Source organism: Callithrix jacchus, chromosome 10 (assembly GCF_049354715.1).
Source record: "Callithrix jacchus isolate 240 chromosome 10, calJac240_pri, whole genome shotgun sequence".
Lineage (NCBI taxonomy): Eukaryota > Metazoa > Chordata > Mammalia > Primates > Cebidae > Callithrix > Callithrix jacchus.
In genome coordinates, this window is record NC_133511.1 from 123335863 (window position 1) to 123396676 (window position 60814).

Consider the following 60814-nt stretch of genomic DNA (forward strand, 5'->3'; position numbering starts at 1 on the left):
GTGTGAGCCACTGAGCCCAGCCCATCCAGTGGCAATATATCTGGAAAATATGGCCAATGTGAGGGCTGAAGGACCACAGATCCCAAACACAAAAGACCCCAACCTCAGGGGCCCAGGAGGAAAACTGACCAGCTGAAATGGATAGGGATAAACACAAGTTCAGCACTGTTGCAAACAATATAATCAATAAACCTAAGAAACAATGGACGGTGGACGGTGCTTCTGGAAAGGGGAGCTGGATGGACAACAGTCACAGATAACTACATTTCACTGTAACTTGCTTGTATGCCTTTTTCTTTCTTTTTTGAGACAGTCTTTCTGTCGCCCAGGTTGGAGTGCAATGGTGCAGTCTGGGCTCACTGCAATCTTCGCTTCCCGGGTTCAAGCAATTCTCCTGCCTCAGCCTTCCAGCAGCTGGGACTACAGGCATACACTACCATGCACAGCTAATTTTTGTATTTTTAGTATAGACAGGGTTTCACCATGTTGGCCAGGCTGGTCTCGAACTCCTGACCTCAGATGATCCACCTGCCTCAGCCTCCCAAAGTGCTGGGATTACAGGTGTGAGCCACTAAGTCCAGCCTTTGTATGTCCTTTCAATGTTGCACATATGAAAGTATTAGCTACCTGGAAAAAGTCATGCCTGGCATGGTGTCTCATGCCTGTAATCCCAACACTTTGGGAGGCCAAGGTGGAGGATCGCTTGAGACCAACCAGCCTGGGCAACATATTGAGAACCTGTCTCTAAGAAAATGAATTGGAAAAGAAATAGCCAAGTGTAGTGACATGTACTTGTAGTCTTAGCTTTTTGGTAGGCTATGATGGGAAATTTTCATGAGCCTAGGAGTTTGAGGTTACAGGCTGGGCTGAGGCCAAGGTGGGTTGCTCACGCCAACATGGTGAAACCCCATCTGTACTAAAAATACAAAAAATTAGCCAGGTGTGGTGGCAGGCGCCCGTAATCCCAGCTACTGGGGAGGCTGAGGTGGAAGGCAGAGGTTGCAGTGAGCCAAGATTGAACCCAGGAGGCAGAGGTTGCAGTGAGCCAAGATTGAGCCACTGCACTCCAGCCTGTGAGACAGAGACTCCATCTCAAAAAGAAAAAAAAAAAAAAGGAGTTTGAGGTTACAGCGAGCTATGATCATACCACTGCACACCAGCTTGGGTGATAAAGTAAGAACCTGTCTCTTAAAAAAAGTAATTGGCACAGCACAGGTTTGAGAAGAATCTGGTTGGATGTTACTGAGATGTGCACAATAGAGGGTCTTCACTTGTGTCAAAGGCAGCCTGATTTGCGGCTTTTTTTTTTTTTTTTTGTGGACAGGTGGCATCCTCATTATGAGGGGACCGTCCCTCTGATCTGTGCAGTTAGACGCCTTGTGTCTGGTCATTGGGCCCTGGGCTGAGCACCACCTTCTGAGCAGGATCCGGACTGACATGCTAGATTACACCCAGAAAGGAGAAACTGGGATGGGGAAAGGTCAGGAAACTGCCGCAGGACTGAGTGAAGGGACTTCTTCCTGAAGACAGAGCTAGGGCTGTGGGTAAGCAATGCAGGAAGGCATTTCGGTTCTATCCGAGGAAAATTGTGCTAACTTTTGGAGCTGTCTCAAAGCCGAACTAGTAAGCTCCCTGTCACAGGATGTACTTGACCTAAGGGCGCTGAACCACCTCTGTCAGAGATGGTGCATCCCCCACCAGATATGACTCCAGGATGCGGAGCCTGGGGTCAGATCTGCAAATCAGGTAACAGCGGCACTCACTTCCCGGGTCTTTGTGAGCATTAAGTCAATGCACCCAGGGCACCAAAGCGCGCAACACGCAGTAGGCGCTCAGTTAGTGGTAACTGCCTCGCTCTGTACTCCGGGAAGCCCAGCGTTCTCTCTGGGCCTGTTTCTCCCGCCGTCCTCGATGGCGTCACAGTAGGTACTTTCGGGTTCGACCTCCCGAGCAGCTCCACACCCTGAGGCCCCGCGGCATTTTGCAGCCGAGGCACCCCTCAGAGCTGGCGGCCACTGGGAACTGCGCCCCGGGTGGTCCCTAGTCCCGCCCCCGCCCCGTCTAGCCCCGCCCCTTCCCCGATGGCCCCGCCCCCTCCCTCTCCCGCTGGAGCCGGCCCGGCCCGCGCTCCTTTAAGGCAGCAAGCAGTCAGAGAGCTTGTTTCGCCCCCTCCGACGCCGCCGAGGTAGCGGCTTCACCTTTAAGGCGGCGCGGGGGCTGCTGGGAAGTCCGGCGAGATGGAGGCGGCGGGACCGACTCGCGATTTCGGGTCCCGGTGAAGCGGCCGACAGCGGGAGCCGAAGCCGGAGCCGGGCCCGAGCAGCAGGCGCAGGTCGGCGCGGGCCGATCGGGGCGAGAGAGGGGATCAGGCCCTAAAGGTGGGGAGGGGGCTCCGGGTTGGCCTAGGGGAGGGGGTCGTCGTGGGCGCGGCCTTTGGGAGGGTCGGGCCAGCCCTGGGAGGGGGCGCGGTCCTGGGTGTCTCGGGGCTAGGGCTCGGCCTTTTCAGGGGAGGCCTCAGGGCGTTGCGCTGGCCTATAGGAGTGGTACGGCCTGAAGGGCCGCGGCCTCAGCCCCTCTAGCGGGCGGTCCTCCGCAGGGTCGGCCCGTCGTGGGGATGGGCTCCGCGGCTTGGACTGCCTGTTGGGGACGGGGCTGTCCGAGGTGCTGGGCCCGGATCGCCGGAGGGGCCGGGGTCCCCTGCATTGGAGGGAGCTCCCACGATTCCATACCTGTCTTGGTTAGAAGGTCCCCGGGGAAACCCGGACACGGGGCCACCTAACTCGGCCTCAGCCGGGTGGTCTGGGGCCGAAGCAGGGTCCGGCTGCACCGCATTGCGTCTCCCTAGCCCAGACGAGCCGGGCGCGCCCTCTGTAGGCCAAGCGTGGGCACTGTGTGGGCTGTCGGCTGGGGGACCTGGGCACACCGGGGACCCAGGAGTCCGGGGACCGCTTGTGTTTATCTAATCCGGGGTGGACGGCGGTGTGGCCCCAGGCCTGGCACCCGCCTGCCCCCTCGTCCTCACAGACGGCACAACCATGGCCATGATGGTGCTTCCGCGGGAGGAGAAGTTGAGCCAGGATGAGATCGTGCTGGGCACCAAGGCCGTCATCCAGGGACTGGAGACTCTGCGTGGGGAGCATCGTGCCCTGCTGGCTCCTCTGGTTGCGCCTGAGGCCGGTGAAGCCGAGCCTGGCTCGCAGGAGCGCTGCATCCTCCTGCGTCGCTCCCTGGAAGCCATTGAGCTTGGGCTGGGGGAGGCCCAGGTAGGTCAGTCTGGGGTACTGAGGTGGGAGGTCACTGGAGGGATTGAGCCTTTCAGAGGAATCCGGTAATGTAGGAGCAGAATCTGAGCAGGGAACCGTCTGTTTCCTGGAGCCCTATGTTAGGACCCCAGTAAATATCTTTTGAAGAAATAAATGCGCTTCGGCGATCCCAGCCCTGCCCCAAGAGACCGTGATCACCCTCGCCCCCACGCAGAGCCCCATTCCGGGCTCCCCTCAACCTAAGGGAGACTGGATGGCATAAAAGAACAGAAAGAAAATCCTTAAGGAAACACAGCCCCCACCAATTCATTCTTCTGTTCACTCATTAACAGATGAGTTACTTAGTGCCTGTGATGGGCCACTCAGGGTGTTAGGTGGATACAGAGCCCCACAAAATAGACAAGATTCCTGCCCTATTTGGAAAAGAGACAAAAACATACATACAGAAATAATTGGTTGTTATAAATTATGATAAGTTCTACAAAGAAAAGAACAAGATCTTATGATCACTCATAGCAACGAGTCTTATCTATTGGTCAGGTAAGACTTCTATGAGGAAATGACAAATTGAAACCTGAGGGAAGAAAAGAACAAGCCTCCAGGAAAGGGAGGTGGGGGAGAGTTGTGTGTGCAAAGGTCCTGGGGTAGGAAGGAGGTTGTGGTGGGGGGACTGGGAGAAGAACTGTGTGACTGGAGCTTCATGGGAAGGCAGAGAGGGACAGAAGAGGCCTGGGGAGAAACAAGAGCCAGATTGTGGCCTGGTTAGTTTGGGTTTTATTCTCAGGAAATCAGGAAGCCTTTGGAGGGCTTTAAGCAGGCAGGCAATACAGTCTGACTTGAGTTTCTAAAAACTCTCTCTGGCTGAGATGTGGAGAATAAACCTGAGTGGGTCAAGGATGGAATCACTCCGCAATGAGTGGTTAGGAAGCCACTGCTGGAATTAAAATGAGAGCTGGTGCTTGGAATTAAGGGGTGGCTATGACGGTGGAAAAAAGGGATCAGTTCTGGATGTTCTGGAGGCAGGTCCAGCAAGAGCCGGGGGTGGAATAAGGGAGAGAGAGGAGGGGAACATCATTCCCAGGTTTGTGGTTTAAGCAAATTAAGGGAGGAGAGGGCCTGGGTGGATCAGAACTCTGTTTTGGCCCCCTTTAACTGAGGCTGCCAGGGTGACAGGCAGATGGAGATGTCCAGGAGCCACTGGGATGGATGTACAAGGAGTTAGACTTGTTTTATTCCCCTCAGAGCTTGGCTGAGCCCCTGCCTGGCGTGTGAATCCTGGGGAGGTTGTATCATCTTGGTTTCCTTGTCTTTAAAATAGGGATCATGCCATCTGCTGTGTACACTTCCAGGCTGTTGGGGGAATTATTTTTTTAAAGCTAGTGGTTATGGAAACACCTGTCACTTGGGCATTTGCTAACCAACTAGAAAGTGCAGGGTCCCAGACAGCCTGGCCCTCTGCAAGGACATTCACTCCTCTGCCACTTGGCTGTCAGAGGCGGAGAGGACCACTCAGGGGCTCCACATCTGGTGGAGCATATGCACTCTCACAGAGGGCATGGGCATCAAGGCCATGTGTGAAGCCGGAGCAGAGTGGGAGGTGTGACTAGCTGGAGGCACCACTGCAGAAATGACCCTGGACCATGAAGGACCAGGAAAGGGTGAAGGCCCAGAGTAAGGCCAGGTGTGGTGGCTCACGCCTGTAATCCCAGCCCTTTGGGAGGCCCAGGTGGGAGGATTGCTTAAATCCAGGAGTTCTAGATCAGCCTGGGCAACATCATAAGACCCCATGTCTACAAAAAAAAATTTTTTTTTTTTTTTTTTTTTGAGAAGAGTCTCACTCTGTCGCCCAGGCTGGAGTGCAGTGGTGCGATCTCAGCTCACTGCAACCTCCGCCTTCCAGGTTCAAGCGATTCTCCTGCCTCAGCCTCCTAAATAGCCAGGACTAAGGCTTGTGGTGGTGTGCACTCGTAGTCCCAGCTACTCAGGCGGGAAGGACCACTTGAACCTGGAAGGTAGAGGCTGCAGTGAGCTGTGATGGTGCCATAGCCCTTCGGCCTGCGTGACAGAGTGAGACCTTATCTCAAATTAAAAAAGAGAGAGAGAGAGAGAGAGAGAAGGCAGGGTGGAACCTAGGCAGGAAGAGACTAGAAACTCAGGAAAGGAGTTATAGAGGCTGGGGAGAGGGGTGGAGTTTGAGGCCAAGGCTTTTCCTGTCCCTGTGGCTCCTCATGCCAGCTGAGCATTTGGGACACATGCCCCTTCCCTACCTGGGAGCTGCAGAAAGGCAGGGGATGCTGTGGCCCCTTGGCAGAAGTGGGGACAGAGTCTTTGGGTGGCCTTTCAGCCATCTAGCAGAGTTCAGCGGGCAAGTGCTAGCCCTGGGGCAGGGAGCAGTAACCTAGTGGCTGTGGCAGCAGGAGCTTGAGTACAACCCAGGGAGAGATGAAGAGGCTAGGAGCTCAAGGAAAGCACAGCACCCCAACTAGGACTTTTCTGGGGTTCTCCTGATCCCAGAAGGAAGGAATTGGGGACTCCCAAGCCTCCTGGGTTTGGGCCTTGGACTATAGTGTGTTTGGGGCCTTGAGGAGATTCTTCCTTGAGGAGGAGAGAACCCCAAGGTCTGCAGCTTCTCACTGTAGGGTCAGGCCTGGTTCTTCACGAGGCACAGGTTAGAGTCATAAGCGAGGGGATCAGCAGGGCTCCGACCCTTACCTGGGCTGTTTGCACAGGTGATCTTGGCACTGTCGAGCCACCTGGGGGCCGTAGAATCAGAGAAGCAGAAGCTGCGGGCGCAGGTACGGCGCCTGGTGCAGGAGAACCAGTGGCTGCGTGAGGAGCTGGCGGGCACACAGCAGAAGCTGCAGCGCAGTGAGCAAGCTGTGGCCCAGCTCGAGGAGGAGAAGCAGCACCTGCTGTTCATGAGCCAGATCCGCAAGTTGGACGAAGACGCCTCCCCTAATGTGAGCCCCTACCATGGTCACTGTTGCCCAGCAAGGGGGCTTGGGAGCAGGAAGGGGGCAGCATGGAGCAGATTTGGCTCCAACCCAGCCCATGGTCACCTTGGCCGCCCTGTGCTTCCTTCCCTGACGCTCATCCTGTCTTCCTCCCCAGGAGGAGAAGGGGGACGTCCCCAAAGACACTCTGGATGACCTGTTCCCCAATGAGGATGAGCAGAGCACAGGTGCGGATGGGCAGTTCTGGAGTGAGGGAAGGAAAGGTTGTGTGAACTCACAGTCCTTGGGACCGAGTGGCTGCCATGTTCCTTCCTGCCTTACTTCTGCTCATGACATCCTAGTGTTAGAGCTTCAAGAACAGTTGTATGTGCTGCTGCTTCTCACATCCCCCAGTTCTAGGGAGCAGACATCACAGTTAAGAGCTATGGAGTTGCCAGCCTGGCTTCCAGTGCTGCTCTGCCACTAGCTCCTCAGACCCCTGGGAGAGTTATCTTCCTCTCTGTGCCACCTCTGTGGGAGGCACTTGCAGAGCCACACCAGGGCCAGTGCCTGCCTTGCTCAGGTATTGGGCGAGCGTTGGGGCTTCCACTCTGTACACAGGGACACAGGCTCAGAGGTTAGGTGACTTACTGCAGGATACTGAGCCTGACGTACTGGAGCTGGGCCTCTACCCCCTCTTTCTATGGGGTAACTAGACCCACTCTACAAATGGGGAAACTGAGAAAGAGTGCTTAGTGACTTGCCCAGGGCCAGGTGTCAAGTGGCTCAAAGGCACTGCTGGCATGTGCCAGCCCAGCCCAGCGGGCAGATGGTACATCTGACCTCCTGCCCTTGGCCTGCAGCCCCTAGCCCAGGAGGAGGGGATGTGTCTGCTCAGCATGGGGGATACGAGATTCCGGCCCGGCTCCGTACCCTGCACAACCTGGTGATCCAGTATGCCTCACAGGGCCGCTACGAGGTAGCTGTGCCACTCTGCAAGCAGGCACTGGAGGACCTGGAGAAGACCTCAGGCCACGACCATCCTGACGTTGCCACCATGCTGAACATCCTGGCACTGGTCTATCGGTGAGGGCTCCCTCGGGGTGCCCAAATTCTTCTGGAAGGCTCTAGCCCTGGATCACCAACCCTTGGTGCCTGTGTGGGCCAGGACTTGGGCCCCGTCTGCGTGCAGCTGGGCTGCACTAGTAAAACTGCCTAGTGTAGGAGAGAGGCTTGGCCAGAACCTCGGAGGGACTGCACATGAGGACTGCAAGGGTCCTGGGGAGTCCGCATGGCTTCTCCAGGTACCAAGGCTGGAGGAGGAGCTTTGGCAGAAAGTGAGTTTGCCCAACATAAGAGGGATGGAAAAGGTTCCCATGGAAAAAAGCCAGCATGAGCAAAGTCACTGGGACCTGGAGAGCAGGACACGCTAGAGGGGCAGCAGGAGAGCCATGTGGCACCCAGGACACTAGCCACCAGGCAGTCAGTGGGACCCCAGCACTACACACCCCAGTTAATTGTGAGAAAACTGCCCACAGCCCCCAGAGCTCAGAGGGCAGGAGCCAAGCAGGTCTCCCCACACTGTCACTCCTCAGTGAGTACAGGAGTGACCACAGGGATTGAAGGCCACTGGGGAGGGCCTTAAGCTGGAGGACAGCCATGACCATGCTCCTGCCTGCTTCCAGGGACCAGAACAAGTACAAGGAGGCTGCCCACCTGCTCAATGACGCTCTGGCCATCCGGGAGAAGACACTGGGCAAGGACCACCCGGCTGTGAGTGAGGATTGGGTGGGAGGTGGGGGCTGTGCCCCATCCTCTGTAGGTCCCAGAGTCCTGCAGGGCCTGGGTCAAGGAGCTTCCATTCTCCCACCCCTAGGTGGCTGCAACACTAAACAACCTGGCGGTCCTGTATGGCAAGCGGGGCAAGTACAAGGAGGCTGAGCCACTGTGCAAGCGGGCGCTGGAGATCCGGGAGAAGGTGGGAGTAGGCAGGACTGGGCAGGCTGGGGGTCTGGGAGGCAGGGGCCCAGGCAGCCCTGAGCCCAGCCCTGGCTCCCTCTCCCATCCCAGGTCCTGGGCAAGTTTCACCCAGACGTGGCTAAGCAGCTCAGCAATCTGGCCCTGCTATGCCAGAACCAGGGTAAAGCCGAGGAGGTAGAATACTACTACCGGCGGGCACTGGAGATCTATGCTACACGCCTTGGGCCTGATGACCCCAACGTGGCTAAGACCAAGAACAACCTGGTGCCTTGGGGTTGGGAGGGGCTGGAGGATAGGAAGGAGGGAGGGAGGGATGAGGTTGGGGAAGGAGGAGAGAATGGCTTGGCTCCATCCATCCGCTCACTCTCTGGGTCCCCTGCTTCCAGGCTTCCTGCTACCTGAAGCAGGGCAAGTACCAGGATGCAGAGACCTTGTACAAGGAGATCCTCACCCGCGCTCACGAGAAAGAGTTTGGCTCTGTCAATGGTGAGTGCATGGTTGCCATGTGCCTCTGGCCCATTCATCCCAGGCCCGCTCTGCCATCAGCACCCAGGACAAATCCTTCAGCCAGCAGTTCCTCTGGTTGGTCCTGGCTGGTCCCCAGCCTCACCCTCTGCTGGTGCCCAGCTACCTGTGTTCACATTTGCACATGTGAACACACACCCGACTCAGGCAGCCCCCTTGGCCTGCCAGTGCCTCACACACTTTTGGATCCCTTTTCTCCACTGGTGACTCCTGCTAACCTTGAGGGCCTGGCCCCAGCGTCTCCCGCTCTGGGAAACCACCTCTGGCCCTGGATGGCTTGTCATCTCCTGCTCCTGAGTCCCTTGGAGCCTGGCCTGTCATTCAGGCCTATCACATGTCTTGGGCTGTGGCCTGAGGTGTGTAAGGGTCTGTTCTGCTCATCTCTTTGTCCATTAGAGGGTCAGTAGTGTTTTGGGTCTCATTCTTGTTCCTTCATTCAACAAAGCTCAGGCCGGGCGCGGTGGCTCACGCCTGTAATCCCAGCACTTTGGGAGGCCTACGCGGGTGGATCACGAGGTCAAGAGATCGAGACCATCCTGGTCAACATGGTGAAACCCCGTCTCTACTAAAAATACAAAAAATTAGCTGGGCATGGTGGCGCGTGCCTGTAATCCCAGCTACTCAGGAGGCTGAGGCAGGAGAACTGCCTGAACCCAGGAGGCAGAGGTTGCGGTGAGCCGAGATCGTGCCATTGCACTCCAGCCTGGGTAACAAGAGCGAAACTCTGTCTCAAAAAAAAAAAAAAAGCTCAACCCTGGTCCTCCCTCCCCAGACTCCATCCTGTGTCCAGCCCAACCAGGTGAGGCCTATGTGGTAGGCTGGTGACGGTCCCCTTTCTCTCCCCAGGGGACAACAAGCCCATCTGGATGCATGCAGAGGAGCGGGAGGAGAGCAAGGTAGCTCTGTGGGGCAGGGCTGGGCAGGGATGTGCAAACGGGGCCTGGGCTCTCACTTCATGTGACCTTCCTCCAGGATAAGCGCCGGGACAGCGCCCCCTATGGGGAATACGGCAGCTGGTACAAGGCCTGTAAAGTAGACAGGTGAGGGAGGGGTGGGGCTGGGGAGCTGGGCACCCCAAGGCGGGTTCTGCACTCCCTACTCTCATCCCTGACACACCTCTCCTCTGCTGCTCATCTGGCAATGCCCAGCTCACAGGTCACCTATCCCAAGAAGGTGCACTCTCTTAATTCTCAGCCTAATTCTCATGCTCCAGGTCTCCCAGCATTGGGTCCTGGTGACACATCCCATGAGGGACCTGAGGCCAGGTCCCCAGCCCTGGGTTGATTCCCCAGGACGGAAGAGGCTGGGTGGGCCCAGTACGGGGCTTGACATGGGAGAGAATGGATTCTGGCTAGCCCAGTGGTCCCTGCTTCCTCAGGGCCCGTGTGGGCTGGGTACCAGGATAGGCCCTAGGTCTCAGGGAACATGGAGGTTGAGACTGTCCCATCCACAGCCCCACGGTCAACACCACCCTGCGCAGCTTGGGAGCCCTGTACCGGCGCCAGGGCAAACTGGAAGCCGCACACACGCTAGAGGACTGTGCCAGCCGCAATCGGAAGCAGGTGGGGCTCCATGCAGGAACGGGTGGGCAGACACCTGTGTGGCCCTGGGTGTGGCCCAGTCACTGCCTGATGCCCCTGCCCCTCCCTCAGGGTTTGGACCCCGCAAGCCAGACCAAGGTGGTGGAACTGCTGAAAGATGGCAGTAGCGGGCGGGGAGACCACCGTGGCAGCCGAGACGTGGCTGGGGGTGCCGGGCCTCGGTCTGAGTCTGACCTCGAGGAGGCAGGGCCTACACCTGAGTGGAGTGGGGTGAGTTGGGGGACTGGGCCAGGCTGGGAGCCTAGGTGGCCAGTGGGGCCTAGAGGTGAGCCTGTCCACCCACAGGATGGCAGTGGCTCCTTGCGGCGCAGTGGCTCCTTTGGGAAGCTCCGGGATGCCCTGAGGCGCAGCAGCGAGATGCTGGTAAAGAAGCTGCAGGGGGGCAGCCCCCAGGAACCCCCTAACCCCAGGTGAGTCCCCCACCAAGGTGAGCCTCAAGAACCACCCAACAACCCCAGATGAGCCTCTGACCCAGAGTGAGCCCTGCTGACCCCAGGCAACCTCCCCATCCCTCAGGCACCATCACCCACCAGTCTGCTCCTTCCCCAGCTCCACCCTGCTCCCTGCCCTCATCTCCCCTGAGTTCCACCTTGGCAAATCCCAGGCTGTCCTTTTCCCTCAGGATGAAGCGGGCCAGTTCCCTCAACTTCCTCAACAAGAGTGTGGAAGAGCCAGCCCAGGTAGGGGCAGGCAGGCGTGTGGGCACTGGGCAGCATGCATGCTGCCTAGCTTCCCTCCAGCATGCCTCTTCATCCAGCAACAGTTCCAAACTCTTGTCTCAGGCCTACTTTGGGCTGGACAATTGGGAGACATATGAGGAGGAACACAGCCCCTGCCTGTGGGTAGATGTGTAAGCGGCCAGTGCCAACACAGTCACGGAGGAGGGGGTTGGGACTGTCAGGGCACCAGGGCATGGCATTGGGCTGGAACTGCCACTGCCACTGCCTCTGCTCAGCTCAGGGACTCCAGTTGCCTCTGCCCTGCTTCTGCCGGGTAAGGCCCCTTCGGGCCAGGGAGGCACAGACCCGCAGCAGCACAGGGCTGAGCCGCCTGCCCCCTCTGCCCACAGCCTGGAGGCACAGGTCTCTCTGACAGCCGCACTCTCAGCTCCAGCTCGATGGACCTCTCCCGACGAAGCTCCTTGGTGGGCTAATGCTGAAGGGGCAGCCAGTCATCAGAGTGCCCACCTGGCACACACCCCCCCTCACCCCAGCCCTGCGCATGGGCCTGCTGCTTGTCCCGCCTCTCCCTAATGGCCCCTGTCTTTTCTGTTCAATCTCAGGGTAACCTTCTCCCTTGTCATCTCAGCCTGAGCCCTGGAGGCTGGGCCTGCCCACTCCAGCTCGATCCCTTATTTATTCCTTCCAGCAGGGCCCTCTCTTCCCTAGGTTCGTGGTCAGCAGGAGGTGCCGGCTGGAGTCTCCACGATAGACTCAGTGGCCTGGCCTCCCCAAACCCCAGAGCCAAGAACACTAAGCACTCGCCGGCCCTTTGGCACCCTCACCCGCCTTCCCAAGTCAACCCGGCCGTTGCTTCTGTATATAGAGAAATAAGTTATTGGCCGCGCCCCTGCCTTCAGTCCACGGTACTACCTGGGCCTCCCCTGTCCCTCCTCTAGTGGTACCGCCCAGGCCTTAATCACCCCCATTCCGTGCGGTGGTATCTCCCAGGCCCCACATTCTCGGGAGTGGCGCTTCCCAAGGGGGTACCTTGACCTTCTCGCTCTCCTCCTGGGATGCGCCCTACCCCGCCTTCGCCCTGTGCTCCAGGACGGGGGACCTCCCGTAGTCCGTCCTCCCACCGCCGGGCCCTGCCCCGCATCCCGGCCTTATGCACTGCCCCTCCCGCCCGGCCCCGCCCAGGCACGGCCAGACCCTGCCCCGGGTACCGCCCGCCGAGCCATCCTGCCACGCCTACCCCCACGCCTGCAGCTTCTCCTGAGGGGCGGCGACGGTCCCCTGTGGCAGGAGGGGCTGTCCCTGTTGCGGGTGAGGCGGCTGCTCTCTATTTTCAGATGTTGCTCTAGAAATAAAGACGGTTTGAATCCGAGCCGGGCTTGTTTTGAGGCGGAGGTCGGGGGCCCCCAGCGTCTCCATACTGGGTGGAGCCGGGAAGAATCGCGCGTGAGTGGGTTCGCTCACCCGCTGTCCGCGCAGGTGGGCCTAAGTATTCTGCCCCACCTGGGAATGGTGTGGGGACCCCACAAGTCAGGTTTTACCTAAAACCCTCACTTCTGGGATTTTAGAGACGGCGGGCTCTTGTGAGCTTTGCTCCTCACAAAGTTTTGAGTTTCCTGAGTCTCAGATTTTTCATCTATGAAATGCGAGCCATGACACGCGGCTGCGAGTTAGGAGAGGCCAGTACACGAAGAACCCTGGACAAATGAACTTGTGTTAGCCTGTTACTAGCACCCACCTTCTCATTTAATGTTACCAGCGTGGGGGCTGAGAGGGTAAGGATGACTGCCTCCGTCAGACAGATGTGAAACGTGCCAAGCGCAGCTCTATATTGAGCTTTTTAAACACCGACGCGCAGTCAGGCAGTGCTCAAGCCTAGGTGCGTCCACCGTGCAAACTACAAACCCCAGAAGGCAATGCGCCAGCAGTGATGGGAGTGGGCGGGGAGGCGCGGGCTCCCCGACTACGCCTGCGCAGCTGGTTTGAGCAGGAGAACGTGGCCGACTACAAGTTCCGAAAAGCAGCGCGGCGAGGCCCCAGTCTACAATGTTTGCGCCTGCGCATCGCGGGCGGGGCCTCTGGGGCGGAGCGGCCACCATCTTGGAACGGGAGGCGGAGCAGAGCTGACTGGGAGCGACCGAGCGGGCCGCCGCCGCCGCCATGAACCCCGAATAGTGAGTGAGCCCCGCCCGCGCCGTCCGGCGCAGCCTCGATCCCGAGTACGGGGTTGTACGCTTACCGAGGTTGTCTGGCCCGGGTCAGGACTGTGCGGCGCCCCCACATCCGGGTCTCTCTTCCGCTGACCCCCCCCCATTACATCCGGGTTCTGCCCCTCCCCCCAGGGGCCCCAGGACCCCGGCTCAACACCCCGAGTCCTCTCACCCGGAGCCCATACGTGGCGACCCGGAGGTCTCGGGCAGCTCGTGGAGCCCGAGACAGGCCTTATCGGTCAGATGACCCCTCAGTCCTGGTCATTTCAGGCCTCAGTTTCCTCACCTGCTGCCTAAAAACTGTCCGGACGTTTTGGAGCCCGTCTCGACAGTTTCTGGTCTCGGGTTCAGGCTCCGACCCTTTAGGTCGGGCAGTGAATCTCTCTGCCCTCTTCTCCCGAAGCCCGGGTCCTGGGGCTTGCCCAGAAGCTGGCCAACTACGCGGGAGGCCCTGAAGTGCCTCTTGGGTCGTGTCTCCCGCAGGTCCTCTCCTCCGGGGCTGCCTCCTACCCCTTTCCTGGGTCGCGCAGTCCTGTCGCTCCCGGCTGCCCGTCCTTTCCCGCCGTCTCCTCGCTTTTGCTCTGGCCCCCATCGCTACCGTCACACCCCTTCCCTTGGCTGTCACACTGCCTGTGAAGTTTAGATGAATTTGGAATTTGCTCTCCCCCTACCAGTGGGATTCTCTGGTCCTCAAACTCTCCTCAGTCTTGGTCACTCGCCCTGCGGGTAGATGGCCTACATCTCATGCCCAGGACGAATAGTTTTCCCCAAGTATCAGTTATCTTCTTCCTCTTCTGCCACTTCCTTTTTCTCCTCCACATCCAGGTCTCAGGTTTCCTTGGGGAAGGGTGAAGCTCTGACCTGGATTGGGAGGGGAACAGAGAAGGGAACCAGCAGGCTCTCGCAGGGACTTTGGAGTCTGACAAACCTGGTTTGAGCCTTAAAGCGATAAACTGTGTAAGTTAGGGCAAGTCACTTCCCTTCTCTGGCCTCTGGTTTCCTCATTAGTGAACAATGACAGACTGACATCATTGGACTGTTGTGAAGATTAAATGAGATGATGCATTTTAAGTACTTCACACAGGATCAGTCACAAGTTGAAACTCAATAATATTAAATGTGATTACCTTTTACCTCTTTTTTTGAGACAGGGCCTCTCTCTGTCACTCAGGTTGAAGTGCAGTGGTGTGAGCATGGCTCACTGCAACCTCCAACTCTTGGGCTCAAGCAGTCCTCCTTCCTTGGCCTCCTGAGTAGCTGGGAATACAGAGGCACACCACTACATCTGGCAAATTTTTAAATTTTTTGTAGAGACATGGTCTTGATATTTTTCCCAGCCTGGTCTCAAACTCCTGGGCTCAAATGATCCTCGAGCCTCGGCCTCCCAAAGTGTTGGGATTATAGGTGTCAGCCACTGCACCCAGCCTTAAGTACAATTTTCATTGCAACTTGACCACCTCTTCCTGGGGACTTCATAACAGGTTTGTTGTTGTTGTTCAAGAGACAGGGTTGGCCGGACGCAGTGGCTCACACCGGTAATCCCAGCATTTTGGGAAGCTAAGGCGGGTGGATCACAAGGTCAGGATATTGAGACCATCCTGGCCAACATGGTGAAACCCCGTCTCTACTAAAAATACAAAAATTAGCTCCTTTTTTTTGTAAAAAAAAAAAGGGGTGTGGTCGCGTGTGCCTGTAATCCCAGCAACTTGGGAGGCTGAGGCGAGAGAATTGATTGAACCAGGGAGTTAGAGGTTGCAGTGAGCCGAGATCACCCCACTGCACTCCAGAGCAAGACTCTGTCTCAAAAAAAAAAAAAGACAGGGTCTTACTACATCACCCAGGCTGGTCATGCACTCCTGGGCTCCAGGAATCCTCCTGCTTCAGCCTCCCTGGTAGCTGGGACCAGAGGCACATGCCACAGCACCCAGCCATCAGGCTTTTTAAGTGGCTTTTTCACTTAGTAGGTTCTAGGCTGTGCCCTGGCTTCTGCTTCTGAGGCCTCTCCTGCCAAGCTAGGCATACCACAGGGCATGTACTGGGGATTCCCTAAATAGCCCCAACTGGACCAAACCGTGGAGTCTCAGAAATCAGGGTAGTATATCCAGCTCTGTCACCTTGGCAGGTTCTTTCCTTCTCTGTGTCTTGATTTCTTTCTCCATAAAGTGAGAATTTAGACAGCATGCTGAGAGCCCTTTGGGCTAGCTGTTTGTGGAGGGAGGCATCAGCCCTCCCCAACTGGGACTGGTGGGAAGATCTGGTGAGCACCATCGTATTCTAAACCAAGGGATGGCCAGGTGCAGTGGCTCACCCCTGTAATCCCAGCACTTTCAGAGGCCAAGGCAGGTGAATCGATTGAACCCAGGAGTTTGAGACCAGCCTGGGCAACGTAGTGAGATCCTGTCTCAATAAAGAATAGATTAGCCGGGGGCTGGGTATGGTGGCTTATGCCAGTAATCCCAGCAGTTTGGGAGGCTGAGGCAGGTGGATCACCTGAGGTCAGGAGTTGGAGACCAGCCTGGCCAACATGGTGAAACCCCATCTCTATTAAAAATACAAAACTTAGCTAGGCATGGTGGTGGGCACCTGTAATCCCAGCTACTTGGGAGGCTGAGGCAGGAGAATCACTTGAACTCAGCAGGCAGAGGTTGTAGTGAGCCAAGATTGAGCCACTGCGCTCCACCCTGGGCAACAAGAGCGAAACTCCATCTCAAAAAAAATAAAAAAAAGGGTTAGCTTGTAGTCCCAGCTACTTGGGAGGCTGAGATGGGATGATCACTTTGAGCCCAGGAGGTAGAGGCTGCAGTGAGCCGTGATCACTTCAGTGCACTGCAGCCTGGGTAACAGAGTGAGACCTGATCACTAACGAAAGAAATAAACTGAGGGATGCCTTATGGGGTAGGGGGATCCTGTAATTGTGACTCCAGCATGATAGTTGGTGGGCTCCTTGCCTTCCTTCATGCCTTCCCATCCTCTCTCTCCAGTGACTACCTGTTTAAGCTGCTTTTGATTGGCGACTCAGGCGTGGGCAAGTCATGCCTGCTCCTGCGGTTTGCTGTGAGTAAGAAGCCTCCCATACCATCTGCCTGGGGTCCTGACTGGCAGCTAGGGGGAGAAGGGACGACCCAGAGCACAATAATGACAAGATCTGGGAACCAGGGCTGAAACTGTAAGACCTGCCAGCAGCACATCTGCCCTGAATAAGATACAGGGCTGGCCAGCTCGATGCTGGGAACTAGGGCTTGGTGGTTTGGAGACCCAGCTGGGGCAGGGAGCTGGAGGGAGGCTCTCCAAGCCTCAGCTCATTCACTCCATCTCTGGCCCCTGAACTTCCAGGATGACACGTACACAGAGAGCTACATCAGTACCATCGGGGTGGACTTCAAGATTCGAACCATTGAGCTGGATGGCAAAACTATTAAACTTCAGATCGTGAGTGTTGCTCTTCCCAAAACCCCAGTACAGAGGTAACCGCCTTGGGAGGGAAGGGACTCTGGGCGTGGAGCCCCCAGCTGACCTGCTCCTCTGCCTACTATCTCCTAGTGGGACACAGCGGGCCAGGAGCGGTTCCGGACCATCACTTCCAGCTATTACCGGGGGGCTCATGGCATCATCGTGGTGTATGACGTCACTGACCAGGTACTCCCGGACTAGCCTTTCTCAGCTTGGCCTTCTCAGTCTTAGGTCTTTGACTCCTTTTTTCTTCTTCCATCCTGTCTGTCCTGATGCTTCCTGGAAAGGACACTGTACTTGCCTGTTTGCGAGAACTAACTAGGAAAAGGAAAAAAATAGGTGATTGTACTCAGACTCATTTCACAAGGAGGGAAACAGCCACAGACATGGATCCTCCCAGGGCCCTGCTGCAGCATCTTGTCAGGACAAGGGCTCACACCTTCCCTCCCCGCCAAGCCAGACTTACCACCTTATTGTTGGCCTTCTGGGCATGTGGGTATTGTGGGAGTTTAGTCAGCCAGTTGGCTGCTATGCTGGGCCTATGGCTTCCTGTGTGAAGACATGGTGCAGAGGACAATTAGAGAGCCTTACACAAAGAAGCGAGGAGGCTTGAGCTCTGTGAGCAGGTCTAGAAGCCCTGTGTCTCCAGCAGCCGCCAGAAATGGTCCCATGAAACTTACAGTTGACAGAACGTGGCCCAGCCCTCAGATTGCTTCTGATGCTCAGAAAAGGTCTGTTATGTTCCTATCGCACAGGTGAGGAGTTGGGCTCCGGATTGGTGAGGTGACTTGCTGAGGCATAAAGCCTGGATGGCTCATTCCACCTGCTTTGTTTCTTTCTACCAAGTGTTGTTGCTTAACAGGGCCAAGCCCTGGAGATGAGGAGAAGCTTAAATCAGCCCTGGTCTGGGAAGAGTCCCGGTCTGAGGGACAGCTGGGCTCTTTATCTCACCAGGAACTCATGATGTCCCCAGCTCTGGACGAGCTATGGGGAAGCTACATACCTACCACCCAGACAGAGGTTACCAAGGCCCTCCTGACTGCCGTGTCCAGTGACCTCATTTCAGCTGATTGACCTCTCATGGCTTTGAAGTCTATTCTCTTCTCTCTCCTTGAAGAGTGGCCTGGCCCACCTCCCTCATCTCCGGCAGCACTCAATTCTGTATTGTCAGCGGCTCTTAACTGTTTTCCCGGGGCTGCCTCCTGTCACCCATGTTTGCTGCTTCCCAGCTCTGCCCTGGACTCTCCTCCTCGCTCTTCTGCATGGCTGTGGCCACTCTGTATTCTGATACCTGCGTCTAACAGCCGTGGCTGTGGCTTCCCTTCTCTGTCCGTGTCTGACCTGGCACTTTGTGTCTGTGTTAACTCTGAGCTCAGTGATCCCCAGTAAACTAAATGGTGGGGCCTGTGTCTTCCGGATGAGGGCGCTTGGAGAGGCCTTAAGTCACGTGCCACCTCACAGGAAGGGCAAAGCCGGTTTTAGAACTCAGGACTTTTGGCTCCTGAGCACACCCTTTCTCATCCTCCAGCAGCTTCTGCAGAACTCAGATGTCCAACACTAGCCTCACTGTCTCTCTTCAAACCAGCGCCTCTGTCCCCATTTTTAAATTTGTATTTATTTATTTTTTAATTAATTAATTACTTTTTTGAGACGGAGTCTTGTACTATTGCCCAGGTTGTAGTGTAGTGCAATCTCTGCCTCCCAGGTTCAAGCAATTCTGCCTCAGCCTCCCGAGCAGCTGGGACTATAGGCGTGCGCTACCACACCCACCTAATTTTTTTTGTATTTTTAGTGGAGACAGGTTTTTATCATGTTGGCCAGGATGGTCTCGATCTCTTGACCTCATGATCCTCTCGCCTCAGCCTCCCAAAGTGCTGGGAGTACAGGTGTGAGCCACCATGCCCAACAAGTTTTTCTTTATTTATTTTAAGACGTAGGGTCAGCCGGGCACGGTGGCTCACACCTGTAATCCCAGCACTTTGGGAGGTCGAGACGGGTGGAAGACCTGAGGTCTGGAGTTTAGGACTAACCTGACCAACATAGAGAAACCCCGTCTCTACTAAAAATACAAAAAAAAAAAAAATTAGCCAGGCATGGTGGTGCACGCCTGTAGTCCCAGCTACTCATGAGGCTGAGGCAGGAGAATCGCTTGAACCCGGGAGGCAGAGGTTGTGGTGAGCCTCTGGGTTGGGTAATGAGTGAAACTCTGTCTCAAAAAAAAAAAGACATGGGATCTCACTCTGTCACCCCGGCTGCAGTGCAGTGGTGTGATCATAACTCACTGCAGTCTCAACCTCCTGGGCTTAAGGGATCCTCCCACCTCAGCCTCCTGAGTCACTAGGACTACAGGTGTGCGCCACCATGCCCATCTGCATCCCCATCTTTGTGGCACAATCCTTGTCAGCCTGACCAGAAAACTCTTCCCTCCCCCATCCAGTCAGTCTCAAGTCCCCTCTATTCTCTCCCCATCATCTTTCTCAAATCTGTCCCCTCATAATAGCAGTGATGAGGATAATAGCAGCTCTTGCTAATTAAGGACTTGTTATGAGACAAGCCTGCGTTCATTCTCTCATGCTCACTGCAGTCCCTCTGGGAGGTGCTATTTTATAGAAATGAGGAAACTGAGGCTCAGGATGGTCAGGTCACATACCTGAGGTCACACGGTAAATGGCTGAGCCAGGGCTTCACCAGCGGTGGTCTGACTAAATCCTGTGTGCTTCCCTGTCTTGGTGCATGTTCTCTTTCCTGGGTTATTCCAGCCACTTCCCAGCTGGTCTCCATCTTGCTGGTCTGATCTGGCCTCTGCCTCCTGCCAGGACTAGCTTCTCAGACCACAGGTGTGATCCTGCTGCTTTTGGCATAAGAAAATGTCCACTGGCTCCTGGTTGTCCAAGACTTAGCTGGGCTAAGACTGTGCTCTGGCCTCTCCCCACTTTCCCCTTCTCCCTCCCTCCTCCCTCTCCCTCCCTGCTGAGCATCTGCATCCCAGCAGCATTTCACTTCCTCCCATTCCCCAGAGACAGCATGCCCCTCCCATTCTGTGACCGGGCACATGCTAGCTCCCCAGCTGGCACCTCTCCTGCACAAGGCCACTTCCTACCTGTGGGCTTTGGTCTGCTGTTGCTGCCACCTGGAGCAGAGGTGGTCTGGGGACACCCCAGCCCCTGTCTTCTAACCTGTCTTGCCCTTGTGGGTGGCGTGGTCTATTCCTCTACTGTTTCCTGGATGCGTTAGGGCAGGGCCCAGGTTGATTTCCCCCTTTGTCCCGGCACTTAGCCCAGGCCCCAACTTGGAATGTGGCAAGAGGTCGAAGTGAGCCAGTGTGACACCCCAGGCCTCTGGCTCCTAAGGAGGAAAAAGTGGCCCTAGTTTGAGCACTTTCCTGAAACTTCTGTCCTTTGTTTTCTCTTTTTTCTTTTTTTTTTCCTGGTCTCTGAGTACCATTTTTTCTTTTCTCTTCTTTCTTTTCTTTTTTTTTTTTTAAACTTCTGTCCTTTGTGTGTCGGGCAGGGGCAAGCTGCTGGGAGAGTCTGAAGCCAAGTGAGGAGGCTGCTGGTGTCAAAAGTAGGATGAATGTGAGGCTCCTCCCAGGATGCCTGTCTCCTCATGGGCCAGGCCGCCTCCGAGAGGACCCTCAACCCCCACTGTGCTGCAAGTGTTCAAACCTTAAGGGGACTCCCAGGCCACGCTGGGAACCGTGACTCTTGTGGACCTGTTACTCTTCCTGTCTCCCCTCCGCTCTCTCTTTGCTTCCCACATGCAGTTAGGCCTGCAAGTGTCCCAGGGAGAGACAGCTGCAGGGAGCAGAGCAGGCAGGCCCTGAGGTCTGGGCAGCTGTTGAGGTGTTGGGGCAACTGGCAGGCTGCTGGCGCTGTCCTGGGTCTCGGATGGAAGAGGCCGGGAGGAAGGTTCAGCCTGGAGCAGAGGGCTTCCTTTCCATCCCTTTTGCAGGGGCCCGGAGCTGCACCGTTCCCCTCAGAGAAGCTCCTGTTCTCCATGCCTGGGGTAGGGGTAAGAGTTGGAAGCAAAATAACTTTGGACCTTGACCCCCTCTAGGAATCCTATGCCAACGTGAAGCAGTGGCTGCAGGAGATTGACCGCTACGCCAGCGAGAACGTCAATAAGCTCCTGGTGGGCAACAAGAGCGACCTCACCACCAAGAAGGTGGTGGACAACACCACAGCCAAGGTAGCGGGCAGGCCAGGCAGCCTGGGTTGGGGCTGGGGCTGCTGCTCCTCACCTGTTCTCCCCTCCTCTTCTCTCCTCTTCCCTTGCCAGGAGTTTGCAGACTCTCTGGGCATCCCTTTCCTGGAGACGAGTGCCAAGAACGCCACCAATGTCGAGCAGGCGTTCATGACCATGGCTGCTGAGATCAAAAAGAGGATGGGCCCCGGAGCAGCCTCCGGGGGCGAGCGGCCCAATCTCAAGATCGACAGCACCCCTGTAAAGCCGGCGGGTGGCGGCTGTTGCTAGGAGGGGCACATGGAGTGGGACAGGAGAGGGCACCTTCTCCAGATGATGTCCCTAGAGGGGCAGGAGGTGCCTCCCTCTCCCTCTCCTGGGGCATTTGAGTCTGTGGCTTTGGGGTGTCCCGGGCTCCCCATCTCCCTCTGGCCCATCTGCCTGCTGCCCTGAGCCATGGTTCTGTCGGGGTCCTTAAGGGAGGACACCCAGGACCTGTGGCTGGGCAGGGTGGGGGGCCTGCTCTGCTGCTGCCTCTAGGTAACTTTCCAAGATGCCCACCACACACCTTTCTTTGGAATGAGGGCTCTTCTGTCAGTCTCCCACCCCCATGTATGCTGCACTGGGTTTCTCTCCTGCCCCTTCTTTCTTTTCTCCCCCTGCCCAAGAGCTGACTGTCTCCCCAGCCTCTACTGCCCTGGCTGCAGTCAGTGCCCAGGGCCAGGAGTGTGGCCAGGGGGTCCAGGACCTGGGCTGGACCTCAGGACGGGCATGGGGGCCACAGAGGCCCAGCAGCCTACCCTTTCCTCTCCCTACTGCCTCCTCTCCCCTCCCACACTCCCAGCTCAAGCCGTCCAGCTGTGGTGGGGTCTGAGTACATCTAGGGCTGGTGGGTGGGTAGTGGTGCTGGGCCTGTGTCTTGAGCCCGGAGGGAGTCTGCTCCTGCCACCCTCTGCCCTGCCAGAGCCAGGCCTGCCCACTGTGCCCCTTTGTCCCCACTTCAGGCAGAGGCGGAAGGCCCACCGAGCCAGAGGCTGGGCACCAGCCTTAACCCTCACTCTGCCAGCACCTCCCTTTCCCCGAGACAGCACATCTGGCTCACTTTCCCCTCTGTCCCTGGAGCCTGCCAGGGCAGGCCCTCAACCCCTGCCGCTACTTATCCTCTGGGGAATGTGGGTTCCACCCAGGGTTTGGGGGCCTCTCTGCTCACCCCCTCTGTACCCAGGATCCTATCCCCTGTCCTCTGGCCCAGCTGCTTCCTGCAGGAAAGCAAGTTTTTGGTCTCCCTGAGAAGCCATGCCCCTCATGCTGTCTTGCCTGTCCCACCTGTGCCCTACCCTCCAGCTTGTATTTAAGTCCCTGGGCTGCCCCTCGGGGTGCCCCCTGCTCCCAGGTTCCCCTCTGGTGTCCTGTCAGGCATTTTGCAAGGAAAAGCCACTTGGGGAAAGATGGAAAAGGACAAAAAAAAAAAATCAATAAATTTCCATTGGCCCTCGGGTGAGCTGAGGGTTTTTGCAAGGAAGTTGTGGTGGCTGAGTGTGGTCTGTGGTGTAAGCCCAGCTTTAGCGTGGGGGATGCATGGGGGTCCTGGCTTGGTTTCTGCCTCCTAAGCCTGCTGGTTAAAGCCCTTGACCCCGTTTCCTGAGCCCAGGAGAGCTGCTTGTTCTGTGGTCTGTCCCCAAGGGCCCAGCACCGTTCTGTCAGGGAAAGAGGCGGGTGGCCATCAGCGCATACCTGGCGAGCAGCCGCCAACTCCCGCGGGGCACACAGCTGAGGTGTGGGGTCGGGCGGCCATCGAGGGGGCCCCCACTGCACCTGACCCGACCTCCTTCAGGGTCCCCCCCAAACGCCGCTGCACCCATTCAGCCCCTGTCCTGGCTTCTCTGTGGGTCCCGGCCAGGAGCTTGTGCCCACTGCCTCCGACAGTGACAAGTGCCTTGCACTTCAGCCTTTTGCTCTGAGCGCCCGCCCAAAGGGGGGCCCAGTGCGGCAGTGCCGGTGGCTGGAGTGCCGACGCGGGCGGGGTGTCGGGTAGCGGCTGCGTCTACGCGGTCCAGAGAGTGGACGACCGCTGGCTCGTCGGGGCTGGGGGTGGCGCGCGGGCCGACGGGGGGCGCGCGGAGACCCAGCCCCGCCCGAGGCCGCTCGCGCGGCGGCCCCGCCCCCAGCTCCGCCCCGCCGGCTTCGCGGGCTGGAGAGCGAGGGAGCCGCGGGCGAGGGATCGCAGGATGAGCGATCTGGGCCCGGGCAGCCGGCAGCGGACGCGCCCCCCGAGTCCACCGGCCCGCGCCCCGCGTCCCCCACGGCCCCGCGGCCCCGGTCCCGGCCGCGTCGCCCGCTTCCCCCGAGCCCCACGGGCCATGCCCTGCCGGCCCTAAGCGCGGGCCGGGGGGCGTCCCCTTGCGCCCGGGCCCCGCGCTGGCGCCCCCCGGGCCGCCGCCCGGCGCGGGGGCCATGGCGTTCACCTTCGCCGCGTTCTGCTACATGCTCACCCTGGTGCTGTGCGCCTCCCTCATCTTCTTTGTCATCTGGCACGTAAGGCCGGGATGGGGCTGGGGGCGGGGTGGGGGGCAGGGGGCACGCGGAGCGGGAGGGGCCCAAGGCGGGTGGTATCAGAGCCCCGGGGAAACTTGGCGCCCCCTCTTTGCTATCCCCCAACCATCGGCTGGTCGGCTTCGCCCCCATTAACACCCCCGATGGTCGGCTTTCTTCCTGGGGCCCCCCCTTCCTCCGCCGCCCCCGCCTGTCTGTGTGTGTGTGTCAGTCGGTCCCTGACCCCCTCCTCTAACCCCCTCCTCTGCCCCATGCAGCCCGTGGGGTGGGGGTGGAATTCAGGAATTTTTGATCCTTTATCTTCTATGTACACCCCCCTACCATCCAGCCGCCTCCATTAGTCCGTCGGGCAGTTTGTCTGTCTGCTGCCCCCCCCTTGTGGGTTTTTCCAGCCAGCGTGATGGAGCCGGTTGCTATGGCAACTGCATCTGTTTACAGGACCCGCAGATCTCAGAGCCCATTAACCCTTTGCCTTCCCAGCCCCCTTCCTGACCAAGCAGCAGTTGGCTCTCATAAGCTCCCAGAGACCTAGCCCTCACCACCGGCTCACCTTGGGTTTCCCTACCCCTCCTGTTGGGGGCTTCCCAGCCTCCCAGGTTTCCTCTCCATTTTCCAGCTTCCCTCCTCTTCCTGCCCCGCTTCCCTTTTGTCTCACATTCCCCTTGGTCTGTCCCTCACTCTGGCCTAGCCACACCTGGTTCTTCAAAATGTCCATTCCTCATCCTGCATCCGACCCATCACTTCTCCCAGGCTCCCTCTGCCTCCCCTTCTCCCTGGCTCTCCTCCAGGGCCTCCTCTGCCTGGCTCCTTTCCCCTCACTACTGAACTATCCATCAGCCTCCAGCTCAGCATTGGGGGCCCCTGGGCCCACTTTACTGCCCTCCCTCCCCACCCCCACCCAAACCCTGTGCCTCTCTCTGTAATATCCTGCCCAGCTCGGCCCAGGCCAGCTCAGATCGGCATCCTCTGCTCACACCTCCCGCGCACACCTCCCTGACTGTCATTCCTTTTCGGGGGTCCTCTTACCCCTCCATCTCATTTCCCTTAGCTCTTCTCTCTTTCTTCCTGGTGCCTCACCTGCTTCTTTCCCAGGCTCCCCACTTCCTCTCTCCTTTCTCTTCCTGGGACCTGCCGCCTTGCTCCATGGTTCCCTCTGCTTTCTCTTTGCCATCCCCTGCCGCCTTGCTATTTGACATCGGGATTCCATGTACTGACCGAACCCCTACTGCATGAGGAGTGAGCCCGCACAGGCACCTCTGCACGTACCCTAGCTTCAGCCCTGTCACTCCATGGCCCGGCTCTGCCCTCTCTCTGGGTCTTGGTTGCTTTGTCTTTCCTCCCTCCCCCACCACCCTGAGTTACTCTATTTTTCTTTCTGTGGGGTGGAGGCAGGAGGGCTAGGGTTCTAAGAACTGGAGGGAGCTGGGGGCCACAGTTGACCAGCTCTGGGAGGGCTTCTGAAATTCAAGGAGCCCCTTTTTGGGGGCTTCCCATAGCCCCTGTGGTGTCCCTGTCCGCAGGGGATTCTCAGCAGTTTTCCATCCACCACACCTACATTGATGCTTCCCAAAGATGAGCCTCTGGGTGGCTTTGAGGAGTTCAAGGAGGAATGAAACCCAGGCCTTGCCCTTGTGCAGTGCCCAGGCTGGGTTGAAAGGCCCAAGCTTTGAAGAAATGTCTTTGTTCATTCAACAGATATTGATTGAGCGCTTGTGTGAGGCACTGTGTCCACACAACCATTTAGCTGGACGATCTTAGCAAGACATTTGTCCCAAGTCTGGTTCCTTGCTGGCAAAGTGGACCCGTGCACATCAGATGCCTAGTGCGGCCGGCTGGGTGTAGGGGATAGGAGGTGTGGTCCTCTGTCCGCAGCTGCTAAGAACTAGAATCTTACAGGGCAGGACCCCAGATCCCACTCCAGACCCTCAGCCCAGGCCCCAGTGGTTGCTAGGCAACCCTGGTAGTGAGTGACGTGTGTCAGCTGTCACCGTGGGGGATTGTTTGTTCGGGGGGCTGAGTCAGCGCCAGGCAGTCTGGGGGTGGGGTGGGAGGCGCGACGCCTGCTGCCTGCTGGTGGTGCCAGCTCTGGGGCACAGACAGCACCCTTCTGCTCCCTGTGGACCCTGTCGCTGTGTGTGCCAAGTGGCGGCTGCCCAGAGTCAATGGGGAGCTGGGGTGGGGTGGTCCAGATGGCCCCAGCTCCCTCCAGGAAGCCCATGTTCTTTCTCTCTGTGCCGTCTGGGGCCTGGGATGCCTGGGGGTGGTGGGCCTGCTGTTTCATCCTAGGGCTGGAGCTGATGGGAGGGGACCCCAGCAGGCTCCTCTTGTCAGCCCATTTTCCCCAAGTCACCTGTCAGCTCCTCCCAGGCCCATCCCATCATCTCATCAAACACTTGCTCCCCTGGAGAGTTTCCACCTGTAATGACACTACCATCTGCCAGACACTCCCAACACCTGAAGGCACCTTAGGCTTCTCCCTTCGCTTCACGGCCATTCGAACCCTCTGGAGTCGGGCTCCAAAAGAGCTGTATAATCCCATGCATACCTTCCGTCTCCACTACAACTCTACTTACTCAGACCACCGCCAGCCCTGCTCCCAACCCTCCAAACTGTCTTCTTGAGGGTCTGGCCTGAGTATGACACAGTGGTTAGGAATTTTAACTCTGGAGTTACACTGGGTTAGAATCCTGGTTTGCCACTAACCAGCCATGTGGCCTTGGAAAAGTCACTTAACCTATCTCAGCTTCCTCATCTGCAAAACATGAAAATAAAACTAGTACCTAAGTCATTATTAGGTTGTCACAAGCATTAAATGAGTTAATCCACATACCTGCCAGCAGAAGCACCACTGAGATCTCAGCTGTGGCTGTTAGCAAGCTTGGATTCCCTGCCCCACTAATCCTGAGACATGGACCAATCCTAAGACATGGACGTGACCACCCCACTGTGCTGCTGTGTTCCCTTCAATGTGCCCCCTATATTTTTTTGTTAAAGTCCACACTCCTGGTCTGGCCTCACAGGGTGCCCATGTCTGACTCTGCTGGACTTTCCAGCTCCTCTTCCACCATGGCACTGTCCTGCCAGCCCCATGAAACCTGAAGCCTCCTGAATGTCTCACCCTTCTGCCATTGTACCTTCTGCTGCTTGGACTGCACTGCCCCCTTTTGCTCACCAACACCTACTCCTAGTCGAGCCTGCATTCCATCACCCTGCACACAGAGTTAAGCGCCCACTCCTGGTCCTCCCTCTACCCCAAACCCTGATCACCTGGAATGTAGTCATCCCTCTGGGCCTGGGTTCCTCCTGGGCAGGGGCTGTGTCCCCAGCCTCTGGAGCTCCAGTGCTCAGCACAGGGCCAGACCCGGCAAGGTAGACACGAGGCCATGTCTTGGGATGTTTTGGAAGTGGGTGTAGTGGACATGGACCTGAACTGTGCATGCAGATGCTAGGGTTCCCTCTAGACTGTTGTGATGACCTTGGACCAGGCCCTGCCCCTCCCTGGGCCTTGTTTCTCCACCTTTGCAACAAGCTCCACCTGGCCCGGTCCTCTTGTGTAAACTCCCATCCCACGGAAGGACTTGGGGGGATGCCATAAACTGCAGCCCCAACCCTGACGGGCACCCGCCGTCTCCCCAGATCATAGCCTTTGACGAGCTGCGGACCGACTTCAAGAACCCCATCGACCAGGGGAACCCTGCGCGGGCAGTAAGTGATACATGTGCTGTGCCGAGGTGTGTCCGTCCGTCTGTCTTTCCATCTGTCTGGGCTGGGGGTGGGAGACGGGCAGATGGGGGTGGGGTGGGGTGGGGGAGCCGACCGCCTTGCCCCTTCCTCTCTGTCTCCGCCCCCAGCAACACCTGGCGCGGGCTCAGGGCTGAGTTCCTCCTGGCGGGGCGGCTGTTGCCAGGCTCTGGGCCGTTGCCATGGAGACGCGGGTGAAGGCCCCTCCATGGTGACGGTCGCCATGGGGACGGCGCGGCTGCTTCCCGGCCGCGCCGACTGTGCCGCAGAGACCGTTCTGGCGCCCCCTGGCGGCCACATGCAGGGCGGTGGGAGCCGCTCCAGTACCTGCTTCTCTGCCTCCCCCATCGCGGCCTTTTCCTTCCCCCAACAGCGCGAGCGTTTAAAAAACATCGAACGCATCTGCTGCCTCCTGAGAAAGGTCAGTGTCAGGGCTAGGGGCAAGAGGCTCCTAGCGCAGCGCTGCCCCCACTGTGGCCCAGAAGCAGGCCTTCCTCCTCTTTGGGCCTGTCTGATCCACTCTGCTACTTGGGAGGGAGTGGGAAGCCAAAAGCCTTTTAGTCCCCAGAGGTCACGGTGGGTGGGCACCTCCAAACCCCAGCTCCTCTCTGTGCCCTTGAAGCTTGGGTCTGTCCTAGCGCCAAGAGGCTGACCTCTCACCCTCAATCCCCCAGCTGGTGGTCCCAGAATACTCCATCCACGGCCTCTTCTGTCTGATGTTTCTGTGTGCAGCAGAGTGGGTGACCCTGGGCCTCAACATCCCCCTCCTCTTCTACCACCTCTGGAGGTGAGGGTAGCAGCTGCCTTGGGGAGGCTGAGACGGAGAACAGGGGCAGGATGGGGGTGGGAGCCCTGATAGCAGACTCAAGCCCCTGTCTGCCCCAGGTACTTCCACCGTCCTGCAGATGGCTCCGAGGTCATGTATGATGCGGTCTCCATCATGAATGCTGACATCCTCAACTACTGCCAGAAGGAGTCCTGGTGCAAACTTGCCTTCTACCTGCTCTCCTTCTTCTATTACCTGTACAGGTGAGGCCCTGCCCACTGTAGTCGGAACTCAGGGATGTCCTGGCATCATGCTTCCAACCCCAAATTCCTGCCCTTTGCCCTTGAGGGCTGAGGGCAGCCCAGGGTGGGGCCAGGTGGGCAGCTGGGTGGCTGTGTGTGTGCAGCCACACACACTAGGCTCACTGATTCATCTTCCCACAGTATGGTTTATACATTGGTGAGTTTCTAAGGGGGAAGCCGGCCAGGGAGTAAGCCCAGAACGGACCGGACGCCTGTGCACCCCCAGCCCTGCCCCTTGGCCGCAGAGGCCTCAGCCCTGGGGAGGGAGGGGGCACTGGTGCCCCCAGCCTCTCCACACCCCAAACTGCTGCTGCGGGCCCCCCCCCCGCCTTCAGAGCCCTCCCCCTTGGACTAGAGCGGCTGGGCAGAGCTCTAGGGGCAGGGGCTCCCCTGCCAGCCTGTGGGCATGGCAGTCAGTCCTGGAAGGGGCAGGACCTCCAGCCTTGTCCATTTCGGGGTAAACTTGGGCCCTGCCAAGGGGCAGAGCTTGACCCTGGAAATTCTGGGCCACCCCCCTCCACCCCCACCCTGAGGCTCCCCCTGCAGGTGGGGGGGTACCCACACCAGGAATGAGCAGGCTCAGCAGGGGGGCAGCCCCACCCCTAGTCTGCCCTCCCCTCTCCCCCAGGCTCTTTCTCCAGCCCTGTCTCCATTTGCCCCAAACTCAGCCCACCTTGTCTCTTGGACCTATTTTCTATGTCGCCTGGAGGAGTCCGGCACCCCCTCCCCGGCCATTTGTGACAAAACATGAATAAACTACTGCAAATATATGGGCCCCAGTTCTGTTCCTGGAAAGCTTGAAGAGGAGATGGGGGCTGGTTCAGGGGACTGTATAGGGGACAGCCCTAAGCTGAATCCTCAGCCTGGCTCATCTCATCCTACTAGCTCACAGACCCTGCTGAAGCCCTCCCCGCCCACTGCCCAGGGGGATCAGAGGCCTTCTGGGTTCCCTCAGCAGCCTCCTTCCATCTTCTCTTTCCCATCTGAGGCTGCTGAAAGTAGCAAGGTCACCAAAGTCATGAAGCCCTCCCTGGGTCCACCTTCTTTCTAGACAGCCCCAAGCCCAGCCCCTTGGGCAATGCAGAGGCCCAGAGGTATGTACCTCCCCATCAGGCCCCAGGAACAAGGGTCAGACAAAGTCAAGGAAATCAAATCTTCAATGAATGAAAAACTCAGTGCCATGTGGAGCCAGGGGTCACCGGACCAGGTGGAAGGTCAGCCAGTATATGATGAGGGGCTGGAAGGCTGCAGCTCCCAGAGTCAGGTAGAGCTGGAGATGCTGCCGGGGGACAGGGCCCCCCACACTGTCGGGGCCCAGGGCTGCTGTCCGAAAAGAGCGCACCTGGAGGAAAGGAGAGCTGAAGCCTAGGCAGGAGGAGGAGGTTTGCCCCCAAGTGAAGGCAGGGGATGGGGGATGCACCAGACTCACAATGAAGTACATGAGCGCCGACGAGGTCCAGGCCAGCGCCACGTAGTAGCCATCGCTGCCAAACAGCAGCCCTGTGAGCACACTGAGGATCATTCTGGGGTGGAAGGAGGAGAGTGCTGCTGACCCCCAGGGGTCCAGGCCTGGGATTGGCCCTACCCCCAACAACCAGAGCCCAGCTAGACCCCACCTCCCACCAGCACCTTTTACTCTCAATCTGTCCCCACAGGAACCCAGACCCAAAAGAGATGTGGAAGGCCCAGGACTCAGCCCCAGGACCTGGATCTGAGACCCCTTCCTTTCCCCATGACTCTTGCAGGGTGACTCTCAACACCTCCCCAACCTCTGCATGGCACTCGGGTCTTCAGGAGACTGCTGGAGACAGCTGGTCCCCGTTAACAGAGCAGTGCTAGAGGTTACCAGGGACCGAAACATGACCAGGGTCATGGTTCAAGGCTACAGCTATACAGGCCCAGACCCAAGGCCACCTCCCCTTGGCCCACAGGTGCTCACCCCACATATTTGTAGCCACTGTAGGCCAGCAGGTGAAAGGTGCTCAGGTCACTGCGCACGGTGGCCAGGTAGAGGCCCAGGAGCAGGGCCAGCACCTCCAACACCACCCACACCAGTGCTGTGCTTGCACACAGGCCCAGCACCTCCGGGGAGAACCTGTGCCGAAGGAGGGGCATCTCAGAGCCAGGCATCCTGAGGCAGGGGTGAGGGTGAGAGGCTGGGGCAACAAAGGGTGGGCGGGAACCACCACATATGCCCTAGGGAGGTGGGGAGAAGCTCACAGGGAGGGGAGGGTGAGGGAGGGGGTTGACACTGACCTTTTCTGAATGCCCAGTGCCATCCCAGCCAGGAGCACGTAGGTGATGAAGGCCATCGCTGCCAAGTGCCACAGGGATGCCATCAGCCTGGCTTCCTCAACCAGAGCTGCCCTACTAGGCATTCGGGGCTGCTGGCACACCCATCTTTGCCCCATACTTCCTTCCCTGCACAGCCCAGCACGGCCTGACCTCCACACTCTGCTCCCAAATGCCCTGCCTGGGATGCCTGTTTCCCAGCCGCCTCTCCCGCCGTGTAAATCCACCTGACTCTTCCAGGACCACAAGCCACCTCCTTTCCTGCCCCTGTGTTGGAAAGCTCATCGGTTTCTGCTGCATCTCAGAAACCGGATCACAGGCCAAGGCCATTGTTCCGCCCAGACAGGGACCAAACTGATTTCTGACAAGAACAGAATGCAGGTTCAGTGGACACCCATGCTGTCCCTAGAGTCCGGGGCCATGGAAGTGATCTCACCTTAGTCAGCAATTCTAAGTCTGGCCCTCGGCACTGGCTGGGGCTGGGGCTCTGGCTGCCCAGCAATGCAGGGAACCCCAGGTTTAACTTGGAGCAGTACGCACAAAAGCTCAGAGCCAGTGAGAGCCGGGCTTCAGCAGCAGTTCCAGCTCAGTTCTGTCCTCTGCCCCACTTAAAGCAGCACTAGAACTGGCTGGGCACAGTGGCTCACACCTATAACCCCAGCACTTTGGGAGGCCAACGCAGGCAGATTACTTGAGCCCAGGAGCTGAAGACCAGCTGGGCAACATGGCAAAACCCTGTCTCTACTAAAAATACGAAAATTAGCTGGGCGTGGTGGCGTGCACCCACAGCCTGTAGTCCCAGCTACTCAGGAGGCTGAGGCGGGAAGTGCTGTCTGAGCCTGAGGCAGAGGTTGCAGTGAGTGAGCCAAAATCACACCACTGTACTCAAGTCTGGTGACAGAGTGAGATCCTGTCTCAAAAGGAGGGGGAAAAAAAAAGCACTGATGTGACCCCCAGAGGGGAGTGTCTAGAGTCAGAAAATCAGCTCTGCCACCTGTCAACTCTAAGGCCTCAACGATACTGAGTTCCTCTGAGGCTTGGCTTCAACATGTAAAACAGGGATGCCTTAAATGGTGGCTGCGACAGGTAAACAGGATGAAGGAGGGAAGAACCCTGCCCAGCACACCGAGGCTGGCTGCCTGCCCTCAGTCCCACTGGCTGCCCTCACTGGAAGCTCCTCTGGGCTGGCCCCCGCACACTCATTCCCCGTGAGCGTCTACAATGGTCCTAACCCTGTGCAGCCAACAGGACAGAAAAGAGTCAGCTGCAAATGTGGGCAGCCTGAAAAATGCCATGTAGACAGGCAGCTGTGGGAACCCAGAAGGGAGCCACCACGAAGGGATGACAGCACGCCTTGGAGGACAAGTAATAATAATGTCCTTCATTTCCTATGTCCTTCCTGTGTGCCAGGTGAGGTGTAGAGCCAGTATCACCTCACTGAATCTCTCCCACAACCCTTTGGGGTAGGGACTATATTAGTCCTGTTTTACTAATAACCAGCCCGAAGTCCGACAGCTGGAAGCTGCAAAGCCAGGCTTAAACCCAGAGCTCCAGGCTGTGGAGGGACATAGTCCAAATCAAGAGACAGGAAGATCTCAAAAGGGTGTCCTGGAGACACTGAAGGCACATCCGGGAACCTCGGTACAGGTCACCCTGCACTACCTCCCTGGTGTCTTGCAGCTGCCACACATACAGCACCAAGAGCAGGTGCTGACTCGGTAGCACCATTCATCCCATTCTTCCCATTCATCCCTCAAGGCACAAGTCCCCGCCACGTTCCCCGGCCCAGGTCAGAGACTCACTGGGGATATAGAGGTCAGGGGCGTTGAGGTCTTGCCGGGGGGGAAGAGGCACATCACGACTGTACTGCACTTCCCAGTTCTGGCAGTGGCAGCAGCAGCCACATCAGGAGGGGAAGAAGAGAAAAGAGAGAAGGGGGTTGAGGTCTGGAGGGCACACCGGGGCAGGATGAGGAAGGCCCACCAGTTCCTTTGGTAGGAAGCTCACCTGGTGTGTGTAGGGGAAGACCAGCAGCCCTAGCTTCTTGGCCACATAGGCTGAGTCCACAGCAAAAAAATACTTCAGTTTGTTCACAGACACAAAACGGTGCAGCTGGGAGGGGAGAGAGGAGGCTGTGGGCAAGCTGCATTCCAGGCCACAGGGTGCCCCTCTGCGTGCTCCTTCCCTGAGAGCACTGTGAGGAATCGGGTGGAATCCGGAGATGCCCAGCCCTAGCCAAAAATTCTGCCACCCGTGCCCTGGGGGCAGGCCACACCTCCTTGTGCACCATGTCCTTCCCATGGGATGCAATGGAGCTGCCATAGGCCATAGCCACATTGGCCATTGGGTCCCCAAGCAAGTGGTTGACACTGAAGGCCACGTCTGCTCCTGGGGCTGGGTATCCCCCGGGCTGGCTGGAATAACCACCGCTTGTGTCCTCGAAGAGGGGAGGGGGATCCGGAGCTACCCGGGCCCTGTGCTTGGAGCCTGTGGGTTTGGAGAGATCAGAGTAGGTGACAGAAATACCAAGCATGAGCCCAAACCACGGCCCCCTCCCTGGCTGGACGGCCCTGCACGGGTCTTGCAGGCACAATCAGTGAGGGGACCCCAAGCTGGGTGAGGGGGAGCTAACTGAGAAAGAATTTTGATGAGGGATCCTTCGCGAGAAATACGTTGCTAAATGTAGGTAAAGGAAGAGCTGAGGCAGTGGTTGTCCATTGGGGTTTCTAGAGGCCTCTCAAGGAAAGTGACCTCTGAACTGAGACACAGTGAGTAGAAGTTTGCCAGGTGAAAATAACTGGGAAGGCATCCTAGCGTGAACAAAGCGGGGAGAGGCGACAGCTGGCTACCCAGAATCCCTGGACAGTGCTCAGGGATCCCGCCAGGCTTACAACAGTCAAAGCAGTTTCTGGAGGCGGAGACGGACTCCGTTTGCCCCCGATTCCGGCATGGGACTCCCAGCTGTGCTACCACAGCCCGGTCTCAGGTCTGGGCCGAGAGGGCGAAGTCCGGGACGCGTGGCAGCGTCGCGAGGGGCAGGAACCCGAGTGACACCCCCGCCCTGGGCAGAGGTCCCACTTGCTATATCCCTCGGGGTGAGCGGGCCGCGCCGCCGACTCTCCCCGCACCGGCCGCGCGGCGCCCCGCCCGCCCGCGCCCCACGCACCGTGGGCTCCGTAGCCCGAGTGATAAGCCATGGCAGCGACGCTCGCTCTCCCCAAGGGCCCGCTGCGCCGCCTCGTGGGTGCGAATACTAATAAAGCAGCTGCTACGCGCCCGGGGTACCGACCGAGGCCACCGGGCCGCGCTACACGTCCCCCGCCCCGCCGGTCGCGACCGCGTGGCGTCATCGCCCCGCGCCTGTCATTGGCTCAACGGTGGCGCCGGCTCGCCTCTCCCCTCTCCCAATTGGCTACTGACGGGCTCTGGACTGAGCGGATTCGGCAGAAGGTAACATCCGGGTTGGGGGGCAGGCGGAGAGACTTCTGGTACCTGGGATTGGATAACGCGCTTGCCAGTTCAGGGTGGGAACACCCAATAGAAGGGTTAAGGGAGAAGGTGGGCGAGAATTATTTCCGCGCCTGCGCGGTGAGGCACTTGACGCACACTGCCACGACTACACCAGGGAGAAGAGAGGAGACTTGCGGCCGGAGTCAGGAACGAAGCTTCCCTAGTGGGACGTACTCCAGGAGGGAATAGGGCCGTCCAGTTTCGACCAAGCCCTGCCCTTCGAGGCCCCTGTCCCTCCCTCTCTGGGCATGTTTTCCTCCTCTGTCCCCCACACTTCACCCAGTCCTGGAACGGAGCCCCTGCAGCTCCGGAGGTGGTGATGGGAGGCTGGACCTATCAGGGACAGAGCGGCCCAGCAAGCCCCAGGATGCTGACTCCTCCTCCCATCTACCACTCCTCTTCTCCGCGTGGGTGCTGTCCGTCCTCCGGTGCTGAAAATGCCCTCCCGCCTCTGCCGCCATCCTGTAGACTTTCGGGGGCCTGCTGATGGGAGGATTTGGGGTCTCGAACCACACACTCCTAGCAAGCGCCTGGCCACACGCACACATACACGCATTCTTCCCAGAGGATCCGAAGTCCCAGAGATTGGGTGGTAGAGGTGGGGCAGGACCCTGCCCAGGACATGCCCATAGACTCTCCTAAAGTCCAGCAGATTTGGGGGCAGAGGTGTCCTGATCCGCCTCCCGAAGCTGCAGCCGAAACTCCTGAGTCATCACCGGGCCTGTGGTCTTCTCGAAGTGAGGCCCCCAAGCCTCACTTGTAGTCCCAGGAGTTCCTTTCTCTCCACCCAGGTTCTGTCCACTCCCACCAACCCTGGAGACAGTCTTCGGAGGTATCCCTCTCACAGACCTTCAGCCACCGCTTTCTAGAAAGCACGATCAGGTCCTCTGCGACCTCTCTAATTAGCTACCAGGTGTCTAGTTACACCAGATGACCTTACTGCTCCCAAGTAGCTGGGACTACAGGCATGCGTCACCATGCCCAGCTAATTTTTGTATTTTAGTAGAGACGGAGTTTCACCATGTTGGCCAGGATGGTCTCCATCTCTTGACCGCGTGATCTGCCCACCTCGGCCTCCCAAAGTGATGGCATTACAGGCGTCAGCCACCGCGCCAGCCTTTTTTTTTTTTTTTTTTTTTTTTTTTTTTTGAGGTGGAGTCGCCCTTTCCCCAAGGCTGGAGTGCAATGGTATGACCTCAGTTCACTCAACCTTCACCTCCCAGGTTCAAACGATTCTCCTGCGTCAGCCTCCTGAGTAGCTGGGATTATAGGAGCCTGCCACCACGACCAGCTAATTTTGTATTTTAATAGAGACAGGGTTTCACCATGTTGGCCAGGCTCAAACTCCTGACCTCGTGATCCGCGCTCCTCAACCTCCCAAAGTGCTGAGATTACAGGTGTGAGACACCGCACCCGGTGGGGTGTTTAATTAAATGGTTTTTGAGTTGCTCTTTGCCGGAACACACGCACATACAAAACGAATTAACCCACCAGTATTGCAGCTCATTTTCGACCCAGATGGTCTAGTTTGGGAGCAAAGCCAGACCCAGGCACAGGTATGAAGATCTGAGGCCCTGGAGGGCCAGGAAGTAGTACTAGGGCCACGTGTACCTGGGAGGGGGTCATCCAAGGCACGATGAATGCGTGTGAACTGAATCCAAAACCTTTCTATGTCTTTTTCTTTCTTTCTCTTTTTCTTTCATTCTCTTTCTTTTTTCTCTCTCTTTTCCTTCTCCCTCCCTTCCTTCCTCTTTCTTTTTCTTTCTTTCTTTCTCTCCTCTCTCCTCTCTCTCTCTCTCTCTCTCTCTCTCTCTCTCTCTCTCTCTCTCTCTCTCTCCCTCCTCCTCCACCTGTTCCTCTTCATTCCTCCTCCTCCTTCCAGACAGGGTCTTACTCTGTCACACAGGCTGAAACATAGGGCATGATGGATGCTTGTAAACTGAATCCAAAACCTTTATGTCTTTTCTTTTTCTTTCTTTTTTTCTCTCTTCTTCCTCCTCCTCATCTTCTTCTTTCTTCTTTTGAGGCAGGGTCTGACTCTGTCACACAGACTGGATCACAGTGGTGTAAACACAGCTCACTGCAGCCTCTAACTCCCAGACTCAACTGATCTTCCTGTCTTAACTCCCAAGTAGCTGGGAATACAGGTGCACAGCCCAGCTCATTTTAAATTTTTTTGTAGAGGCAGGGTTTTACTATGTTTCCAAGGCTGCTGGAACTCCTGGGCTCCAGCGATCCTCCCACCTTGGTCTCCCAAAGTGCTGGGATTACAGGCGTGAGCCACTCAGTCCGACCTTTATCCCCATTTCTCAGATGGGAAAACTGAGGTTGGGAGTGGAGCCTTCTGGCCCAAGGTCATGAAACCTAGGGTCCCTTGTATCTTGGCCCTATTCTGCCTGCCCTAAGCTGAGCCCAGCACCCCTTCCCAGCCAGTGAGACTCATCACGTCTTTCTCAGTTGTTACTGCCCCCTTCCCCAACAAGTGAGGCTTCGGGGATGGCGTCTGGGTGGGCTTAGCTCTGGGCCTACTCCTTAGAGATGGGACCCCGCGGGCGCCCACCCACCTTGGAGATTCTCCTTCTTCGTTTTACAGTCCGGGAAGCACAGGCGACAGAGGGTTAGACAGCTCAAGGTCGCGAGCGCGAGCCCGGCTGGAGGAGAACCCAGGGGTCCAGCCGCCTAGCGGGGCTTCTCGGGGGCAGGCGGAGCGTCCGCGGTGCCAGGCGCTGCCGGCGGCGCCGCCGGTGCCGCGGGGGCGGGGTCAACGGAGGGCGGGGCGCCGGGCACCCAGGCCGCCAACGCCGCTGCCGCCGCTGCGCTCGGGCTCGAGCTCCGCGCACTCCCTCCGCGGCCGCCGAGCCGAGCGGACGCCCCCGGGGGCCGCGCCGCAGCCCTCCGCGCTCCCCTTTATCATGCCCGGTGCCCGGGCTGGGGCCGCCCAAGCAGCCGGGACACCATGCCCGAGGACGGCGCTGGCGACGGCGGGGAGGTGCCCGCGCTCATCCCGGACGGCGAGCCCCTGCGGGAAGAGGTACCTGGCGCTGGTGGGGGTCCGGAGCCGGGCCTGGGGCGGCGTGAGGGGGACCAGTGCAGAAGGCGATTCCAGGAGAGGGGCTGAGGAGGGAAGTCCCAGAGCCCCTATGGCCAATGACGTCATTGGGATAACCTGCGTCCTGCCAGGGGTCCCTGGGCCCAGGGTCCCGCGTTGGGGGTAGGGGTGGGGCGGCTGGGCAGCTATGTGGGGGGCGACTTCCGCCCCTGGCACCCCCTCATCCAGTCTCGCCCGTCCTGTGACGTCAGCGCCTGGCCCCCACACGTCCCCGTGCCGCAGCGCGGCGGGGGATGCTGCCCCCACCTCCAGGGCCGCGGGGTCAGGTCCCCAGCCCGGCCCAGCGGCTCACGAGGTGTTCGGGCAGTGCCTGCAATGCAGCAGCAGTCTCAGGGCCTGGAGGGGAGGAGGGGAAGAAGACGGGTGGTGCCTGGGTACCCCTTCTCCTTGTCCTGGAGGTGAGGACCGAGGGCCCATTCTGCTGGCTGCGACCCCGCTGGCCCCTCCTCAGCCCTAACCAGGAAGGTCTGCAGGACCTGGGGCCCTGAGTTATGTGTGGGGTGATAGGGTGGTGAGTGGGGCTGTATGTGCGTTTGGGTGAATGTAGCCTGCTTGTTTGTGTGTGCTGTGTGGGTGTATGTGCCCTCCACCTTGGGTGGAACCTGTGTGCCCTGTAGTCAGGTGAGGGGTGAGTGGGTGCTTGGTTTGGGTTGTCACCCAGTGGTCTAGGTGTGTGCATGTGAGCAAGTCCTTTTGTGGGTGGGTCTCTCCCTGTGGAGTCTGAGGAGCGTGGGTGTCAGGTTGCTGTGGGGGGCAAGGAGATGTGCAGTGTGGTCAGGTGAAGGTCTGGTATGTCTCTGGGCTTCACTGCATGTGTAACATGTATGTGTGTGTGTGTGTCCTGTGGTGGATGGGTCTGTGGCATGCGTGTGTATGTGTGTGTAAAATTCCACAGTCGTGAGAGTCTGTGCCCTGGGGACAGGCCAGGGTCTGGAGTTTCCTGTGTGACCGGCAGTGTGGCCCTCCATGGTTGGTGGGTCTGTGATGAGCATGTGTTGGAGGGGCGTGGACAAGTGTGTGTGCACCCGACAGGCCTTGCAGTTCAGGTGGCACTGTGCTCCGTGCTGGATGATGGGGACAGGCAATGTCTGGGCTGGGCTGGGGGGTTGTTCCTCTCCTCCTGGGCCTCTGGAGCAGGAGAGGTGGTCCCTTAACCCCTCTTTTCTTGTTTCACTTTCTTCCTCCCCTTTGTACCCTTTTCCTCTCCCCACTTTATCCCTACCAGCTTCTCTCCATAGGCACCTGGGGGGTGAGGTGGCCAGGCTGGCATCCCTGCCAGGGAGGGTGTGGCAAGCCCTCTGGGCCAGGGAGTGGCCCCTGATGTCCAGCAGCTGTGTCTCACCCCCTCGTTCAGCACAGATGGGGAGTGGAGGACGGCCCTCCATCTGCTCCCCACCCCAAGACTCGCACCTCCCCCGTTCTCAACACTCCCTCTTTCTTGCTGACTTAAAAGCCTGTGCTGAATCTCCTGAGTCCCTGTAGAACAAGGGACCAGAGGGAGTCTCAGGGTAATGGTGATCGTATTTATTCCCACGACCAGACCCAGTGCTAAGATCTTCACACATATGATCTCATTGAATCCTCACAACAGACTCAGTTTACAGATGAGGAAAATGAGGTCCAGAGAGGATGAGGGAGCTGCCCAAGTCATACAGTAAGTGGTGGAGCCAGCACTGGCTTCTGGGCAGTGAAACTCCAAAGCCCATACTGTTTACCCCTCAGACCCCCTCCACCCTGGCTTCCCAGACCAACAGGACCAGGAATCAAGGCCCAGAGAGGGCAGAGATGTAGCTAAATCCACACAGCAAATCAGAGCAGAGCCAGGACCAGAACTCAGTTTACTCAATAGCCAGTGTGAGGATCCATTCCTCCTGGCTGAGGTGGGCCTGGTGTGTCCTATGTGTGGTTGGCTGAGTGCTAGCAGGGCACAGTGGAGGATGGGTTTGGGGCAGGGAGGCCTGGGTTTGAATCTGCAGTGCCACTGTGAGTGAGCTGGAAATGTGAGGCTAGGAGTAAGCTGCTCATCCCTCTGGGCCTCAGTTTCCTCCTCTGTAAAGTGGGGCTCACAGCGTCACCTCCCTCAGCCGGGTTAAGCAGAGTGCAGGCCCCACCGATGGCCCCACCTGACACAGCTTCCCTCTCTCTGCCCACCTGCAGCAGCGCCCCCTGAAACAGTCCCTGGGAAGCTCCTTATGCCGCGAGTCGCACTGGAAGTGCCTGCTCCTCACGCTGCTCATCCACGCCTGCGGGGCCGTGGTGGCCTGGTGTCGCCTGGCCACGGTGCCTCGGCTGGTCCTGGGGCCCGAGGCTACCTTGGCCCAGGGTGCTGGGGGCCCGCCACCCACCTACCCGGCCAGCCCTTGCTCCGATGGCTACCTGTACATCCCGTTGGCCTTCGTCTCCCTCCTCTACCTCCTCTACCTGGCCGAGTGCTGGCACTGTCATGTGCGGTCCTGCCAGGCGCCACGCACCGACGCCCACACGGTGCTGGCGCTGATCCGACGGCTACAGCAGGCGCCGCCATGCGTCTGGTGGAAGGCCACCAGCTACCACTATGTGCGGCGCACTCGCCAGATCACGCGCTACCGCAACGGCGACGCCTACACAACCACTCAGGTGTACCACGAGCGCGCCGACAGCCGCACGGCCCGCGGCGAGTTTGACTACTCGGCGCATGGCGTCCGCGATGTCTCCAAGGAGCTGGTGGGGCTGGCAGAGCACGCGGCCACGCGGCTGCGCTTCACCAAGTGCTTCAGCTTCGGCAGCGCCGAGGCCGAGGCCTCGTACCTCACGCAGCGGGCGCGCTTCTTCAGCGCCAACGAGGGCCTGGACGACTACCTGGAGGCGCGCGAGGGCATGCACCTGAAGGACGTGGACTTCCGCGAGTCGCTCATGGTCTTCGCCGATCCCCGCAGCCCGCCTTGGTACGCGCGCGCCTGGGTCTTCTGGCTCGTGTCTGCGGCCACGCTGTCGTGGCCCCTGCGCGTCGTGGCTGCCTACGGCACGGCCCACGTCCACTACCAGGTGGAGAAGCTCTTCGGCGCCAGCTCGCCCCCACCCGGGGCCATGCCAAGCGGGCCCCCGCTGTCCCGCGTGGCCACGGTGGACTTCACCGAGCTTGAGTGGCACATCTGCTCCAACAGGCAGCTGGTGCCCAGCTACTCGGAGGCCGTGGTCATGGGCGCGGGCTCGGGCGCCTACCTCCGAGGCTGCCAGCGCTGCCGCCGCTCCGTCAGCAGCAACTCGCTGCCCCCGGCCCGGCCCAGCGGGCCCCGCCTGCCCTTCAGCCGCAGCCGCCTCTCGCTGGGTGCCGGGGGCCGGGCCACGCCAGGGGTCTTCCGCAGCCTGAGCGGGGGGCCACTGGGGCGCCGTGGAGAGGACACAGAACCCCTGGAGAGCCCGCCCTGCTACGAGGACGCCCTCTACTTCCCGGTGCTTATTGTCCACGGAGACAGCGGCTGCCAGGGGGATGGGCAGGGTGCGCTCTGAGACCCCAACGGCCCCCAGAGTGGCACCCTCCCAACATCCCACCATGGGCTTAGATGCCCGTGATTGTCGTCCAAAACAGGCGGGAAAACAGACCAGCCACACACAAGGGGCGGGAGTGGGGTGGGGGTGGGGTGGGGTCTTTAAACAGACTAACATGCAGTGACCCGGGGTCAGTTTGGGGGAAACGGATGCCACCTAAGTTGAGCCTAAGAACCGCCCCCAGCATGGCTTCCCCCGACCATGTTGTACCCCCCAAGATGGCCGATGATCTGGCCTGGAGGCCTCTCAGGAACGGCAGGAGAAGCTTCCAGAAAGGCTGGGACAGAAGAGTCCCAGGGCCAGCTGTCCCCTGCAGCAGAGGCTGCCTGTGGACACTTCCCTGCGGGGGGCTGAGGCCACACTGGGAGCCCTCCAGTAATGTAGAAGCACAAATTGGCGGGTTGGAGCCATGCCCAGCCAGGTTGGCTTCCCTGGGGCTGAAGAGCTAGCTGTGGTGGCACCGCAGCCTTGGTCCTGCTACTCATCCAACATTCCGTCCTCCTCTAATAGGCCCCTCTCTGTCTGCCCTTTTGCCCGCTGCTCAGGGCCAGTCCCTTTGGACTTAGCAGTGCGGCCCCTCCACTGGGAGCCTGGTTCTGGGAGCACAGCCTTGCCCCACCCACCCGTACTGTTTCCCCTGGTGCCCCCCACACCCTCCCCCTCACATTCAGCCACCGCTACAACCTGGGGTTTCTTCTCAGGGCCCCACGTGGTTGCCACATCCCCTGGCCTCTGCTCCTGCCTCCCAAAGTCCATGTCTGCCCCCATCAGCCATGCACACCCAGGACGCCCTCTCCCCTCTCGTCACCCTCCCAGCCTTATCTACTCTTCACGTTGCTGATGATCTGTGGAGCCCAGGCCCAGAAGGCATCCGAGGGGCCCAGACTCAGCCTCCGCCTCTTGGACGATGCCCTTGCTCCATCATACAGGCCCTTGCTTCTCCCATCAATGGGTCCTGCCCCAGGGGACACTGTCCCTCCTCCAGGGAGGAGAGAAGAGTTCCTTCCCTTCCAATGAGGGCTTTCACTCCCTCTGAGGGGTGGGGGAAGGGAGGAGGCAGAGAAGATGCAGATTAAATAAAGGTTTGGAATGGAAGGCCTGTGCATTCCTGGGTCGTGGGTCTGAGGCCACTACTGCAAGCATTATGGGCCACCTTAGTTCAGGGCATGATCATGGGTTGTGGGAGGGGACTCAGAGTTGGGCTCCAGGAACAACGAGGGGAGCCAAGAAGAGGAACCTTCCCCTGCCTAGCCTGGGGACTCTGAGACTCAAGTGTGAGTCGCTCTGAGGACCCAGCTTCCCTGACTCTGGTGTCTGGGCCCAGATCACTTCTAAGGCATTGTCAAGGTGGCCCTTCTTCCAGCTCAGTGGCGGCTGTGGGGTGGTGTGGGGGGGGGGCGGATTCCAGTCTGCTGCTGGGCATGCTGAGGACTAAGGGTGTGGTGGCTGGTCCCGAAAGTGGGGAGAAAGAGCTGTGGTCTGTGACTAGAATTCGGTGCGCCCCAGCGGTTACCGACATTATCAGTTTGAGGGGATGGGTGCAAAGCAGGTCGGAGGACACAGAGCTGGAAAGGGCAGCTGAGAGCCAGGGCAGGCTGGCGTGGAATCCAAAGGCAGAGAAAACATCAGGACAAAGGAAGGTCCTGACTCCCTGACAGGCTCTGAAGGATTCCTGGAAGTGGCATCATCACATGAGCAGCAGTGCAGGGTGTGCACTGTGCAAGGGCAGTGGGCGTAGAGGCGAGTGTGGGTGGAATCAGCCTGCGGGCCACTCCTCAAACTCTGGCATGGAGCTCTCCATGCAAAGGTGCCATAACGGCTAGTGGTGACCCTGGAAGGATGCTGAGAATGGATGAATTTCCCCAAGCAAAGACAGGGCAGGCAGTGTCCTGGCTGCCAGCAGACAAAGGCCTGGCTGCCAGGCATGAGGTGAGCTGTGACGAGGAGATAAGCCAGAAGCTGTGGAAGGCTTTGCTGCAGCTTCCATCCCAAACCCTAGAATTTGTCCTTAAACTGAAGCAAACTGGGCAATCTGGAGCCATGGAAAGTGGTTGGGCAGGGACAAGATACACTCAAGGTGGCATTTTAGGATATTTAGCAAAAGTCCAGCTACATGCTGCCTCCATGGGGAGGGTGGAGTGAAAGAGCAGAGCTCCCCCTGTGCTTTCACCCTCAGCCTCTCTTCTTTAGGAGTGAGATCGATTCCTCATTCAGAAGCAAATTAGGTGGAAAAACCCTTGGTGCCCAAACATTAAAGAAGGCTGCGGCAGGTTGCTGGGCACAGTGGCTCATGCCTGTAATCCCAGCACTTTGGGAGGCCAAGGCAGGTGGATCATTTGAGTTCAGGAGTTCAAGACCAGCCTGGCCAACATGGTGAGAGGCCCCCGTACCCCTACCGCCTCATCTCTACAAAAATTACAAGAATTAGCTGGGTGTGGTGGTGGGCTGAGGCAGGAGAATCACTTGAACCTGAGAAGCAGAGGTTACAGTGAGCCGAAATTGCGCCACCGTACTCCACCTAGATGACAGAGTAAGACTCTGTCTCCAGAAAAAAAAAAAAAAAGGAAAAGAAGACTTCAGTGGGTAGGGAGGCCAGCATGATGGTTCCAGCCCCTTGCCAAGGAAAAGACTTCCCTCTTCCACCATTCTGCTCTAACACCACAGCCAACAACTGCCCACTGGCCACTACCCATTCTCCTCCCTTCCCCAGTAACAGAACCCCAGTTTTGCTGCAGATGGCAACGGGCCCAGCTAAAAGGCAACATTGCCAGCTTTTCTGGCATGTATGATGTGACTGTGTGGCTGAATTCTAGGACATGAGATATCAACAGAAGGTGTTGGAGGGGATCTCCAAGAATGTCCCTTGAATAGAAACAGTATTGGTGAAGACCATTTTTGTCCTCTCTGCTTTGGCCTGCATTCAGCCTGGAATGCATATGCGATAGCTGGAACTCCAGCAGCTATCTTGGATCAGGAAGTGACCTTGAAAATTGTAGCCACATGCTGAAGATAGCAGAGCAACAAGGTAAAAGATGCTGGGCTTCTGATGACACCATGAAATTTCTACATCATCCCTTGGAATGCCTACCTCCAGACTTCAATGAGAAAGAGAAATAAACTGTAAGTCTGCTTAAGGCCACTGTTTTTTCTTGTCTCTGTTACCAGCAGCCTTTGCTAATCATCCACTACCACGTAACAAATTATCCTAACTCTAGTGACTTAAAAGAGAAGTAATTATTACGCTCTCTCCTGGCTTCTGTGGGTCAAGAACTCAGATACGACACAATAGGAATGGCTTCTCTGCTCCATGACATCCAGGGCCTCTGCTGGAAAACTCAAAAGCTGGGGCTGGAATCATCGGAATGCTCATTCACTCACACGTCTGGCAGTTGATGCTGGCTGAGGGCTGAGGGCCTAACTAGGGCTACTGGTGGGAACCCCCACAAAGGGCCTCTCCACGTGGCTTGACCTTCCTCAAAACGTGGTGGCTAGGTTCCAAGAACAAGTGTCTGACAGGGTGAGAGCTGTGTTGCTCTTTATGATCTAGCCTCAGAAGTCACATGGCATCACTTCTGCCCCTTTCCATCGGCCAAGGCTATTATGAAGGCCCACCCAGTTTCAAGGGAAGGGAATACAGGATCTCATCTCTCTGAGGAGGCCCGTCAATGTCACATTGTTAGAACAGCATGTGGGGTGGGAGATATATTAGTGACCATCTTCAAAAATGCAATTGACCGCGGAGCCAAATGCCACCTGCCCCTCCTAACTGATTGATACCCGCAGAGTGGTCTGCAAAATGCACACCCACTTCTTTACAGTGCCGGCTTAAGGGAGGAAGGTGGCAGCGTGTCAGACGTGGGCCTACTCGGGGCAGAGTGACCTGCTCAGATCATTAATGGGGGCCTTCAGGCCTATGGTAAGACTAAATATGGCCACAAATTTTTTGCCACTCCTCTCCTTAAGAGGTGAAATCAGGCCAGGCACAGTGGCTCACACCTGTAATCCCAGCACTCTGGCAGGCCAAGGCAGATGGATCACTTGAGGTCAGGAATTCAAGACCAGCCCAGCCAACAAGTGAAACCCCATCTCATCCAAAAATACAAAAATTAGCTGGGCATGGTGGTGTGAACCTGTAGTGCCAGCTACCCAGGAAACTGACACAGGAGAATCACTTGAACCCAGGAGGCGGAGGTTGTAGTGAGCCGAGATCACACCACTGCACTTCAGCCTGGGCAACAGAGCAAGACTCTGTCTCAAAAAAAAAAAGGTGGAATCTGTTTCCCATTTCAGTCTGGGCTGGACTTCCGATTTGTTGTGGCCAATAGGATGTGAGGGAAGAGATGTTGGCCCACTGTGAGGCTAGGCCTCAAGGACTCTCACAGCTTTCACCTTTGCCCTCTTGCAAACCTGAGACCACTCTCTGTGAAGACGCCCAGCCAAGCCTCCTGAAGATTTCAGGCTGCATGGAGAACTGAGGCCCCCAGCCAAAAGCCGGCATCAGCTCCAGGTATGGGATGACCGAAGCCATCTTAGACACTGGAGCCCCAGTTGAGCCACGATGACAGGAGCCTCAGGAAGATGAGACCAGAGCCCCAGAATGAGACCAGCAGATGAACTACCAAGCTGATCCCCGCCCAAATGGCTGTCCTACAGAATGAGGGGAATTACATCTTTTTTTTAATCCACTCCATTTTGGAGTGATTTGTTACATGCAATAGATCACCGTCACAAGGCTTTAAACCCACCTGCACGTCAGGAGGGAAGGCACTGGGCCTGCACAGCCCGGAAGAGGAGAGACCCAGAAGCCCCAGTGATCATGAAGCTCTCAGCTCACGATCTCGGATGGGAGACAGGATGGTCACATGTTCAGACTCTTTTAGAGCCAACATCAAGCCAGGGTGTTCCATTATAAACCATTCTCAAGAGGAGAATTCCTGCCTGAGGAAAGGTGCAAGGCCTGGCTCCCAAACCCCAGCGGTCTCTGCCTTTGCTCTCTGACTGAAGCTTTACATGGGCTACACACCATGGCAGGAATAGAACCCCTCATTTCCACCCACCCCCACTCCCAACTGCTGTTTATCTTCATCTCAGGAAATAGCGCTACCATTCAGCCGTTGCCTAAGCCAGCCACCTGCATGGCAGGCCTCTTCTTGTGTGTGTGTGTTTTTTTTTTTTTTTGAGACTGAGTCTTGCTTTGTCACCCAGTCTGGAGTGCAGTGGCATGATCTTGGCTCACTGCAACCTTGGCCTCCCAAGTTCAAATGATTCTCCTGCCTCAGTCTCCCAAGTAGCTGGGATTACAGGCATGCACCACCACACCGGCTAATTTTGTATTTTTAGTAAAGACAGGGTTTCTCCATATTGATCAGGCTGGTCTCGAACTCCCGACCTCAGGTGATCCACACATCTTGGCCTCCCAAAGTGCTGGGATTACAGGTGTGAGCCACTGTGCCTGGCACACCTGGCTAATTTTTGTAAAAAATAAAATAAAATTTCAAATATCACAAAAGTGGAAAGATTGGTGCAGTGAGGCCCCTTCTACTCAGCTCCCAGTGCCGTGGTGATCATGCAACCCCCAACCACTCTGGGCACCATCCATACTCAGCCCCACTTCTCTGGGCTCCAACTGGATTATTCAGAGAAGATCTAGAAGTTATAGCATTTCACCACCGCCCCTACGTGATATCGACCACCCAGGATTCTACCCACAACACAAAACACCCCACCTCCTCTCCACCCCAAGCCACTGCCTTGCTCCAAATGCCCAGAATTCCTCCCCCATGACTCGAACAGGCTTCCCACGCCCACTCACCCCTCCAGCCTGTGTAGAGACCTCACGTAAATAAAATCACGTCCCCATTGGTTTCTGTCTAAAGTTTTCTCCCATCAACTCCGCTGTTATTCTTTACCTCAGCTCCCTTTCCACTTCCTTTTGGCCACTCACCATAAGTTACAATTATTTTCATTTGTTCTGCATGAGTTTCTTTATTTGTTTCTTCTATTAGGATTAAGGCCATGGGAGGCAGATAGTCACAGGTGCAGACCCTAGAGTTGGATGGAATTCCGACTTTCTACTGAGCCAAAGAAGCCCTAGGCAAGTCACTTACACTCTCTCTGCTTCTGTCTTCTCATCTGCAAAAGGAGAGATGACAATAGAACCTATTTACTTCAGGCAGGGTGCGGTGGCTCATGCCTGTAATCCCAGCAGTTTGGGAGGCTGAGGCAGGGAGATCACTTGAGGTCAAGACCAGGCTGACCAACACAGTGAAACCCAGTCTCTACTAAAAATACAAAAATTAGCCAGGCGTGGTGTCAGGCTCCTGTAATCCTAGCTACTCAAAAGGCTGAGGCAGGAAAATGACTTGAACCCAGGAGGTGGAGGTCGTGGTGAGCCATGGCACCACTGCACTCCAGCTTGGGCAGCAGAGCGAGACTCCCTTTCAAAAAAAAAAAAAGGCCAGGCACAGTGGCTCACGCCTGTAATCCCAGGACTTTGGGAGGATGAGGTGGGCAGATCATCTGAAACCAGCTGGGCCAACATAGTGAAACCCCATCTCTCCTAAAAATACAAACTTGAGAGGTTGAGGCAGGAGAATCCCTTGAACCTGGAGGTGGAAGTTGCAGTGAGCTGAGATCTTGCCATCGCACTCCACACTGGGTGACAAAGAGAAACTCAGTCTCAGAGAAAAAAGAAAAGCCACATATATGTATGTATATACATGTGCACACACACACACACACATATATTTTGAGATGGAGTTTTGCTCCTGTCATGCAGGCTGGAGTACAATGGCGTGATCTCAGCTCACTGCAACCTCCACCTTCCGGGTTCCAGCAATTCTCCTTCCTCAGCCTCCTGAGTAGCTGGATTACAGGTGTGCACCACCATGCCCAGCTAATTTTTGTATTTTTAGTAGAGACGGGGTTTCGCCATGTTGAAACCCGGTCTTATCTTGAACTCCTGACCTCAGGTGATCCACCCACCTCAGCCTCCCAAAGAGCTGGGATTATAGGGGTGAGCCACCGCACCCAGCCCGTATATTTTATATATTCAAAACTATACAAAAATGTATATATATATATATGCACCCTTTTTAAAAAATTTAGATTCCAGGTATTGCAATGTTGCCTAAGCTCATCTCAAATTCCTGGGCTTACAAAATCCTCCTGCCTTAGCCTCTCGAGGAGCTGGGACTACAGGTGTACACCACCATGCCCGGCTACATATTTTTACATTTTGTAGAGATGGGGTCTCCCTATGTTGCCCAGGCTAGTCTCAAACTCCTGATCCCAAGCAATCCTCCGACCGTGGCCTCCCAAAGTGCTGGGATTACAGGTGTGAGCTACTGTGCCCAGCCAAAAAACTTTTTTTTTCGGGGGCGGGGCAGAGTTTCTCTCTGTCACAGAGGCTGGAACACAATGGTGAGATCTTGGCTCACAGCAACCACCTCCCAAGTTCAAGAGACTCTCCTGACTCAGAATCCCAAGTAGCTGGGATTACAGGCACATGCCACGATGCCCGTTAATCTTTTGTATTTTAGTAGAGAAGGGGTTTCACCATGTTGGCCAGGCTGGTCTTGATCTCCTGACCTCAAGTGATCCACCTGCCTTGGCCTCCCAGAGTGCCGGGATGACAAAAGTCAGCCACCGTGCCTGGTCTATAAATAAATACATATTTTTAAATGTTGATTTATTCCCCATCTAATCTTATAGATGGCCTTATCTAAGGCTCTCTTCTTTTTATTTATTTATTTTTGAGATGGAGTCTTGCTCTGTCTTCTGGCCTGCAGTCCAGTGGCATGATCTCGGGTCACTGCAACCTCTGCTTCCTGGGTTCAAGTGATTCCTACCTCAGCCTCCCAAGTAGCTGGGTTTACAGGCATGTGCTACCACACCTGGCTAATTTTTGTATTTTTAGTAGAGATGGGGTTTCATCATGTTGGCCAGGCTGCTCTCAAACTCCTGACCTCAGGTGATCCACCCGCCTCAGCCTCCCAAAATGCCAGGATTACAGGCATAAGCCCCTGAGCCTGGCCAATAAATATTTTTTTAAAAGATACTATGTGACTGTGCTTAAATCAAGGTCTCAAGCATAGGAAGTGCTCAATAAATATTGCTGTCATCATAATTTGCATTATTATAAATTACAAGTGGACACTCCCTCTTATGACACACACACTTCACTAGCAGCCAGCGTGGTGCCTGGCACACAAAATGGATGTCTAGTCAATCTGTGTTAAGTGAATGATTCCCGATCTCCTACCAACACCTCCAATATCCTGGGGTTAGCTGGGTCCTGAGGGCCAAGTGGACCACAGCCCAGACCAGCCAAAGTTTTCATTGCTTGGCCACACTTGCAGTGGAGCTTTTCTGATCTTTGGTTAGTGGGTCTGAGAAGTTAGAGCACCCAGGGATGCACTGGCCACTTCCCCTGTCCAGGAAACCATGACGTTCTGTGTTTCCTCCTTGGATCCAAGACCTAGACCACTAGACCCCTAGAGCTTCCCCAAGGTAGCAGGCCCAGGTGCATTCATTTTTTGTGAGTTTCATCTTCCCTTTTATGTCACATCTGCTGCCTTCTGTTCTTCAGAGCCCGTGAGTACAAAGTCACTGCTGAGATGGCCTGGGATGTATCTGGAATGGGCAAGGAGGATCGGGCATCCAGCCAAAAGTTGGACACGCCCTGAGTGAGGATGGGGAAGGTGTGCTCTGCCCCTGCTGGCTAAGGGCCAAAGCTCCTGGAAGTCAGATTCCACAGAGACCAGCAAAGACAGATCAGCTGCCTATGATGCAATTGATGACTGCGTATCAAGAGTAGCTGTGCCACATCCGCTCCAAGGAGGCATTTCTGTCCAGAATATCAGCTGAGACCAAAATTGGCTCGTTCTCAGTAACCCATGTTCATAGTCCAAAAGACAGATGTATTTTTCTTCTCTTTTTAAAAAGCATATGAAATAAAACTGACCAAAATACAAATTCTTTTTTTAGTAGAATAGTTTAAAACTATATGTTATAAAAACACAATACAGGCCAGGTGCGGTGGCTCATGCCTATAATCCCAGCACTTTGAGAGGCCGAGGTGGGCGGATCGCCTGAGGTCAGGAGTTTGAGACCAACCTGGCCAATATGCTGAAACCTAGTTTCTATTAACAATACAAAAATTCGTCTGGTGTTGTGGCCCGTGCCTGTAATCCCAGCTACCTGGGAGGCTGAGGCAGAATTGCTGGAACCCAGGAGGCAGAGGCTGCAGTGGCCGAGATCTCACCACTGCACTCTAGCCTGAATGACAGAAGGAGACTCCATCTCAAAAACAAAAAAAGACTGTAAAAAAGTATAGAGACTACTTTAATAAAGATCAAGTTCAGGTTGGGCATAGTGGTTCATGGTTTATAATCCCAGCATTTGGGAAGGCCAAGGCCAGAGGATTGCTTGAGGCAAGGATTTCCAGACCAGTCTGTGCAACATACTGAAATTCCTGTCTCTAATTAAATTAATTTAAAAATTTTTTTGTGTGACAGGATCTCACTCTGTCACCCAGGCTGGAGTTCAGTGGTGTGATCACAGTTCACTGCAGCCTTGACCTCCCAGGCCCAAGGGATCCTCTCTCTTCGGCCTCCTGAGAAGCTTTGACACAGGTATGCACCACCATGTTTTTCAATTTTTTTTTTTTAGAGATGAGCTCTCACTATGTTACCCAGGCTAGTCTCAAATTCCTGGGCTCAAATGATTCTCCTGCCTCGGCCTCCCAAAGTGCCGGGATTATAGGCACGAGCCATCTCACCCAGCCTAATTAAAAAAAAAAAAAAAAAAGAAAGAAAAAAAAGATCAAGTTCAAACTTCCATAAGTAACTGAAATAAAAACATAATTATTTAGAAACTCAAACAATGTGGACACGTATGAAGTCAGTAGTAGGAGTTCCTCTGTCTCTTTCCAAAGCCAAACTGGGAAACCATGTGTGGGAGTGCTAGGACTCGTCATGCTTAAGGTGGTGGTGCTGCTGGTTTCTGGGCCTCTCCGAGCAGTGGCGTATAATGGAAAGTCAATCTGATCTTGAACCTGGACCTCGGTTTTGAGCCCCAGATTCAGGTAGCCAGATGCCTTACCAAGCAGTCCACTTGGACAACTTCCCAACACCTCGAAGTCAACATCGCCCAAGCTGGCATCATCTATCTCCCCAAAGCACCTTTTCCACCTGTGTCTCCATCTCCATGCATGGAATTACCCTGGAGAGGACCTTTCTTCTCCTTCAATTCAGCCAGTCACTGGGTCATGCTCAAATCTTCCTGCCTGTCACCGCTCAATGTTGCTGTCTTCTCCTATTCCAACTCTGCCTCTGCCTAAAGTCAGGTCACTCTCTCCTCTTGCCTGGATAGTGCTCTAAGTGGTCTTATCATAAGTATTCTTGCTGTTCTCCTATCTAGTTACTTTGGTATCCTTGATCCTTAGTGGAGTCTCTGATGCATAGCAGGCTCTCAATTAATATTGAATAAATGATTGAACAGCAGGCAGGGGGCGCTAGTGGCCTCTACCTGTAATAGCCAATATGGGAACTCAGTTAAGTTACCCTCTTAGGAACCAGGAAAATAGCCCAGGAAGGTGCTCTGTGGGCAAGTCCTTCAGTAGAACACTAGAAGGGCAGAAAATGAAATCTACACTTTATTGCTTGCCTATTAGTGAGAGAAACTGCCATGTAAAAGTTGCCTGCCATTTTTCATCCAGCTGGTATTAAGACACAAGTGACGGCCAGGAGCGGTGGCTCAGACCTATAATCCCAGCACTTTGGGAGGCCGAGGTGGGTGGATCACGAGGTCAAGAGATCGAGACCATCCTGGTCAACAAGGTGAAACCCCGTCTCCACTAAAAATACAAAAATTAGCTGGGCATGGTGGCGCGCACCTATAGTCCCAGCTACTCGGGAGGCTGAGGCAAGAGAATTGCTTGAACCCAGGAGGCGGAGGTTGAGGTGAGCCGAGATTGCGCCACTGCACTCCAGCCTGGGTAACAAGAGTGAAACTCTGTCTCAAAAAAGAAAAAAAAAAAAAGGCCGGGCGTTGTGGCTCACGCATGTAATCCAAGCACTTTGGAGGCCAAGGCAGGCAGATCACCTGAGGTTGGGAGTTCAAGACCAGCCTGACCAACATGGTGAAACCCCGTCTTAAAAAAAAAAAAAGGCATAATTAGCTGAGCACGGTGGCTCATGCCTGTAATCCCAGCACTTTGGGAGGCCAAGGCAGGAGGATTACCTGAGGTCAGGAGTTCGAGACCAGCCTGATCAACATGGTGAAGCCCCTGTCTCCACTAAAAATTAGCCAGGCGGGGTGGCAGGTGCCTGTAATCCCAGCTACTCAGGAGGCTGGGGCAGGAGAATTGCTTAAACCTGGGAGGCAGAGGTTGCAGTAAGCGGAGATCAGAGGTGGAGGTTGCAGTGAGCTGAGATCATGCCATTACACTCCAGCCTGGGCAACAAAAGTGAACTCCGTCTTGGGGGAAAAAAAAGACACAAGTATTTCTTTTCTGTACAAATACTTTTTTATTTATTTAATTAATTTTTTGACATGGAGTCTTGCTATATTGCTTAGGTTGGCCTTGAATTCCTGGCCTCAAGTGATCCTCCTACCTCAGCCTCCTAAAGTGCTGAGATCACAAGTGTGAGCCACTGTGCCTGACCAAGAAGTATTTTTTATGTTGTTTGGACCTAACTTTTTTTTTTTTTTTTTTTTTTTAAGACAGGGTCTGTCTCTGTTACCCAGGCTGGAATGCAGAGGTGCAATATCGACTCACTACAACCTCCACTTCCTGGGCTCAAGCAATCCTCCCACCTCAGCCTCCTAAGTAGCTGGGACCACAGTTACATGTCGCCACATCCTGCTAGGTTTTTGTATTTTTTTAGAGACAGGGCTTCGCCATGTTGCCTGGACTGGCCTCGAACTTCTGAGCTTAAGCCATCTGTCTGCCTTGGCCTCCCAAAGTGCTGGGATTGCAGGCATGAGCCACCATGCCCAGCCAGACCTAACTATTTATGAAATGGAATTGTGGAGTAATTTTTTCACGACATCCACAGGCCAAAAAATACTTAACAGCAGTTCGATCATTAGTGTCATGGAAAAATTACTATGTCATTTGGACCTATTTATGAAACAAAACTGTTGGGTATTTTTGGCCTATGGTGTCAGGAAAAAGTTACTGAGACACTCAAGACAAGTAAAGTACAATGTTGGAAACCTCTGCCTCAGGGACGTGGTGGGCTTCAGACATTAGTTGCTGCCAATTCAGCTCTCTCTATGATCAGTTTCTGGACTCTGTCTTCAGGGCTCCCCAGAGCCAGTTAAAGCAGACAGTGTCTTTGGTAGCAGGTTCCTGCACCATCCTGAAGATACTCGTGGGTTTCCAGCAGGACACCTTGGTTTTCCTCATATAGAATCCTTCCTTCCTCCTCTATAGTATCTCCACTTTTCAAACGAGAAAGCAAACATAGAGCAATAAGAGAATGTCCCTTAGGTCCCCCAGCCATTAAGCAATGGAGCTGGCATCAAAACAAGGATGTCTGATACAGAGTGCTGGCTCTTACCACTGTGCTAGTTGGCCTCCCAGAAAAATCAATGGACTCACTGAAACCAGGCTAACACACGGGCTGACAGATGCCCAAGGCTGCACCTCGCCTGGGCACATGGTCCAGATCCCACGATCCCAACAAATGCCTTATTTACCAGTATCACCTGTCAAAACCACAGACGACGAACTCTCCCTGGGGAAGGAAGATTTCAATCCCTCTGCTCAATCTCAGTTCCATCAGCCTCTCTGAGAGTCTGAGTCTTGCAGCCTCACTACTAAAATTGAGTTTCCCAGAGTGTGGGCAATTTCTTTTCTTTTCTTTTACTTTCTTTTTCTTTTTCTTTTCTTTTTTTTTTTTTTTTTTTTTTGAGTCAGAGTTTCACTTATCACCCAGGCTGGAGTGCAATGGTGCATTCTTGGCTCACTGCAACCTCTGCCTCCCAAGTTCAAGTGATTCTCTTGCCTCAGCATCCTGACCATGCCTGGCTAATTTTTGTATTTTTAGTAGAGACAAGGTTTTGCCATGTTGGCCAGGCTAGTCTCGAACCCCTGACCTCAAGTGATCCGCCTGCCTCAGCCTCTGGAAGTACTGGGATTACAGGCATGAGCTACTGCACCTGGTTGGTTGTGGACATTTTCTGATTAGAGACTTGGTTATCACATATGGACTGGCTTTGCTGTAGGGAGTAAAGATCACAGGATCTGCCTGAGTTCAAACCTCCACTTACTAATTGGTCAACTAGGGCAGATGGCTTAATGCTCTTAGGCAAGTGCCTTCAGCTTCCTACTCTGTAAATTGTGGTAAGAATGACACTTACTTTGTGGAGGTCGTTATGAATCTTCAATGGGTTAGGCCAAGTAAAGCCCTTAGAAAAGGACTGGGCATCTAAGAAGTGCTTCAAGGCCGGGCCTGGTGGCTCACGCCTGTAATCCCAGCACTTTGAGAGACCGAGGAGGGTGAATCTACCTGAGGTCAGGAGTTCGAGACCAGCCTGACCAACATGGTGAAACCCTGTCTCTATTAAAATACAAAAATTAACCAGGCATGCTTGCAGGCGCCTGTAATCCCAGCTACTAGGGAGGCTAAGGCAGGAGAATCGCTTGAACCTGGGAAACACAGTTTGCAGTGAGCTGAGATTGCGCCATTGCACTCCAGCCTGGGCAACAAAAGCGAAATTCCATCTCAAAAAAAAAAAAAAAATGCTTCAAGCATTCACTATTATTATCGTCATTATTTGGCACCAAACCCTACTTCCACTTGTAGTGGCTAGGGCGTGAGCAGTGAAACCTGGTCTGGAAAAAAACCCACCGCTTAACAACACACCCCCCAGGGAAAGTGTGAAGCCTCTGAAGCTCTAGGTGGGGGTGGGGGGAAACTGGTCCTAGGAATTCTAGGCCACCAGGTGAGAGGCAATGCTTTCGCCCCTGAAGACAGAATTGGACGGGAAGGGACAGCAAGAGTATGACCAGCCAGATTCGATTTGCCCGGAGGTGGGCAAGAGCAAGGTTGGCAGCTAATGCAGGAAGCCAAGGGCCCAGGTGGAGCTCACTGGTGTCAGCTCCCTTCCTCCTCAAGGGTTGCTCCCGGTCTGTCGCAGTAATGTTTGAAAATATTTTACTGGATTCCTAGCCCTGAACTTCAGCGTCTCCTGCCCTCCAGGCAGGTATTTTCAGATGTAGTAATGAGCACTAAGATAGTGTGTCTCTCGAGGCACTGTCCCTAAAATCTACGACCTTCAGCTGGGAATTGAGGGCTTCCCCGCCCAAACCCACCCCTTCGCAACACACCCCCTAGGGAAGGTGTCCAGCCTTTGGAGCGCCAGGTCGGGGCGGGGGGAACCTGATCCTAGGAATTCTAGGCCGCCAGGTGGGAGGCAACGCTTTCGTCCCTGAGGACCGGATTTGTCGGGGAGGGCAGCAAGAATCCGACCAGCCAGACACTTTAGAGACTGTCAGGGGCGCCTCAGCTCATAGAGTAGCTCGAGGGCCCGTCGAAACTCCCTTAGGGACGAATTTCCAAATACGACGGAGGGCATCTGCGAAGGGATGGGCTGTTCTGCGGGGGCAGTCAGCAGACATTTAAGTATCACAAACATTTAATGAATTAAGCAGCTATTTACTGAGCAATTAGTACGCGTTGAGAGAGGGGTCCTACCGAGGCCTCGCGGTGGCGGTAAGTCCGCGGGGCCGAGGCCAGGTGGCGCCAAAGGCCCATCGACGCCATCTGCCCGGCTCTCGAGGCCCAGGCTACGGGCTCGTCTAGAGAACCCGAAATCTGGACAAACAGAAACCGTAGGTGGAAGAAGAGGGCTCAGGGCCGGGTTCAAGGGTACCCTGGTAAGACATGAGGGGTTCGGAGGACTGGTGGGTCTGGGCATACCCCGAAGGTGGTAAGGTATCCAGGTCTGGAGTGGGCGTGGCTTGCGCCCAAGAGGGTGGGGCCTGAGTATGGTGGAAGGGGCTAGAACACACGGGAGGCGGGGCCTGCAATAAGAGTCTCGGTCGCACTTTCCACAGGGCGTTATTGTGCCCTAGGCCGCAGCCAGGACGCTCTGGGTGGGCGGGACTCGAGGGACCGTCAGGGGCGTGGCTTGCATCTTTCGTGGGCGGCCTCTGGGGCGGGGCTCCGTGTAGGTGTAGGTGAACTGCTGCCTGGGTGAGGTGTGACAGCCCTGCGAGTCCCCTTTTGTGAGCTTGGGAGGAGCGGGGCTTGGAGCTGCGGGGCGGAGCCTGAAGAGGAGTTGAGGGGAACTTAACGCGTTCCCTGGAGGGCGGAGTTTGCTTCATCCGGGGACAGAGTTAAGATCTCTGGGGGATTCCTTGCAGAGTCCAGGGCTCTGTGAGGCAAAGCTTGCAGCTGTGTTGGGCAGGGCCTGTAGCACTGAATGAGGAGACTGCGTAAACTCGGTGCAGAGTTCAAACCTCCGGAAAGCCGAGACTAATTGCTCTGCCAATCTGCGCGCCCGAGCGGAGGGGGCGTGGCTCATGCATTATGGGCGGGGCTGATAAAACAGTGGGGCGGGCACGAGCGCGCTGGAATCTTTGAGTTGGCAGGGGCGGGGTTTGGATTTGGGGGCAGGGCCTCTGGAGAGCTCCGTGGGGCTCTCGGGTTCTGCAGCGGGTGGGAGTGGCTCTTAGCTCCCGGGTCCAGGCTGATACTACTGGAGTCTGCAGTTCTTGGCCGCGCCCGCATGAGGCGGAGCCTGAGAGTCAGTGGGCGGAGCCCGGGCTGGGCGCAGGCCGGTGCTCTGCCCTGGGAGGCCGTCGGTTTAGGCCCGCACGCAGCTCCGCATCTGGTGCTCATTACAAGATGACAAAGAGCCGGCTCTGGGCCCCCTTCCCCACTCCCATCCCCCGCCTCCGACTGCAGTGCATTTAACTCCTTCCTGCCCTCTGGGAGCTCTGGATCCCTATCTGAGGTCTTGGAGGGACTCCAGACCTTCCGGTCCCTGCCGGCCTTGTAGCTCCCCATCCTTGCTCACCTCCTTCCCAGACCCAGACGTCTGGTCCGCCTCGCAACCCTCATTCGCATCCAGCAAACCACCTCGACGGCGTCTCCAAGGTTAAAGCTGTGCAGGATCTGGTGGGTGCGTCTGGTTTTAGTTAGGGGAATGTGAAGGTGGGGGCCGGGGGCAGTACGTAGCATTCCCTCCGCCCCCTCCGCGACCCCCCGTTCATCCCCAGCTCTGGCCCCTCCTTTCCTGGTTCCCTGGGGCCCGCCCAACCTTCCAGCTCAGGTCTAGGCCTTCGGCCAGAGGGTGGCTTAGGGCTCCAGGTAGGGAAGGGGGCGCTGGGCCTCTCCTCACCTGCCCGGGTGGTCGCGGCGACTCTGCCCCATCCTAATTAGAGGCCCCCGGGAGGCTGTAACTGAAAAATTACAGAGGAGGTGGGAACTGGCGCCTCTCCTGCCCAGGTCTCACTCCTGCCCCACAAGGCAGTGAGCCCTGGATGAGGGAGGTCGCCCCCACCAGGCTGTGATCTTTGACCAGTCCCTCCTGCAGTTCCTGGGACATCTCAGTCCTGAGCAGCCGGAGCCCTCGCTCAAGCTCAGGTCTGCTGAGTTCTGTCGGTCCCCAACCAGCCCCAGCCAACACAGACAAGAGCAAAGTGCGGCCCCTGCAAAAGAAGGCCTTGCTCCTGCGGCTGTCCAAGCAGTTAGTATGGGATCCCTCTGGGTTCCTGGTCCTTCCCATCCCAGCCTCCTCCCCGGAGCAAGCAGAGGAATGACCAAGAGCACCCGAAAACCAGGGGCGGCAGTCCCCTTGAGTGACCCTGAGCCCCAGCTCCCAACTTCTGTGAAGGCAACAGGGATAGGAAGAGAAATGTCTGAAGAAAGTTAGGAGCAACGCACCCACCAGACCCCTCCACTCCCATAAATCACCATTTCCAGAGCCTACTTTGACCCCTAAGCCCCAGTTTGGCTCCAGTTCAGCAAAAGCCCTCATTCCACAACCCTCCCCCAGATTCAGCCCCACCTTCTTGGAGCTTTGGTAAAATGAGGAATAAATATGAAAATTTCCCCATGTCAAACCTCCCACTGCTGGGCTCAACTGTGTGATCTTGGGCAAGGCTCTGCCCTCTCTGGGCTCCTGCTAACCTGAGAATCTCTGAGGCATACCCTCCCTTAAAGGGATGGTACCTTACCTCTTAGAGGACCCAGACAAACTGAAGGAAGATCCTTCCCTTTTTCTGAGTCCTCCCAGAACCCCCTCAAGCACCAGTAGGGGTCAGAAGCCTTGGGCAAGGTTGGCATCCCATTTATTGGAGAAGACCCCAGCACCCGCCCTCCTAAGGTCTTAGGGGCTTTGGTGTATCCTTGGTCAAGAGCGCTGGGCCAGGAAGCAGAGTTCCTGAAAGTCAAGTCTAGTGGTTGAGAGAGAACCTGGCTGGGCCTGGGAAGCAGGAAGCCATCTGTCCAGCTGGGCGCCCCCATGGGTCCCTGGTGCAGCCTCGGCCATGCGTCCAGCACACACCCCTTCCCCCTCCTCCGGGAGGGGGGGTCTCTACCCCATCACACGCTGGTTCTGCAGGTCTGCACCCCTGTGAGGCTGCCCCTGGGGGGCATGGGTTCCGTTGGGCTCTTGCTCCCGGCGTGGGTGACCCAGCGATAGCAGTCGGTGATGCGCTTGTTGGGTGCATGAGGGCCACAGCGGGTGCAGTATACGATGCCCAGTGCAAGCAGGACCACCAAAAAGACACACGTTGGCACCAGGAGCGCCACCAGCAGCCACCGGTCATCCCTCTGGCTGTGCCCAGTTAGACCAGCCTCCCCCAGGGCTGTTGGGGCTGCTGTGGGAGCTGCTGAGGGCAGCCATGGGGCCAATTTGGGATGAGGGCCATCTTCCCTTGGGATCTGGGGGGCTTTGGAATGGGGATGTGTAGGGCTGATGGGTAATGTCTGGTTAGTGGGGCTCTGAGAGGGCAGGAGGGTGGGGAGGGCTGGGGGCTGGGTGGCAGCAGGCACAGAGACTTGATGGGCAGAGGACACAAGGGACCTGGAAGTGGTGGTCACAGAGGCCTGGGCAGTAGGGATAATGGGAAGCTGGGTGGCCTGGGTTCTGAGGATAGGGACATCTGGGGCTAGAGGGGGTTGATGGGCACCGAGGGTGGTGATCAGAGGGACACGGTTAGGTGGGATTCCAGGCAAATGAGTGGTGGTCTGGGTGCCAGTGACCTGGGTGTCTGGAAACATGGGGGACCGGTGGGCAGGGAACAGCTCAGGATATTTGGTTGAGATAATGGGGGGCTGGTGGGCAGGGGGCCGGGCTGGGTGAGAGACAGAGAGAATTCCAGGTTGGTAGGCAGAAGGCAGATCTGGATAGTTGGCTGCGATCACGGGGATCTGGTGGTCACGGGGCAAATCTGGGTGTGTGACAGGGATCACAGGGGGCTGGTGGGCAGAAGGCAGTGTGGGGCGCGTGGCAGAGACTACCACCGGCCGGGTGACAGAGAGCACTGAGGAGTGGTAGGGGACCCTGGGGGCACTGAGCGGAGGTGGCCAGGTGGGCTCCGGGTGGGGTTTCTGTGGGTCTCCATCCTCTGGGAAGCTTGGCCTATAGGCCAGGGCAAAGTCAGGTGGTTGCGTAGGCTCCATCCACAGAATCCCAGGCATCTCCGTCCAGCCACCATGGATGGCCTCCCAGGCCTCATCTTCATCTTCCTCATCCTCCCCGCCAACCAGCAACTCATCCTCCCCGTCAACCAGCAACTCATCCTCAAGATCCTGGGAAGTCCGGGCACCTATGGCCCCTGCAGGGCTGCAGCTGATGCCATCAGCCTCCAGCTCATGACCCTCGCTACAATAACACTCGAAGCCGCCAACGTAGTTGACACACATCTGCTGGCACACACCGGCAATCTGGCACTCATCTGTGTCCACGCATCGATGTGGATCATCCTCCGCTGGCCGGAAACCCAGGCGACAGTGGCAGCTATAGCCTTGTGCCCCACCGGGCTCACACTGCTGCTCGCAGGGAGCCTGGGCACAGGGGTCCTCGCAACTGTGCCCGTCTGCTGCCAGGCGGAAGCCCTCAGTGCAGCGGCAGGACACGTGACCATCCACCTCCTCCACACATTCATGTTCGCAGCCCCCGTTGTCAGGGCCGCAGCCAGTCCCTGGGCACAGGGGCCCAGCCCGTGACCAGCCCACACCTCCCTCCGGCTGCTTCACGCAGAGCAGAGAGGCTCCCCTGCCAGCCTGGCACTGCACAGCGGCCACGGAGCCGAAGGGCAGCCACTCAAACTCTGTAGAGACCAGGTGGAAGGGTGTGGTGTAGACGGCTGGGCCGGCCTGGCCTGCCTCCTCTTGCAGCGCCGGGCAGGCGCCCTCGAAGCCAAACTGGCACAGGTAGCCGTCGACAGCCAGCGTGCACGAGCCCTCGAGCCAGCGGTGCTCACCACCGGCCTCCAGGGCCACACAGCGCTGGGCCGGGCAGGGGCCTCCAGTGGCTGGCTGAGCCCAGTTGGTGAAAGCCGTGTCCTGGTCCCCCGTGGTCCACGTGAAGCCGCGCAGTGGGCGCTGCGGCTGGCATTGCCGGGCCTGCCGCTGCAGCCCGATCCACAGCAGCCGGCTGGCCGAGCCTGCACCCACCAGGCTGTCCACGCGCCGGGCCTCCTCGGGGGTCCGAGGAGTGGCCAGGTTGCCCCCCAGCTCGCGGCAGGCCCGCCAGGCCTCCAGGAAGGTGCGGCGCTTTGGGAAGAGCCCGTAGCAGCTGCCTGGGCCGCAGGCGGCGCGCGGCTCAGCAGCCCGGGAGTCCTGGCCCAGTGCGGGCCCTGCGGCCGCCCAGGCCAGCAACAGGCGCAGCAGCATCGCGATGCCCCACGACTGGTCCGGCCCCGGCCCGGCGGCAGCTCTTGACAGGGGGAGGGCCTGGGGCCTCCTGCGGGCGGGCTGGGGGCGGGTCTGGGGCTGGGTCCAGGCCTTGTAAGGAGTGGGCTGGGGCGGCTGCCAGCTCCCTGCTCCCTCTCCCCCGGGGGCCGCCGGAGCAGGAAGCAGTGGGGTGGGGGGCGCTAAGGTGGAGGGCGGAGGAGGGGAGGAGGCGCAGTTGAGGGCCGCCCCAGGCCCCATGGGGCTGAGAGTCAGGAGGTGGGAAAAGCCTGCCTGCAGAGCTCTGCGAGACCCTCTAGTTGGGGCTCAGGG

At 56.9% G+C, this 60814-nt stretch overlaps 6 protein-coding genes and 1 long non-coding RNA gene across 15 annotated transcripts; 4 read left to right on the forward strand and 3 right to left on the reverse strand.

Annotated features, from left to right (window-relative positions):
- Positions 1-2134: 2134 nt before the first annotated feature.
- Positions 2135-12351, forward strand: KLC2 (kinesin light chain 2). Of its 8 annotated transcripts, none has more exons than XM_078341453.1 (16): positions 2135-2378; positions 2992-3263; positions 5993-6223; positions 6375-6444; positions 7060-7282; positions 7882-7969; positions 8073-8174; positions 8267-8440; positions 8563-8662; positions 9548-9597; positions 9674-9741; positions 10155-10263; positions 10354-10512; positions 10588-10712; positions 10925-10982; positions 11372-12351. In XM_078341453.1, the coding sequence occupies exons 2-16, from the start codon at positions 3036-3038 to the stop codon at positions 11453-11455; spliced, it is 1869 nt and encodes a 622-aa protein (XP_078197579.1). In that variant the 5' UTR covers positions 2135-2378; positions 2992-3035; the 3' UTR covers positions 11456-12351. The 8 variants fall into 8 exon arrangements, with proteins under 8 accessions (XP_078197579.1, XP_078197581.1, XP_035119266.3 ...); XM_078341455.1 differs by having other exon boundaries at positions 3025-3263; XM_035263375.3 differs by having other exon boundaries at positions 2135-2332.
- A 730-nt stretch (positions 12352-13081) lies between these two features.
- Positions 13082-21782, forward strand: RAB1B (RAB1B, member RAS oncogene family). Its single transcript, XM_009008509.5, has 6 exons — positions 13082-13153; positions 16171-16243; positions 16523-16618; positions 16730-16825; positions 20696-20827; positions 20918-21782. The coding sequence occupies exons 1-6, from the start codon at positions 13140-13142 to the stop codon at positions 21110-21112; spliced, it is 606 nt and encodes a 201-aa protein (XP_009006757.1). The 5' UTR covers positions 13082-13139; the 3' UTR covers positions 21113-21782.
- On the reverse strand, positions 16822-19427 carry LOC144578186 (uncharacterized). Its single transcript, XR_013523497.1, has 3 exons — positions 19290-19427; positions 17106-17188; positions 16822-16957 (listed from the first exon to the last, which is right to left on the reverse strand). It is a non-coding gene; the product is annotated as an uncharacterized LOC144578186 (long non-coding RNA).
- A 1225-nt stretch (positions 21783-23007) lies between the features above and the next one.
- Positions 23008-28951, forward strand: CNIH2 (cornichon family AMPA receptor auxiliary protein 2). 2 transcript variants are annotated; one of them, XM_035263382.3, is made up of 7 exons: positions 23219-23356; positions 26395-26594; positions 27011-27079; positions 27489-27536; positions 27790-27902; positions 28001-28144; positions 28325-28951. In XM_035263382.3, exons 2-7 carry the CDS (start codon positions 26484-26486, stop codon positions 28350-28352), a joined length of 513 nt encoding a protein of 170 aa, XP_035119273.1. In that variant the 5' UTR covers positions 23219-23356; positions 26395-26483; the 3' UTR covers positions 28353-28951. The 2 variants fall into 2 exon arrangements, with proteins under 2 accessions (XP_035119274.1, XP_035119273.1); XM_035263383.3 differs by lacking the exon at positions 26395-26594 and having other exon boundaries at positions 23008-23356.
- Positions 28952-29322: 371 nt separating this feature from the next.
- YIF1A (Yip1 interacting factor homolog A, membrane trafficking protein) lies at positions 29323-33813 on the reverse strand. Its single transcript, XM_002755556.6, has 8 exons — positions 33642-33813; positions 32751-32962; positions 32483-32587; positions 32278-32356; positions 30440-30497; positions 30123-30278; positions 29613-29706; positions 29323-29525 (listed from the first exon to the last, which is right to left on the reverse strand). The coding sequence occupies exons 1-8, from the start codon at positions 33670-33672 to the stop codon at positions 29379-29381; spliced, it is 882 nt and encodes a 293-aa protein (XP_002755602.2). The 5' UTR covers positions 33673-33813; the 3' UTR covers positions 29323-29378.
- A 3008-nt stretch (positions 33814-36821) lies between these two features.
- TMEM151A (transmembrane protein 151A) lies at positions 36822-41717 on the forward strand. Its single transcript, XM_002755558.6, has 2 exons — positions 36822-37016; positions 39252-41717. Exons 1-2 carry the CDS (start codon positions 36942-36944, stop codon positions 40581-40583), a joined length of 1407 nt encoding a protein of 468 aa, XP_002755604.1. The 5' UTR covers positions 36822-36941; the 3' UTR covers positions 40584-41717.
- A 16194-nt stretch (positions 41718-57911) lies between these two features.
- On the reverse strand, positions 57912-60501 carry CD248 (CD248 molecule). Its single transcript, XM_002807370.6, has one exon. It carries the CDS (start codon positions 60482-60484, stop codon positions 58187-58189), a length of 2298 nt encoding a protein of 765 aa, XP_002807416.4. The 5' UTR covers positions 60485-60501; the 3' UTR covers positions 57912-58186.
- Positions 60502-60814: the final 313 nt, after the last annotated feature.

What these genes read in the sequence shown, in the direction of transcription:
- CNIH2 (XM_035263382.3), top strand. Translation starts at nt 26,484, where the DNA reads ATGTCTCACCCTTCTGCCATTGTACCTTCTGCTGCTTGGACTGCACTG. An exon ending in TCCATCACCCTGCACACAGA is followed by an intron (nt 26,595 to 27,010) that starts GTTAAGCGCCCA and finishes CCGTCTCCCCAG; the next exon opens with ATCATAGCCTTTGACGAGCT. An exon ending in TCTGCTGCCTCCTGAGAAAG is followed by an intron (nt 27,537 to 27,789) that starts GTCAGTGTCAGG and finishes TCAATCCCCCAG; the next exon opens with CTGGTGGTCCCAGAATACTC.
- KLC2 (XM_078341453.1), top strand. Translation starts at nt 3,036, where the DNA reads ATGGCCATGATGGTGCTTCCGCGGGAGGAGAAGTTGAGCCAGGATGAG. An exon ending in TGGGCAAGGACCACCCGGCT is followed by an intron (nt 7,970 to 8,072) that starts GTGAGTGAGGAT and finishes TCCCACCCCTAG; the next exon opens with GTGGCTGCAACACTAAACAA. An exon ending in CGCTGGAGATCCGGGAGAAG is followed by an intron (nt 8,175 to 8,266) that starts GTGGGAGTAGGC and finishes CTCCCATCCCAG; the next exon opens with GTCCTGGGCAAGTTTCACCC.
- RAB1B (XM_009008509.5), top strand. An exon ending in TGTATGACGTCACTGACCAG is followed by an intron (nt 16,826 to 20,695) that starts GTACTCCCGGAC and finishes GACCCCCTCTAG; the next exon opens with GAATCCTATGCCAACGTGAA. An exon ending in TGGACAACACCACAGCCAAG is followed by an intron (nt 20,828 to 20,917) that starts GTAGCGGGCAGG and finishes TTCCCTTGCCAG; the next exon opens with GAGTTTGCAGACTCTCTGGG.
- CD248 (XM_002807370.6), bottom strand. Translation starts at nt 60,484, where the DNA reads ATGCTGCTGCGCCTGTTGCTGGCCTGGGCGGCCGCAGGGCCCGCACTG.
- TMEM151A (XM_002755558.6), top strand. Translation starts at nt 36,942, where the DNA reads ATGCCCGAGGACGGCGCTGGCGACGGCGGGGAGGTGCCCGCGCTCATC. An exon ending in GCGAGCCCCTGCGGGAAGAG is followed by an intron (nt 37,017 to 39,251) that starts GTACCTGGCGCT and finishes GCCCACCTGCAG; the next exon opens with CAGCGCCCCCTGAAACAGTC.
- YIF1A (XM_002755556.6), bottom strand. Translation starts at nt 33,672, where the DNA reads ATGGCTTATCACTCGGGCTACGGAGCCCACG. An exon ending in CTCGGGCTACGGAGCCCACG is followed by an intron (nt 32,963 to 33,641) that starts GTGCGTGGGGCG and finishes CCAAACCCACAG; the next exon opens with GCTCCAAGCACAGGGCCCGG. An exon ending in TCTTCCCCTACACACACCAG is followed by an intron (nt 32,357 to 32,482) that starts GTGAGCTTCCTA and finishes TGCCACTGCCAG; the next exon opens with AACTGGGAAGTGCAGTACAG.